This window comes from Pecten maximus, chromosome 3 (assembly GCF_902652985.1).
Source record: "Pecten maximus chromosome 3, xPecMax1.1, whole genome shotgun sequence".
NCBI classification, from domain to species: Eukaryota; Metazoa; Mollusca; class Bivalvia; order Pectinida; family Pectinidae; genus Pecten; species Pecten maximus.
This window is the reverse complement of record NC_047017.1, coordinates 49,859,276-49,922,996: the sequence shown is the minus strand read 5'-3', so window position 1 is coordinate 49,922,996 and position 63,721 is coordinate 49,859,276. Positions and strand designations below refer to the sequence as shown.

At 37.5% G+C, this 63,721-nt stretch overlaps 1 protein-coding gene across 2 annotated transcripts; it reads left to right on the top strand.

Moving 5' to 3' along the window:
- The first annotated feature begins 4,241 nt into the window (after window positions 1-4,241).
- Window positions 4,242-35,324, top strand: LOC117324453 (netrin receptor UNC5B-like). Of its 2 annotated transcripts, XM_033880308.1 has the most exons (6): window positions 4,242-4,389; window positions 22,266-22,317; window positions 29,035-30,189; window positions 30,787-30,930; window positions 31,729-31,893; window positions 32,308-35,324. In XM_033880308.1, the coding sequence occupies exons 2-6, from the start codon at window positions 22,300-22,302 to the stop codon at window positions 32,611-32,613; spliced, it is 1,788 nt and encodes a 595-aa protein (XP_033736199.1). In that variant the 5' UTR covers window positions 4,242-4,389; window positions 22,266-22,299; the 3' UTR covers window positions 32,614-35,324. The 2 variants fall into 2 exon arrangements, with proteins under 2 accessions (XP_033736199.1, XP_033736200.1); XM_033880309.1 differs by lacking the exon at window positions 4,242-4,389 and having other exon boundaries at window positions 22,059-22,317.
- Window positions 35,325-63,721: the final 28,397 nt, after the last annotated feature.

Genomic DNA, 63,721 nt, shown 5'->3' with positions numbered 1-63,721 from the left:
TTCATTTTAAATACAGATATCTCTAATTCAAATACAGATATCTCTAATTCAATTAAAGATATTTCTATTTTAAATAGAGATATCTTTAATTTAATTAGAGATATCTGCAATTACTTTGCAATACAGATATCTCTATTTCAAATACAGATATCTCTATTTGAATTAAAGATATCTGTATAATTTACACGTGTTTGCTCAGTGCGAAGATTAATATTGAAACACAAAGAAAATAATGATTACTCCCTAATCCCGATCAGTGTTAACGAAACTCTTGTAATTAAATTGGATTATCCGGATCCCATATGCATGCATGAGAGATGTAGGTCTAAACCGATAAACTTGCTACTTGGAGGGTATTTGTAAAGAACAGAACATGGCAACTGTTCTACGGGAAATGGAGCGAACTGTTGCGGCTATACGCAGTACCATTGAAAGCAGCACACGGTCTGCATTTCCCGCCATTTTGCGTCACTACTGCTTAACTTCCGTCATGCGCAAAAGGGAGAATCAAGGGAGCAGTCGTTTTTCCTATTTGATGGTTAAATACAGATATCTCTATTTCATGTCAAATAAAGATATCTTTAATTCAAATAGAGATATCTGTATTTAAAATAAAGATATCTGTATTTCTACAACAATTAGAGATATCTGTATTTGAAATAGATATATATTTAATTGAATTAGAGATATCTGTATTTGAATTAGAGATATCTGTATTTGAATTAAAGATATCTTTAATTTTTATATTAATAATGATATCTTTATTTTGAATACAGATATCTGTATTTAATAGGTAAAAACCCAAACGGCTTGCCATAGACATGCATAATGTGCATTAAGGGTTTCGGCACATTGACTCAGGGTTGAAGTAGGGCGGCACACAAAGCCCTTTTTGGAAAGATCAAAGCAAATATGTCAACTATGCTGTACAAACTCAGTTGAAGTTGAACACTTCCTAACAAGCTTAATGTGATTAAAATGCATCTCTTCAACACCCATACGCTATTTCAGATGTATTTTAATCAGGTTCCTAGCAAGCTGTATTTAAAACGAACTTAAAAAATACCTTATTCAGCTATTGTTCAAAAGACATTCAAATTTAGCTGCTTTACCGAATGATTCTAAATTTATCTGGCTGGTGATAAATGACGATGAAACTACTGCTAACAGATAAAGTATTGTCAAGTAAATCATGCCTTTGAGAAAAGAAGTACAAATAAAAGAAAAACAAACAACAGTCAGTGACTGTTTCCAACCGATGTAACGTACACAGTGTCATATTGACAGTGTTGAATTAAATTATGTTATTCAATTCAAAGTTTGTATATGCAAATTTAAAGAGTGAACTTTTAGCCAGTTCATTAGGTATACATTTATACTAGAGTTTATAACTAAACTATTTTAATTTCCTTATAACTATATACACTCAGTTTTGACCCTGGTAAGGCAGTACTATAGGACGATTTCTATATATTCCATAGGTGATGTAATATGAACATTAGCCTTGGAGCGGCCATCTCAAAATGGCGAATGCATAATATTTAAGTTGTCGGTTTCATATTATTTACATTACATATTTGATATGTATGTGTGTTTTGTACAATCCTTTGTATACTTGCCCCTTTGTAGGGCCACTTTCTGGTTAAATAAATATTTGAATTTGAATTTCGTAATTCATCGTCATACGAATACTCGATTACATCAAAGACACTCAACACCTATTTGTAATACAGCTGTGTATCATAACTTTTGTAAACATTTCGAAAGTCAGTTGTTAACTTCACTTTTTTCTTCTGAATGTAAATGAGGTATGGTTATATTAGTGTTGGCTAAATCTTTTGAATTCAGCTGTAATTATGGAAGAATAAAAAGAAACATCTGACCACGTCCCTACTCTGACCACGTCCCTACTCTGACCACGTCCCTACTCTGACCACGTCCCTACTCTGACCACAAGAACTCTGTAAGGATTCTCAGCCCATTAACCGTAATAGACATCGTGTACATGCTTGTATATGTTTTAAAGTACTATACATATGTAGAGGAACTGGACTCCACTAAACGCCGGTGGCGGGGAAGCTCAAATGGTTAGTACGTTCGTCGAGAGTTCGGAGGTTCTGGGTTCGAGTCCCGGTCTGGTCGTTGCATATGCTCAGTGGGTTGGTTATTCGTGCCAAGTCCCTGTGACAACACAGAATCTCCAGTCTTCCAGTGCAAGGCATATATATGTGTGATTTGTGAAACACATTACATGGATCATGGGTTGTGTACTTGTATTTGTGCCAGGTCCCTGTGACTGCCAACACAGAATCTTCAATCTTACATGGATCGTGGGTTGGGTACATGTATTTGTGCCAGGTGCCTGTGCTCTTAAGGATGCGTTCGTGATCATCTGTTATAATCAAAGGCATGAAGGGCCTAAGGGTCCACTCTTTCAGATTGGGAAATATTATGTTCCATACATCATCGAAATATACATAATACATAAGATCTATGTGTGTCCAATTAGGTATCGAAAGTTGTAATAGTTTGTGTTTTTTTTTAATTTCCACTCTCAAAATCCAAGATGGCTACCTGGCGGCCATGTCTTTTTTCAGATCAGTCTCGAATGTAATATGCATAACTATGCATGTTATAGACAAAGGGGAACCTGCAATGAAATTTGAGAAAGATCCCTCCAGTCATTTCCAAGAAACAGCGATAACAAGAATTGTTTAACGACGGACGGCAGGTGATTTGAATAGCACCCCATCTATCAGATGGTTGGCTTATTATAAAAAGAATGAAATAATTGCAGCAGGTTGGACAAATGACGGTTGCTGCACCAGAGCAACAGATGCTCACTCGATCTTCAAGTAGGAAAATAGTTCGCGATCTTGTTAAATATTATGTCGAGCAAAATAATGTGTTTAGTTCCAGTAACATTTCCACTGACAAGATTTAACACCGTCAAACCATAATTGCTAAAAAACGATCTAAACATTTGAGAAAAACCCACCTGAAGTTTGGACAGATCGATCGTCACAATCTTGTGATTCATGATTATTAGTCAAGGCTACTCGTGCGTTTGAATGTATAACATAATTTATATCGATGGTGAATGGCAATATGTATGGTGCTATTCCGCTTGATTATTTTACTAGAGTGTAGAAATAGAAACACTCTTAAATTCTATATGACATAACATTTAATAAGTTTAACGTTACGCACAGAAAGACATCGCGTGTTTGTGTGAGGTGGAGCGGGGAAATGGGAAGAGCCGGCCGCATATTGCACAAGCCTAGGCCTACCACTTACTCGCATTTAAAAATAAATATCACTTGCCATTTGAAAAAAAACACATCATCATTGTTTGCGTATGATGTGCTATTCTCGTTATCAGTGAAATACGACCCAGGACCTCGCCCAAATGACGCGGTTACAATTTTCACACCGCCATGCTCTACTGTATAGGACCATGTGCTTTCAGCTCAAAACAACCTGATCGAGTAGCATCCACACACAGCCACTGCATGCAGTCGATACTACCGTCTTGAACATATTCATTCGCGTACCTCAGGTGAAAATGTCCGGAGTGATTAATTATTATTTTATTTAGCGTTTCGGGCCTGTCACAATACATAAACTTAAAAAATGTCATTGATTTAAAACATTATCACATTCTTCATTAAAAAAGATGTGAAAAAATACCTGTACGTGATAAACAAATGTGATAGTAAACGGATTATATCTATATATAGTAGGCCGAAGGAATCTGGAGCAGCTGTGAGAGGTCTCGAGTGCGATGTAAACATTCGTGTGATCACAATGGGTACGACTCCCTAGGGAGTCGGTCCAAAAATAAGCGTCTTATCTCATTTCAATTGTAATGACACCCTTAGTCCTCTAGCTGGGTATAAAGTGCTCCGTCTCACTGTCTAAACAATTAGGTCACCCCCGCCCAGGGCCAGCCAGTCACGTGGTCGGTAATATCACAAAGCCTTGTTAGATTCATACAGCTTTTATTAAGGACAATTCTTTACATCATATGGTAGAAATCTGTACCAAGTTTACTGAGAATGCTTGCTAGAGAGTTTTACATTCAAAATGAAAGGAAGTGTATGTCTGTTTATCAATACAGCTAAATGAATATATAAAATATCTCACATATAAATACATGTATACTCTACATACCTGTGAAGGTATGTTCACTTCCTCGTTTACGCGCCATTGCCCCCAGGTCTGTGGCCTCACTATGAAGTTTAGATGTGACGTACGTATACACACACTATGTTGTTTAATTCAAAACACTTACCCGTCACAGAAACAGTATGTGATTGTCATGATGTGAGAACTTCTTTGGACTAGCTGAGGCCACAAAGAGACTACAGTATACATGCATAAACAAAGGTATGTATACATACATGTACTAATTCGGTAGGACAAGTTCCCTAAGTTCGTACGACACGTTCCTATATATATGTCTCTGGTTCCTCAACTCGTTGTCCATATGCATAGTTGATACAATATAAAACTCTACTCGTATATGCCATTAGGGGTGCTTCACCATATTTTCGGGGATTTCGAATTTAATTATCTGAGTCTGGACCACGTGCCATTCGAGGTGCACGTACTGTACATGTACATTGTATAGTCAGCCTCCTCCTTCCAAAGACCGATATTGTTTGTACATTTTGTATATATTTTCATAATTACAGATGTACGCGCTTTGGTGATGTATATAATACGATATGTGCATTATAACCATTGTTATGATGTTTATACTACGATATATACATTATAACCATTGTTATGATGTTTATACTACGATATGTACATTATAATCATCGTTATGATGTACATAATACGATATGTGTATTATAACCATTGTAATGATGTATATAATACGATATGTACATTATAATCATCGTTATGATGTTTATACTACGATATATACATTATAACCATTGTTATGATGTTTATACTACGATATGTACATTATAATCATCGTTATGATGTATATAATACGATATGTGTATTATAACCATTGTAATGATGTATATAATACGATATGTACATTATAATCATCGTTATGATGTTTATACTACGATATATACATTATAACCATAGTAATGATGTTTATACTACGATATGTACATTATAACCATTGTTATGATGTTTATACTACGATATATACATTATAACCATTGTAATGATGTATATACTACGATATGTACATTATAACCATTGTAACGATGTAAATAATACGATATGTACATTACATAATGTATAACCATTGTAATGATGTTTATACTACGATATGTGTATTTTAACCATTGTTATGATGTATATGACCATTGTCATGAGCTCGAGTATAACACTGCTATGTGTTATCTAATTGTCTGTGTGTTAATCGTGTATATTGATACCTTTATAATCACTCAAACGGACTTCTGTGCACACACAAAGCTACAGCCGACTTCACACCTTTACATGTACATGTAGTATACGTACTACCATCACCATATACGTACCCATATATACAAATATACACATGTACATACTCATATATGCGGGGAACATCATAACCATAAAACATGCACATACCGATACTCTCAGTCGATACCGTAACCACCTTATCATATATAGAAACCCTCGTCATATCGATAGCCTCGTAACCTAAATATGTATTATGTATTTGTATATCGATACCCTCGTTACCATATATAGATACCCTCATATCATATATGTAGATACTCTCATAGATCGATATCCTCATCACCCTAACTATATGTATATATCGATATCCTCATCACCCTAACTATATAGATCGATATCCTCATCACCCTAACTATATGTATAGATCGATACCCCCCATCACCCTAACTATATGTATAGATCGATACCCTCATCACCCTAACTATATGTATAGATCGATATCCTCATCACCCTAACTATATGTACAGATCGATATCCTCATCACCCTAACTATATGTATAGATCGATATCCTCATCACCCTAACTATATGTATAGATCGATACCCTCATCACCCTAACTATATGTATAGATCGATACCCTCATCACCCTAACTATATAGATCGATACCCTCATCACCCTAACTATATGTATAGATCGATATCCTCATCACCCTAACTATATGTATAGATCGATATCCTCATCACCCTAACTATATGTATAGATCGATATCCTCATCACCCTTACATGTATAGATCGATACCCTCATCACCCTAACTATATGTATAGATCGATACCCTCATCACCCTAACTATATGTATAGATCGATACCCTAATCACCCTAACTATATGTACAGATCGATACCCCCCATCACCCTAACTATATGTATAGATCGATATCCTCATCACCCTAACTATATATATAGATCGATATCCTCATCACCCTAACTATATGTACAGATCGATATCCTCATCACCCTAACTATATGTATAGATCGATACCCTCATCACCCTAACTATATAGATCGATATCCTCATCACCCTAACTATATGTATAGATCGATATCGTCATCACCCTAACTATATTTATAGATCGATATCCTCATCACCCTAACTATATGTATAGATCGATATCCCCATCACCCTAACTATATGTATAGATCGATACCCTCATCACCCTAACTATATGTATAGATCGATATCCTCATCACCCTTACATGTATAGATCGATACCCCCATCACCCTAACTATATGTATAGATCGATACCCTCATCACCCTAACTATATGTATAGATCGATACCCTCATCACCCTAACTATATGTACAGATCGATACCCTCATCACCCTAACTATATGTATAGATCGATATCCTCATCACCCTAACTATATGTATAGATCGATATCCTCATCACTCTTAACTATATGTATAGATCGATATCCTCATCACCCTAACTATATGTATAGATCGATATCCTCATCACCCTAACTATATAGATCGATATCCTCATCACCCTAACTATATAGATCGATATCCCCATCACCCTAACTATATGCAGGGATCACCACAATTTCAAAATGATGGGTGGAGGAAAATTTTTTGACAATTTTTTCTGAACATGTACTTTTGTGGATGTCATGCAGCCTCGCGGTGCGACGTTTCGAGAAACATCATCAATTATGACATTAAGAATAGAGATTTAATTATGTTGTTTGATTTAGTTCTAAATAGATATGCATTTTAATCATTTGCTCACTCTATGCCATATATATGTAAATTAAAACAAAATAACAGCTTATACCATTACTTTAAAAAACTACAAACATACATTCCTCATTTAAACAATCATCAATTTATTTTCACAAACCATTTCAATCTCAATTCCAACTCGCTGTTCTTTAATATAACATTGAATAAAACAAACTCAAATAGCATCTTTTACTGTAAATATGATAAACATTCACATCAAGATCATATTGCATTGTCAAGTATTATAAGTTAAAACATTTCAATTATTAATTTCATAAATTGCACTATAATATTATCAGTGAACATATTAATAGCAACTATTATATCTATGATACAGCATCTACAAATCAAACTAAATAGCAACTTTTACTGGACATAATATAAGAATATATAAAGTATTTAAAGCAATGCACAAGCCACAATATAATTTCAATTAAGATATCAATTCAACACAGTCACTATAATTTTCTCCTGAAAAAGTCTTCACTATGAACAATTGAAGCCAAACACAATTTGTCTCTCCAAATGACCTGAACATTCTGCTGTTGCACAGTCCCTTCTAGAGATAAGCAGCTTTCTTGTAGGGAACTCCCTGGGTAAACACCATCATCAGAGAGTTCAAGATCCTCTGAGAGAGCCTGTTCCTGCTGGTGGTAATAAATAAATAAATAGATAAATAAATAGATAAATAAATATTTTTGAAAAGCTTAATGAATCTTATTGTGGTCATTACCATATTATAATTATGAACTTCTTATTCCTACAAATTTGTAATAAGCAAAACAATTAAAACCATCAATAAATCTTTGGAAAAAAAACAAAAACAAAAAAACAATTTAATTATATTTTAACAAATATAATCAAATTAGTACATATTCATTACAAATGTACATGTTACATTGTATATACTTGAGGTGCTAATTAACTTATCTTTATTTAATAATAATTAAAGAAAATCAAATACCTAGATAACACTTATGAAATAATAAATACAGAGATTTAGGAATGATTCTGAGATTATTTATATTATTGGACGTTTTGAGATCGTTTTTGGAAGGGAGATCACTCTAATAGTACTTTCTTAAAATAGCACGTGACAAGAAAACCAATGCACGAAATATTCATTAGAATACTATCATTATCTAGCAAATCAAATATAGGTTAATTGTAGGCTTACCTTGGTCATCTTCATACACCCTGCGCATTTCTGTAGCCGTGCACGTGGCTTGCGCGATGTATCAGATTTCAGTCTGTTGGCTGCAGGTTTTCTATTGGTTGTCGCGATCGCATGTCGTTCACATGGTGTTCCAAAAAAGGAGCTGATACTCCTCTCTTCATGGTGACATTGCCATAAAGTTTTCAAAAATGTATCTATGCTTCTCAAACATCGGCTTAGGTATTGATATTATTAGTTTGATTATCCCAGCTGAATATTAATTCTTGTGAAAAAAAAGGAATCTTATCGGACCGTCGGTTTTTCCGATGTAGACGATGGTAACATTTTCTCTGATGTCCCGATCGACTGAAACCATACAATCACATCTGTTCCCATGGTCAGAACAGTACACCTACTATTAATTAATTATCACTTAGATGGCTACCTGGCGGTGTTCACACCTACAGTAGGAGCTCCAGGTATATTCCTGTTATACAGAAGGAAGGATGGCCATGTATCTCATGGAAACTTGCACAATGGTCGGTAAAGGTTGTTTGCATTTAGTCGCATGCTCATTTTCCCGATTTATGTACGAATTCCTGCATTTTCAAAGATTTTGTAAAAACAATTGACGAGATATGTTGAACTCTTATCGGGCTATAAATAGCCACATACCTGTATGTTACCTGACTTACCTGTACGCGTATTCATTGGAGGTGTGCCCCGGGCAATTATACGTTCATATGTTGGAACTATATAGGACAAACAATGCATGTAAACAGCGACTCGATTTAAATGTGTGTGTTTTGTATCATCGCCTGTAAAAAGACAATAAAGTTGATACATTTTAACTATCGTGTACATGTATCGTCCCTACCATAATGTCTCAACCATACACCCCTACTTCCGAATACACAGAACTACTACCTGTCAGATTGGACAGTATGGATATGGACATTTCGTGGCAAAACGGACAATTACCCGTTAACACACCCCAATGCCACATCGGAAATGATACAGCTGACGATAACATCGATGTATCTCAGGTATCAATTTGTGAACCCCTATCCCAGACATCCGATGTATCGGCTTACATTCAGGAATTACACAATTGCTGCGATCGACCAAAAAGTCTTCTAATTGACCATATCTTGTACGTGACAAATCGTAGCACACCGGATCTTGAACAGCTGCGTCACGAACTGTTCAATATCGCCAAGCAGCGCGACGATTTCCCCCTCAAAGAGGGTTACCTGCGTAAACGCCTCGAACCTCGTACATCGACAGCGAAATCCGCGCAATTGAAGCTAGCCAGGGACGTTTTCGTTCTATTCAGGGCTACGTTTGGAGAATACACGGAAGACCTGAATGACGTCATTCCGTCAAGGAAACGTCCAGAAAACACCCAGAGCAAAAGTAACACTCCGGCGAACGATCCCGATGGTTTTAAAAGTCTTAAAGAAGTGCTTGTAAAAGTTTAAGTTGACATAAACGACATGAAATGTGAAAACAGGCATGCAATAAACTCTATGAACTCAATGAAACATACAATTACAGAAAATGAAAATGAAATAAAATTTCTAAAAACATCGTTACAGAAACTTGGAAAAGAAAAAGAAAAGGCGAAAACGCGCGCAACAAAATCTCAAGAAGAACTCGCCTCGTGCACAAACTGCGTATCGAAATTAGAGAAAGAACTCAGTGAATTGCGTGAACAAAACAAACACCAGCATGAAGCATGGATGAAAGACAAAAAGAACTTTGATATCCATATGAAAACGGCAAATGAAGAAATCGCCAAAAATACAACCTTCAAGACGAACATTGAAAATAAGATCTTCAATCTTAAAAAGGAAGTTAAAACTGTGGTGGGAAACATGTCCGAGTTCCTCACGATTGCCAACAGAGTTGACAACAGTCAACTGAATGGTGTGTCGAGTTGTAAAAATTCTGTAAAACTAGTAACGCAAAAAATGAAAACGTTAGAGGACGAAATACAGAGGTTAGACGACATGATACACGAAACAAACAATCGCTCACAGAATATACAACAACAAATTACTAAACTGGCAAAAGGTCAAGAGGGTAAACATAAAGGTAAACCTTCTAGCAATACCGAGGGAAAAGCTAATGATAATAACAGATCTTCCACTAATGGAGCTTGTAATACGATTTCAATAGGGACGTCTAACTACTTTTCTATGTTGAGCTGTGACGATCAAGAGTCCCCAATTGAGTCGGTTAGCAACGTTGACGCTCCGACGACACGACATGAAACAATTCAACAACCTGTGTCACGAGTTACCGAATCGAGGAAACTGAGTAATTTCGCTCATCCCGCGCGCGACTCGCTTACCAACTCTGGCTCAGTCTGTTCATCAACCCTCGCTCAGCCCGCTCGGCAACCCCGACAGAACTCAACCTCAGTACCAACTGATGCGTCGCACAAACCCGGAAGCGGAAACCCAAACGCCAATCTTCGCCAGATCAAGGTTCACTGTCCTTCATCAGTGTGTCACCCTACTCCGATATCGACACAAAAACTGAGCGACAGATTTGTTGGTTTTACGCCTGTAAAACAAAAACGTATTAAAAGATACTATATACATGGAATAAATAAGTATACCGCCTCGGAAAGTGCGATGAGAGACTTTTTAGGAGACAATGGTGTTAAAATCACGTTCCTTCGTTACTTTGAAAAGGGATACAAAAAGACGGCATCCGCACAGTTAAATGTCCTTGATTCAGACTCGGCTATTCTGGAAAATCCCGACTTTTGGCCACCGGGTATATATGCAAGGCCATGGATGCCAAGACAGGTTTTCTGGAACGAGCATAATGACAGACAGTAACAAAGTCAATGCCATGTGTTGGAACTGTGAAGGGATAATGGCCGGTATGCCTTATCTCCTTAAATGTCTTGACACATATGATATAGATATTTGCGGATTATCAGAACACTGGGTAAGGGAATACCAGTTGTCATTTTTTAATAGTTTTAACCATTCTGGTTATAAATGTTTTGTGAAACCAGTTTATGAAGTAGATCCTTTCCGCTACAAATGTAGTATTAGAGGTGGCGTATGTTTGTTATACAAATCGCTCCTTAATGTACAGGAAATTATTATAGACAGTCCTAGAATTGTAGGCCTGGAATTACAGTCAGCTAGTGGAGAATACTCATATTGGTTCTCAGTTTATATGCCTGCTTCTTCGAGGCCTTTTGAAATTTTTCAAGAACATGTTGATATTTTAGAATCTTTATATGATGTATACTCAGACAAGGGTAAAGTGTTTATTATTGGTGACTTTAATGTTAAAGTAAGAGGTGACCGCTATCAGTTTACTGATAACAATCGATCTCGGTTATTCCAGCAATTTTTAGATAAAACTAACATGATCTCGTTAAATGTTCAATCTGAATGCACGGGTCCCATTTGTACATTTTACCCTGAAACAGATAACTCTACTGCAATTGATCATGTACTCATTGAGTCAAATTCTATAGATCTTACCATGTACTGTAAAGTTTTAGACGACGATGGAAACGTTTCAGAACATTGTCCTATTGTCTGCTCAGTAGGTGTACCCAAATCCTTTACGGGCAATACATCAAGGTGTAACAAATATAAGTGGAAAAAAGCGTTAAGCGATGGTTCAATTTGCAATTACCAATGCTATGTAAAACGTTTACTGGATTGTATCAGAGTACCTACTGGAAATCCATCTGGCCATGATATAGATTGTTATTATAACAATATATGTTCTGCCTTGCTTGAAGCAGCTGATAAGTGTATACCAAAAACTATGTATAAAAAAAATCAAAAACCTTATTGGGACGAAAGTCTTACGGTATTACATAATGAAATGTTGCACAAAAGACACTTGTGGATACAATCCGGAAAGCGTAGACAAGATTGTCGAACATTCTCGGAATATAAAAAATATAAAACTAAATTTAGACGTCAACTCAGGAAATCATTTGAATCCTACATGAAGAATCAATTCGCTGAAATTGATAGATCGGGTGATCTTGATCAGAACCTTTTTTGGCAACTTTTTAAAAGCAAAAAGTCAGCCTCAAGGGCTAAACAAACTGAGCTGAAATATGAAGGTAAAGTTTTCAGAGATCCTCATGATATTATTAATGGGTGGCGTCTACATTTTCAACATATATTTAAAAACCATGACGATAAGGAATTTGATTGTCATTTTCGAGATGAGATGGAAAAAAGAATCAAAATGTTAAAATCTAGTATACATTCTGATGAAAATTTGTTTTTACGTGATAATCTTACTTTTAGTGAAATAAATTTAATTTGTAAGAACCTTAAATCAGGTAAAGCAGGTGGTCACGAAGGTCTTGTCTACGAACATATTAAATATGCAGGTCATTCTGTAATTAACCATATACAAAACTTATTTAATCTTGTTGTAAAACATGAATATATCCCGAAAAGTTGGAAACATGGTATTATAGTAACGATGTATAAAGGCCATAGGAAGCCAAAAGATGACCCTAATAGTTATAGGGGAATAACCCTTTTGCCAGTATTTTTTAAAATGTTTGAAGTGGCTATTGCGAAAAGAATTAGCTATGTAATAGAATCTGATGTGTTCCCAAATAAACAGCAGTCGGCATACCAGAAGAATTTATGTAGCCTTTGTACAGCTTTTAATTTACAGGAATGTATTTATTATAATATGGAAAATGGTTCAGATGTATATGTATCGTTTTTAGACAGCTCAAAGGCGTTTGATACCGTTTGGCACGACGGTCTACTTGCAAAATTATATGACATTGGCCTTACCGGTAAAGTGTGGAATATTTTAAAGTTTATGTACACGGATATAAACAGTTCCGTATTTTTTAATGGTTTAATCTCCGCTCCAGTAAAGATGGAGCGCGGGATCTTACAAGGAGGGGCTCTCTCAGCCAAAATGTACTTAATTTTTATTAATGACCTATTAGATGAAGTAGAAAGATGTGGTAGGGGCGCTATGATTATCGATAAAACTGTAAATATTCCAACCCAAGCAGACGATATATGTTTAGTAAGCACAAATATTACAAGTTTAAATAAAATGTTAACTATTTGTGAATCATACAGTCGCAAATGGCGATTTTTGTATTCAGCCTCAAAAAGTAAAGTTGTTGTATTTTCAAATAAAAGAACCATAACCATTAACTGTACTTTACGCCTCTATGATAACATATTGCCAGTTGTTTCGGAGATTACTCATGTAGGCATCTTATTAAATGATAAACACAATTCCATTGAAAGAACAAAACAAGCATGCACTAAATTAAAAAGTGGCACTATGGCCCTTTTACGTTCTGGGGTACATCAATGCGCATTAAACCCTTTAACTATTGCTAAAATTTTAAAAATTAAAGTATACCCATCTGCACTCTACGGATGTGAACTGTGGGTACTTTCAAATACTGAATTATTGATGCTAGAAAGAGCTCAACACTTTATTGTAAAGTCAATTCAAGGTTTTGGGAAAAGAACAAGAACTGATATGTGTACTTCCTTGATTGGATGGCTCTCTATAGAAGCGTACATTGATATTAAAAAACTTTTGTATTTAGGTAGGATCTGCAGAATGAATAGAAATAACTTAATCTGCAGAGTATTCATTTCGAGATTTTTTATGTACATAGTGAGCAACTGTAGTCAAAAAGGTTTTATACCCGATATCGTTAGAATACTTAAGAAGTATAACTTATATGAATATATTGTACTTTTTCTAGACGATGGTAGCTTTCCAAACAAAATACACTGGAAGTCATTGATTTATAAATCTGTATCTAATTATGAAACTAATGCTTGGTTGCATAGAATGTCTAATGACGCAGACTTCACACGATTTTTATTGCTGCATGACGATCTTAAACCTCATTATTTATGGCAATTAGCTTTGCGTCATCCAAATTTTCTTTATAATATTGGATACATAATGAAATTGATTGTAACTGTTCGGGTAAGTAATGTTCAGCTTTTATGTCACCACTGTGGCCTTTTCTACACAGATTTTGTAACTCATGTTATTTTGCAGTGTTCTGTAACGGATAATATCCGTGATAATCTATGGTGTATTATAGCATCCATTTCAAGTATAGAACTAAGTACATATCTGCATTCACTACCTGATTATTCATTAATACATATTTTACTAGGTGGTCCAATGAACCATCAGGTGAATGAATCTGATCATGAAGAATTTAGATTAGAGTCCATATATGCCATAAAACGAATGTTTGATTTGTACACATAATTAATACATATAGTATCATATATATATATATATATATATATATATATATATTTATGTACATGGAATATAAGACATATATATTACTCAACTTATATCTACGATAATTAACTACATGTATGTGTATATAACATTATATTGTGAACTCGCATGCACTTTTTTGCTTGATATCACTATGTAAATAGTCACGTATTATCTACGTTACATTGATTGTACTTGTATTATCATGCTCTTCTTTGTGGAGGAAATAAAGATGATAATAATAATAATAATAGTAAAAACAGGGGCCATAGGTTATGAGTATCGGACGCTATAGAAACGCTTGAAATCGATACAAAATAGGGGTGTTAGGTAACAATTACATGCGTGGCGGATCGAGTGAATTTGGTTGTGTAAGCGTGGCGGTACCCAGCTAAGGGTGGCGGGCCGCCACGTTAAAACAGGCAATGGTGATCACTGATATGTATAGATCGATACCCTCATCACCCTAACTATATGTATAGATCGATACCCTCATCACCCTAACTATATGTATGTTCTAATTCTTTATTTGTTTAATGAGGATCACAAACAGCCCTAGGGCTACGAGATGCTCTCCTCAACACATAAAACAATACAGTATGTACAAGACGTAATCATAACACACGCTCTCTCACTCACACATACATTCCATAACATAAAGAAGATGAGGTGGAGAGGAAGGATGAGGATAGAGGGAAAGTGGTAAAGCAAAGAGAGTGAAGGTGTGGGAGGGTGGTGGGGGGGGGGGGTTATAAGATGAAATTAGAACCTTTTTGAATCAACAATATAATCAAATACAAAGTCAAAAATGTTTTTGTTTGAGGAATCGGTATTGTTGTCGGAGCCATGCAATATAATGTTTAAAAGGAGATCAGGCATAAGATTTACAATGAGATCTGGATTTACATTTGGAGCCAATTCGTTGCAAGTTTTTCTTAACAATTTCATACGCAAGTTGTTATATTTTGGAGAGGTCAAAAAGAAATGTTTTTTGTCTTCGGGGGAATCTGTACAGTCGTCACAATATTTATTGGGTGTTAATCGGTATAAGAATCTTTGTTTTTCAGGGCGCTAAGACCCATTCTTAGTCTACAATCATTGATTTTTCCTTTCCCATGGCCATAAATATATAAATCATTTGAAACTGGAGTAGAGAGTTGTGATAGGGCTTGTGAAAAAAGATTCAAGCGTTGGTTTGTTCCGAATATGTTCAGGTAACTATATGTATAGATCGATACCCTAATCACCCTAACTATATGTATAGATCGATACCCTCATCACCCTAACTATATGTATAGATCGATACCCTCATCACCCTAACTATATAGATCGATACCCTCATCACCCTAACTATATGTATAGATCGATATCCTCATCACCCTAACTATATGTATAGATCGATACCCTCATCACCCTAACTATATGTACAGATCGATATCCTCATCACCCTAACTATATGTACAGATCGATATCCTCATCACCCTTACATGTATAGATCGATACCCTCATCACCGTGTGTATACACACGAAAACCTCCTCGCCAAAATCATGTAAATATGTGTACCTCAATCATCATCTGTATGTTTGCCGTGACTTGTACGTACTTTTAGACGACTCCATACATACAGGTTACTATGGGGTCACATACTTCTATACACACGTGTCGTCCCGAAATATCAATCATTATGAGGTGAATGTTTTGACAGATAACCTCACTTACGTTCACCGTCCACCCCTGTTCAGAATTGTTTGTTTATTAATTAACACATCATTACATTATTAAGAACTGTTAACATATATAGATTAAATACATCTACTTTAATAGTACGGTACAGTTAGAGAGTCATAATGGTACCCGTTGAGCCAATTACATGATCTGGTAATTAGTATAAACGGCGACCGAAGAGGTATAGCTCACAAGAACCTGATTCGCCCAATATCAGAAGACATATTTTGATATTTTCTATTTTAACAAATGTGGCTACCTGACTTGGATTACACGTACATAAATCTCTGGTAAAAAGGATGTGTCGTACATGGATGTTTATAGACGTAAAGATTGGTACCTTGAACAATATTACACAATATATATGTGTGGATTTGTTGGACTTCAAATGCTATTTCGACATACATCGCATAGACGTTCCAAACTTTGACTCTAATCCTATAGCTGACAGTTGTCATTATCGTGGACAGTTTAGGTAAGATACCCAGGGGTCTTTGTGTACCTGTTGTCATTATCGTGGACAGTTTAGGTAAGATACTCAGGGGTCTTTGTGTACCTGTTGTCATTATCGTGGAAAGTTTAGGTAAGATACTCAGGGGTCTTTGTGTACCTGTTGTCATTATCGTGGACAGTTTAGGTAAGGTAACCAGGCATCTTTGTGTACCTGTTGTCATTATCGTGGACAGTTTAGGTAAGATACCCAGGGATCTTTGTGTACCTGTTGTCATTATCGTGGACAGTTTAGGTAAGATACCCAGGGATCTTTGTGTACCTGTTGTCATTATCGTGGACAGTTTAGGTAAGATACCCAGGGGTCTTTGTGTACCTGTTGTCATTATCGTGGAAAGTTTAGGTAAGATACCCAGGAGTCTTTGTGTACCTGTTGTCATTATCGTGGGCAGTTTAGGTAAGATACCCAGGGGTCTTTGTGTACCTGTTGTCATTATCGTGGAAAGTTTAGGTAAGATACCCAGGAGTCTTTGTGTACCTGTTGTCATTATCGTGGGCAGTTTAGGTAAGATACCCAGGGGTCTTTGTGTACCTGTTGTCATTATCGTGGAAAGTTTAGGTAAGATACCCAGGAGTCTTTGTGTACCTGTTGTCATTATCGTGGGCAGTTTAGGTAAGATACCCAGGGGTCTTTGTGTACCTGTTGTCATTATCGTGGAAAGTTTAGGTAAGATACCCAGGAGTCTTTGTGTACCTGTTGTCATTATCGTGGGCAGTTTAGGTAAGATACCCAGGGGTCTTTGTGTACCTGTTGTCATTATCGTGGAAAGTTTAGGTAAGATACCCAGGAGTCTTTGTGTACCTGTTGTCATTATCGTGGGCAGTTTAGGTAAGATACCCAGGGGTCTTTGTGTACCTGTTGTCATTATCGTGGAAAGTTTAGGTAAGATACCCAGGAGTCTTTGTGTACCTGTTGTCATTATCGTGGGCAGTTTAGGTAAGATACCCAGGGGTCTTTGTGTACCTGTTGTCATTATCGTGGGCAGTTTAGGTAAGATACCCAGGAGTCTTTGTGTACCTGTTGTCATTATCGTGGGCAGTTTAGGTAAGGTAACCAGGCATCTTTGTGTACCTGTTGTCATTATCGTGGACAGTTTAGGTAAGATACCCAGGGGTCTTTGTGTACCTGTTGTCATTATCGTGGGCAGTTTAGGTAAGATACCCAGGGGTCTTTGTGTACCTGTTGTCATTATCGTGGGCAGTTTAGGTAAGATACCCAGGGGTCTTTGTGTACCTGTTGTCATTATCGTGGGCAGTTTAGGTAAGGTAACCAGGCATCTTTGTGTACCTGTTGTCATTATCGTGGACAGTTTAGGTAAGATACCCAGGGGTCTTTGTGTACTTGTTGTCATTATCGTGGACAGTTTAGGTAAGATACCCAGGGGTCTTTGTGTACCTGTTGTCATTATCGTGGGCAGTTTAGGTAAGATACCCAGGGGTCTTTGTGTACCTGTTGTCATTATCGTGGAAAGTTTAGGTAAGGTAACCAGGCATCTTTGTGTACCTGTTGTCATTATCGTGGACAGTTTAGGTAAGATACCCAGGGGTCTTTGTGTACTTGTTGTCATTATCGCGGACAGTTTAGGTAAGATACCCAGGGGTCTTTGTGTACCTGTTGTCATTATCGTGGAAAGTTTAGGTAAGGTAACCAGGCATCTTTGTGTACCTGTTGTCATTATCGTGGACAGTTTAGGTAAGGTAACCAGGCATCTTTGTGTACCTGTTGTCATTATCGTGGACAGTTTAGGTAAGATACCCAGGGGTCTTTGTGTACCTGTTGTCATTATCGTGGGCAGTTTAGGTAAGATACCCAGGGGTCTTTGTGTACCTGTTGTCATTATCGTGGAAAGTTTAGGTAAGGTAACCAGGCATCTTTGTGTACCTGTTGTCATTATCGTGGACAGTTTAGGTAAGATACCCAGGGGTCTTTGTGTACTTGTTGTCATTATCGTGGAAAGTTTAGGTAAGATACCCAGGGGTCTTTGTGTACCTGTTGTTATTATCGTGGACAGTTTAGGTAAGATACCCAGGGGTCTTTGTGTACCTGTTGTCATTATCGTGGACAGTTTAGGTAAGATACCCAGGGGTCTTTGTGTACTTGTTGTCATTATCGTGGAAAGTTTAGGTAAGATACCCAGGGGTCTTTGTGTACCTGTTGTTATTATCGTGGACAGTTTAGGTAAGATACCCAGGGGTCTTTGTGTACCTGTTGTCATTATCGTGGACAGTTTAGGTAAGATACACAGGAGTCTTTGTGTACCTGTTGTCATTATCGTGGACAGTTTAGGTAAGATACCCAGGAATCTTTGTGTACCTGTTGTCATTATCGTGGAAAGTTTAGGTAAGATACCCAGGGGTCTTTGTGTACCTGTTGTCATTATCGTGGAAAGTTCAGGTAAGGTACCCAGGGGTCTTTGTGTACCTGTTGTCATTATCGTGGACAGTTCAGGTAAGGTACCCTTAAATCTTTGTGTAATTGTTCATGCAGCACTTAATATGTTACAAAAGGAAACCTTACCACTTATTGATACCACCTCCCTTTTTTTAGCCTTAGCCTGCGATATGATCTTTATTTAGGGGTCAAACATCAAAATTGACCTTTTATAGATGTTGTAATAAAAATTACAACGATACTTACGGCTATATATAATATATGTGTGTACCCAAATTACCACACACATTTCCCCTGTCCGTACGTTACCAGGTGAGAGAATACCGAGAACTAAGAAAATGACCGCATATCAGGTAGTTGGTGTTTTGACGTGGCACCGATGCAGATTACTGAGGTTTCGATAACGTGGTAAACCTGAAAGTCACAGACTATTGTGTTTATTTGTGTCAATGACCTTACTTATGATGGTTATGTAAAGCTATTTTAGTATATAAATAAGGGTGGACATTTGTCTTTCTGTATAAGTCGGCGGAGTATTTAAAACAATGTACGCGTTCGTATCGCTTATCAGCATTATTCCTGTTTACTTCGTGTGTTACTATCGAGGAAATTGCTCTTTAAATGACCTCTTCCTCTCAATAAATTCCGTATTGAAGGGAAACGTGGACAATACCCTCTCATCGACAGTCGAATGGCAATCCTTGTCTTGTTCCATAATCCGATGTGGAATCTATGGTGCAAATGTTTTATCTTCTTAGGATACTATTGATTTTGATGATGAGTTTGTTTCACTTCCGTCTACGAAGAACAAGATAAGAATGAATTGAGCTTCTTACAACAGTTTACAAGGTTACATACAAAGTTTAACATCCTCGCAACAGCCAGGGTCGTATGAGGAGGGAAGTCATGGAGACACCAATAACCAGGGTCGTATGATTGCACTCTTAAACCTGTTTGCACTTTTTAACCTAATTACACTCTTAAACATGATTACACATTTACATCAGATTACACTCCTTGACCTGATTGCTCTCTTTAACCTGATTACACTTTTTAACCTAGTTACATTCCTAAACATGATTACACTATTAAACCTGGTTACACTCCTAAACATGATTACACTATTAAACCAAAACTACATTGCCTGATTATTTATATTAAGTGTTCAAAAATTAATACGCATAATTTCATAGTGTATGTCTGAGGTATTTTCACGAATTAACAGAAATGCTCCATATATAACAATAATACTTCGCCATTAAGGAAACATTTTAGATGTGAAACCAAGTCAGCAAAGCTAACCATTAAGATATCATGTGTATAAGGTTGAGAATCGCTAAGAGTAGGTAATATGCGCTGTGTATCGATGTGAGCCTGTACACTTTGTTTTAATAATAAAATGAGAGTTTTAAATATCCATTTATATAAACCAAAAGGTCGTCATAAAATGTGTACCCATAAGATATACCATATAATTATTATCATTATCATATAAATATCCATTTATATAAACCAAAAGAACGCCATATAAATGTCTACCCATATAATTAATATCATATATATACATGTATACATCATTTTGATAGTATACATGTACATTTTACTATATTTCATATTATCCTCATCATCTGCAACAACGATGACGTAATGTTGATTCGTTGATGAATTTATCAAAACTTTTGTTCACCAACCGGTGTCACCGGTCATTCAAACAGAATAGCAATGCTTTTACACTTTGATAAGTGGCCCAAATTTTAATACATTGTATCCTCGTTATGTATCATGACAAATCATTTTAATGTTGTTTTTTTAATAATACCATTCCTGTATAATTATCAGTCATAAAAATGTTTAGCTTTCATTTTATTATCAACTTGATAATATCAACCTCGGGTCACAAGTGATTTCTCTTCTAACAGCGGCATATGGGTGGTAAATCGGTGCGCCGGTATCATGTAGACACACATAGATGTACAAAAATATGTTCCATATCACAAATGAGTCAGCAGATTATCTTTGCTTTAACGTCATCTTATTGACTTTAACGTCATCTTATTGACTTTAACGTCATCTTATTGACTTTTGGAAGCCAGAATCGCAGCCTCAAGTAATATTACAAAAATTGAAATGAAACCGGAAGGATACTTTACTCTTGACCACTATATACTTTACTCTTGACCACTATACACTTTACTCTTGACCGCTATATACTTTTCTCTTGACCACTATATACTTTTCTCCTGACCGCTATATACTTTTCTCTTGACCACTATATACTTTTCTCTTGACCACTATATACTTTACTCTTGACCACTATATACTTTTCTCTTGACCGCTATATACTTTACTCGACGGCTTTCAATGTGAATTTTTGTTTATTTTATCAGATTGCATTTTTATGATATTTGTTCACTAGTAATATATGTTTCTGTGTACACATCAAACTCTGCTCATTTTACTTTTAATGATGTGAAATTCGCCGAAGTAGTGCTCAACTCTGGTAACAAAGAGAGGAAGTTTTCTATTACAACAATATGTCTACACGTACGTAGATTATATATTACTCAATCGCACATATGTATAATTACAAACAAAATTGTACCACCCGTATGTACAACGTGACATGTATTTCTCATTGGCCTACGTCGACACCTAAGTATCATGTTTGAATGCAATGCACTACAGGTTCTGACTTCCGGGTTGTACATGTATATTGAGATATGTGTGTATATAAAGTATTATACACCTGTGAGGGTGTTCAGGTTGGTGGGATACACTCGCATCCGGGATAAGACTTTGTGTAGGAGGCGATTCGACAGGGAAAAGTTTATTTTGAAATATAAAGAGTAATCGTTTCTGTTGGCCTATCTCTCAAAAAAGGCAGAACATTCGAGATGTGACATTTTTAGCATACGAACGATAGAAGAAAAATGTGTAGGAAGAAGTTGAACGGATATTAAATTGACTGCCTTTTTTCAGTGTGGACGTATACAGAGCTGAATAGTAGAGGACAATGACGGATCCTAGTGCGGTAAGTTAATATTGCTATATCATATTTAGATCCTCGTTGAACGATATATTGTTTTCTATTTTAAAGTTGCCATATGACGTGAGGTATGCACGGTATGGTGATCTCATGTACTTGACGAAGAGCGACGATTGTATGATATAGAGCTGGATATGCCATACACATATGTACAGAACCAGCATCATTTAAACATTCCATAGTGATTACTATATATACTGTGAGTTATAAGGTTAGAGGCCACTCAGGCCAGTTATTATACACAATGAATCATTCGCTATGTGTATTCGATACAAGCTGATGTTGTCACCCAGGCGTCGGCGTCGCGGCGTTGGTTTTCTGACTGAAGTTGTTGGTGCAGGTGTTGAAAGACATTGATAAATCACTTTATAATTGTACTAGGGTACTGGTATTGAAGTTTAGGCTCGAGTCCCTGTGGGATTATACTATCCTCTCCCGGAGTCAACCTAAAGGTGTGTTGTTTTTTTTTTTAGAAAACCTGCTTTTTGACAAATATTTGTTTTTTGGACTAAGACAAATACTTTAAGTTTTTGGTGCAAGTGCTAAAAGGCATTAACATATAACTTTAACTGTACTAGTGTACTGTTGTTTGACATTAGGGTCCCTGTGGGGTTAGACTAACATTAGTGTCCCTGTGGGGTTAGACTAACATTAGTGTCCCTGTGGGGTTAGACTAACATTAGTGTCCCTGTGGGGTTAGACTAACATTAGTGTCCCTGTGGGGTTAGACTAACATAAGGGTCCCTGTGGGGTTAGACTAACATTATTGTCCCTGTGGGGTTAGACTAACATTAGTGTCCCTGTGGGGTTAGACTAACATTATTGTCCCTGTGGGGTTAGACTAACATTAGTGTCCCTGTGGGGTTAGACTAACATTAGTGTCCCTGTGGGGTTAGACTAACATTAGTGTCCCTGTGGGGTTAGACTAACATTAGTGTCCCTGTGGGGTTAGACTAACATAATTGTCCCTGTGGGGTTAGACTAACATAAGGGTCCCTGTGGGGTTAGACTAACATTATTGTCCCTGTGGGGTTAGACTAACATTAGTGTCCCTGTGGGGTTAGACTAACATTATTGTCCCTGTGGGGTTAGACTAACATTAGGGTCCCTGTGGGGTTAGACTAACATTAGGGTCCCTGTGGGGTTAGACTAACATTATTGTCCCTGTGGGGTTAGACTAACATTAGTGTCCCTGTGGGGTTAGACTAACATAAGTGTCCCTGTGGGGTTAGACTAACATTAGTGTCCCTGTGGGGTTAGACTAACATTAGTGTCCCTGTGGGGTTAGACTAACATTAGGGTCCCTGTGGGGTTAGACTAACATTAGTGTCCCTGTGGGGTTAGACTAACATTAGTGTCCCTGTGGGGTTAGACTAACATTAGTGTCCCTGTGGGGTTAGACTAACATTAGTGTCCCGGTGGGGTTAGACTAACATTAGGGTCCCTGTGGGGTTAAACTAACATTAGTGTCCCTGTGGGGTTAGACTAACATTAGTGTCCCTGTGGGGTTAGACTAACATTAGTGTCCCTGTGGGGTTAGACTAACATTAGTGTCCCTGTGGGTAGACTAACATTAGGGTCCCTGTGGGGTTAGACTAACATTAGTGTCCCTGTGGGGTTAGACTAACATTAGTTTCCCTGTGGGGTTAGACTCACATTATTGTCCCTGTGGGGTTAGACTCACATTATTGTCCCTGTGGGGTTAGACTAACATTAGTGTCCCTGTGGGGTTAGACTAACATTAGGGTCCCTGTGGGGTTAGACTAACATTGGTGTCCCTGTGGAGTTAGACTAACAGTCGTGTCCCTGTGGGGTTAGACTAACATTATTGTCCCTGTGGGGTTAGACTAACATTAGGGTCCCTGTGGGGTTAGACTAACATTATTGTCCCTGTGGGGTTAGACTAACATTAGTGTCCCTGTGGGGTTAGACTAACATTAGTGTCCCTGTGGGGTTAGACTAACATTAGGGTCCCTGTGGGGTTAGACTAACATTAGGGTCCCTGTGGGGTTAGACTAACATTAGGGTCCCTGTGGGGTTAGACTAACATTAGGGTCCCTGTGGGTTAGACTAACATTATTGTCCCTGTGGGGTTAGACTAACATTAGAGTCCCTGTGGGGTTAGACTAACATTATTGTCCCTGTGGGGTTAGACTAACATTATTGTCCCTGTGGGGTTAGACTAACATTAGTGTCCCTGTGGGGTTAGACTAACATTATTGTCCCGGTGGGGTTAGACTAGCATTAGGGTCCCTGTGGGGTTAGACTAACATTAGTGTCCCTGTGGGGTTAGACTAACATTAGTGTCCCTGTGGGGTTAGACTAACATTATTGTCCCTGTGGGGTTAGACTAACATTATTGTCCCTGTGGGGTTAGACTAACATTAGGGTCCCTGTGGGTTAGACTAACATTATTGTCCCTGTGGGGTTAGACTAACATTAGGGTCCCTGTGGGGTTAGACTAACATTAGTGTCCCTGTGGGGTTAGACTAACATTAGTGTCCCTGTGGGGTTAGACTAACATTAGTGTCCCTGTGGGGTTAGACTAACATTAGTGTCCCTGTGGGGTTAGACTAACATTAGTGTCCCTGTGGGGTTAGACTAACATTAATGTCCCTGTGGGGTAAGACTAACATTATTGTCCCTGTGGGGTTAGACTAACATTAGTGTCCCTGTGGGGTTAGACTAACATTAGTGTCCCTGTGGGGTTAGACTAACATTAGGGTCCCTGTGGGGTTAGACTAACATTATTGTTCCTGTGGGGTTAGACTAACATTATTGTCCCTGTGGGGTTAGACTAACATTAGGGTCCCTGTGGGGTTAGACTAACATTATTGTCCCTGTGGGGTTAGACTAACATTAGGGTCCCTGTGGGGTTAGACTAACATTATTGTCCCTGTGGGGTTAGACTAACATTAGTGTCCCTGTGGGGTTAGACTAACATTAGGGTCCCTGTGGGGTTAGTTGTCCCTGTGGGGTTAGACTAACATTAGGGTCTCTGTGGGGTTAGACTAACATTATTGTCCCTGTGGGGTTAGACTAACATTATTGTCCCTGTGGGGTTAGACTAACATTAGGGTCCCTGTGGGGTTAGACTAACATTAGTGTCCCTGTGGGGTTAGACTAACATTATTGTCCCTGTGGGGTTAGACTAACATTAGGGTCTCTGTGGGGTTAGACTAACATTATTGTCCCTGTGGGGTTAGACTAACATTATTGTCCCTGTGGGGTTAGACTAACATTAGGGTCCCTGTGGGTTAGACTAACATTATTGTCCCTGTGGGGTTAGACTAACATTAGGGTCCCTGTGGGGTTAGACTAACATTAGGGTCCCTGTGGGGTTAGACTAACATTATTGTCCCTGTGGGGTTAGACTAACATTAGTGTCCCTGTGGGGTTAGACTAACATTAGTGTCCCTGTGGGGTTAGACTAACATTAGGGTCCCTGTGGGGTTAGACTAACATTATTGTTCCTGTGGGGTTAGACTAACATTATTGTCCCTGTGGGGTTAGACTAACATTAGGGTCCCTGTGGGTTAGACTAACATTATTGTCCCTGTGGGGTTAGACTAACATTAGGGTCCCTGTGGGGTTAGACTAACATTATTGTCCCTGTGGGGTTAGACTAACATTAGTGTCCCTGTGGGGTTAGACTAACATTAGGGTCCCTGTGGGGTTAGACTAACATTATTGTCCCTGTGGGGTTAGACTAACATTAGTGTCCCTGTGGGGTTAGACTAACATTAGGGTCCCTGTGGGTTAGACTAACATTAGGGTCCCTGTGGGGTTAGACTAACATTAGGGTCCCTGTGGGGTTAGACTAACATTAGGGTCCCTGTGGGGTTAGACTAACATTAGGGTCCCTGTGGGGTTAGACTAACATTATTGTCCCTGTGGGGTTAGACTAACATTAGTGTCCCTGTGGGGTTAGACTAACATTAGGGTCCCTGTGGGGTTAGACTAACATTAGTGTCCCTGTGGGGTTAGACTAACATTAGTGTCCCTGTGGGGTTAGACTAACATTAGTGTCCCTGTGGGGTTAGACTAACATTAGTGTACCTGTGGGGTTAGACTAACATTAGTGTCCCTGTGGGGTTAGACTAACATTAGGGTCCCTGTGGGTTAGACTAACATTAGGGTCCCTGTGGGGTTAGACTAACATTAGTTTCCCTGTGGGGTAAGACTAACATTAGTGTCCATGTGGTGTTAGACTAACATTAGGGTCCCTGTGGGGTTAGACTAACATTAGTGTCCCTGTGGGGTTAGACTAATATCATTGTCCCTGTGGGGTTAGACTAACATTAGTGTCCCTGTGGGGTTAGACTAACATTAGTGTCCCTGTGGGGTTAGACTAACATTAGTGTCCCTGTGGGGTTAGACTAACATTAGTGTCCCTGTGGGGTTAGACTAACATTAGGGTCCCTGTGGGTTAGACTAACATTAGGGTCCCTGTGGGGTTAGACTAACATTAGGGTCCCTGTGGGGTTAGACTAACATTAGGGTCCCTGTGGGGTTAGACTAACATTAGGGTCCCTGTGGGGTTAGACAAACATTATTGTCCCTGTGGGGTTAGACTAACATTAGTGTCCCTGTGGGGTTAGACTAACATTAGGGTCCCTGTGGGTTAGACTAACATTATTGTCCCTGTGGGGTTAGACTAACAGTCGTGTCCCTGTGGGGTTAGACTAACATCATTGTCCCTGTGGGGTTAGACTAACATTAGTGTCCCTGTGGGGTTAGACTAACATTATTGTCCCTGTGGGGTTAGACTAACGTTAGTGTCCCTATGTGGTTAGACTAACATTAGTGTCCCTGTGGGGTTAGACTAACATTAGGGTCCCTGTGGGGTTAGACTAACATTATTGTCCCTGTGGGGTTAGACTAACATTAGTGTCCCTGTGGTGTTAGACTAACATTAGTGTCCCTGTGGGGTTAGACTAACATTAGTGTCCCTGTGGGGTTAGACTAACATTAGTGTCCCTGTGGTGTTAGACTAACATTAGGGTCCCTGTGGGGTTAGACTAACATAATTGTCCCTGTGGGGTTAGACTAACATTAGTGTCCCTGTGGGTTAGACTAACATTATTGTCCCTGTGGGGTTAGACTAACATTAGGGTCCCTGTGGGGTTAGACTAACATTAGTGTCCCTGTGGGGTTAGACTAACATTATTGTCCCTGTGGGGTTAGACTAACATTATTGTCCCTGTGGGGTTAGACTAACATTATTGTCCCTGTGGGGTTAGACTAACATTATTGTCCCTGTGGGGTTAGACTAACATTAGGGTCCCTGTGGGGTTAGACTAGCATTAGTGTCCCTGTGGGGTTAGACTAACATCATTGTCCCTGTGGGGTTAGACTAACATTAGTGTCCCTGTGGGGTTAGACTAACATAATTGTCCCTGTGGGGTTAGACTAACATTAGTGTCCCTGTGGGGTTAGACTAACATTAGTGTCCCTGTGGGGTTAGACTAACATTAGTGTCCCTGTGGGGTTAGACTAACATCATTGTCCCTGTGGGGTTAGACTAACATTATTGTCCCTGTGGGGTTAGACTAACATTAGTGTCCCTGTGGGGTTAGACTAACATTATTGTCCCTGTGGGGTTAGACTAACATTAGGGTCCCTGTGGGGTTAGACTAACATTAGTGTCCCTGTGGGGTTAGACTAACATTAGTGTCCCTGTGGGGTTAGACTAACATAAGTGTCCCTGTGGGGTTAGACTAACATTAGTGTCCCTGTGGGGTTAGACTAACATTAGTGTCCCTGTGGGGTTAGACTAACATTAGTGTCCCTGTGGGGTTAGACTAACATTAGGGTCCCTGTGGGGTTAGACTAACATTAGGGTCCCTGTGGGGTTAGACTAACATTAGTGTCCCTGTGGGGTTAGACTAACATTAGTGTCCCTGTGGGGTTAGACTAACATTAGTGTCCCTGTGGGGTTAGACTAACATTAATGTCCCTGTGGGGTAAGACTAACATTAGGGTCCCTGTGGGGTTAGACTAAAATTTGTGTACCTGTGGGATTAGACTTTCACATCCCGGAGTTGAACTGAAAAGTTTTTGGAAAAAAGACCGCTTTTTGACACGTTTTTGACTTAGAATTTTTATGTGAACAAAAACTTTTAGTTTCTGGTGCGAGTGTTGAAAGCCATTAACACGTCACTTTATAATTGTACTAGGATACTGCTAATTGACATTAGGGTCCCTGTGAGGTTTAACTCTTCACTTCCCCAGTAAAACCTGCTCACTTCTCTAGTCAAACTAAGATAGTTTTGGAGAGAAAAACTGCTTGATGACATGTTTGGACTTCGCCTTTTTTTAATTTTCGCAGATATCAGATATTTTTCAGCTATTTATGAATAATGTCAATTAGGGTTGAGTATCACAAATCAATTCGGTCAAGTACATAATATAGCTCTTATTTATCCAATATGCAAAACTATACAAATTTGTATTTTTGATTATTTATTGACAGACATTTGCGAGACGAGCTATGCTGTTCTTCAACAGTTCTTGTTTTAGTCAGTGAAAACCTACTGTGCAAGACACTGTCCGAAATGGCATATTTGTATCTAAGATAAATGGATTTATTTTTCTAGTCTTAAGATTTGATACTATTTTCTAAAATGCAGGTCATTAAGAGAATATGTTATTTGTAGTTGAATATGTACGGATTATAAATGAACCATTTGTGGTTTTCAGACTGCGGGTTTGGTGGTGCTGGGCGTGTTCCTTTTGTTGGTCATCATAGCTTTTGTCGTCGTGGTATTCTTCGTCATAAAGAAACTCAAATTCCAACATAAAGAAATTTTAGAGCTGAATGAACGGATTGACAGTCTAAAGTCAGCAGAACAGGGTGATGTTACCGTGGAAACGGACCGTGATGTTGTGGTGTCCAGGACAAAACCAAAGGGAGAAATGAGAGCGGACAGTGCAGTGGACATGTGTGACACCTACAGCTTAAGTACACATGGTAACAGTGTACACGGCAATGACATCACACAGGACCACTGTCCTGTATCAATCAAACCACAATACACCATCAAAATTAAGAATCGACACACCCTTATGTTTGGTCCCCGAACTGCCATGCCGCAAATGGTGGCTTTGACGCAAGACTTTTCTCGCGGCGACGAAGATATCGATGCTGTTACCTCTGTAGACGACATCGACATAGAAAGTGTCGACGAAAGCGACACGGTCGGTACGCTCACACCACTCTCTCGACAATCTATATGGCAGGGTCGGCCGACTTCATTTCTCATGCAGACCCCATCTGCAACCCCCGACACAACAAGCAAAGCTCTGTCACATGATAAGGGTGTCTTCGTTCACAAAAGTATCGGTAAAGATGGCGACATTATTAAGATGTCTGGTGTAACGTTGGAAATTCCCCCTGGTGCATTGGATGAATCTAAATTGATAACATTAGGAGTCACATGGGATGAAGCCCTTCTTCCTGAATTAAAAAAGAAGCAAGCGCGTCTTAGTCCTGTGATAGTATGCCAACCTTGTATACAGTTCACAAAACCGGTGAAACTGACATTTCCCCACTGCGGTGTGAAGATAATAAGTGATTGGATACCACGGGTTATTAAACGCCAGGGTAGTGTGGACGACACGGGATCGGAGTGGACGAATTTGACCCTGGACGATTACGAGGAGAGAGATGTTACTGATTCTGAAGTAACTGTCAGTCTTAAACATTTTACTTTATACACACTGATAGGGGAATCAAAGCAAGGTAAAACGGCTGCTAAAAAAGTCAAGTTAATCGCTTTCACGCCAACGCTTCAATTAGGCGCTATGTTCAAAACAAGAATATACTGCATCAACGACTACGAAAAAGAAATCAAGGTAAGTTGAACTCCACGTCATATTGAACACTTGACATAGTTTAGGTAAGGATATGCTACGAGGCACGAGGGATATTAATGGAATAAGTTTTGAATATTCTCAATTATTTTTCGTAACGCACAAACTAATTCAATTTATATCGGAATCTTTTTCTATCTCATCAGACCTTCCAATGGAAAACTATATCTAGACTCGCTGAATGACTATATATGAAACGGAAACTAGAATTTGTTATACTTATATAACTTGGGGCGTTTCTTGAAAAAATAGGTTCATCTCTTATTATACTTCAATTCATATCGTTTTCTAACAATCACCACATCCAGAATCATGTAAACAGCTGATGCGACGTCTCGTCTCGTTGGTTAGTTTATTTTTGCGACATTGCTATATCGGCCTTGATCTTCGGTTATACTGATTTAACATGAGAGTTCGTACACGTACATTTGTACATATATTACTTTTAGCTTTTTATGTGTCCTGTGATGGCGGCGATATTTCCAGAATTAAGGAAACTCGATTGTCTACAAATATATAAACGAATTGCTTGTTGGTTTCTTGTGAGTAATATTTGGCGTTTTCTTGCTCATGACAAAGGAGGTAGATGAAGTTGAGAATAAGCTAGACGGAAGCATGTCAAACGCACCAGTGCCTCTCCTTTTCCACGACAATGGCGAGGACCTGACTGTAACCTTGAAGAAGGACACACGGGAATGGAACTTGTGTGGGGACAAATTACAGGTAAACATTTCATTTCAAGGTCTCTATTTTTAAACACAATGTGTTGTTGTATAACTGGGCCTTTCATTGACTTGATAAAGAGGTAACGTGGTTTTCCCTAATCCGGAAATATGAAAGTGTGGGTATTCCAAAATGTAATTAAGCGTTGATAAACTGACAAATATACACGATTGAATTACAATACATAGAGAATACATGGTCAGTGTCTTAAAATATAAGCTGTATTTTGGCGAGGGTAAAGAAAGACAAAAGTGGCGAGCCTTGGCGAGCCACTTTTGTCTTTCTGTCCCGAGCCAAAAATACAGCTTATATTTTAAGACACTGACCATGTATTCTATTTATCCTGCAACAGACATAAAAATAATCATCAGAAATAATCATTTTGAAGTGAAACGGTGTCAAAAATGACAGAAATATGTTCGCCTTTTAAACGTAGTTTCACTTTGAAGTAGGTCAGTCGAACTGAAGCACATGCTATGATTCCAAAATACAGCTGTTTTCCGTCACTGCCATATACAGCAAAATATATACGGTGGGTGTATTCCGACAATGCGGTGGCAGTTGCAGGATAAATAAATGTATCCGGTGTGCTAGTAATCCTTCAAAATATACCAAATATTAAATTGTTTTAGTGCAAAACAACATACCCTTCTCAGAACAATAAGGTCACAATACGTCATTTGTAAAGAAGACACACAAAGTTGCCCGGAGAATACGTTGGATCCTGCAAATGACAAACAACACTGTATATTAAATGATTTTAATTTATCGACTAATTACCTTACCACTTAACTACAGTATATGGACTTTGAGAGTGTTTGGCATGCAATGACTCCTTACTGCAACTTCGTATTCGAACCTTCCGCTCCGGCCAACAACAAGATCTACTGCGAATTTGAGTCCCTTCAGCAGACAGTAGGGCGGAAGGTCTCCCTCCAAATCTCGGCTGAACACGTGGCGCCAGTAAGTTATCGATATATACATGGACTCATTTTTTAATTTGTATTTTTACACTGAGAATATATTTATGTACTTATATCAATGTATATTAATCAAGGATGATAGCTAACATTCCGGTTTATTGTCTTATAGCTCCGTGACATGAAAAGTTAATCCTTATAATTTAATCAACAATACACTATCCCATGGAAACCCACTTTTACCCCTTTGTTAAAAATGTTATTGAATTATTCTTAATCATATACAAATTTTCACTGATGAATTGGAAACAGACATTTATACTTTGGAGCTGTGTTCAAAAATATCATTAGAGGAATGATAATGGTAGATATTTTCATAAGCTGTTATAACTTACGTGAATTTAACTATGCTCGGTTACTCGATTAAAGAAGACAAAATGTGATGTTTCGTTTTCAGGTCAATAAATTGTCCCCTTACATGGACCCGCGCCAAGAGTTAAACCGGAAGTTAATCATTCTATTGGACCCCAAGACAAGCTCTGACGCAGGTGATTTCCGGGATTTGGCTTCCAAAATGAACCTTGATGGCGCACACGTGACTTACCTAGAGAGTCAGACAAATCCAACAGAACAGTTATTAAAACAATGGCAGGATGACAAACGGAGTCTACACGAACTCAAAAAGGTTTTGTTAGAAATAAATCGATTAGACGCCGCCGAGGAAGTAGAACTCTATATGAGCAAATATTTGACCAGTGATTAGGTCGTGATGATAAATTACCAGTAATCATCTGAAAACCGCCATTAATAATATATATCTGTGATAAGAAGTTGATTATGAATGTCCCTTTACCTTCAAGTCCCTTACAAAGATTATCCATCCCGAAATCACACTACAAACACCTTGTCACTATCAATACTTCATTTTATGTAATGTTGTAAAGACTAATATTAATTGATATTTAGCGTCACAACAGTTTCAAATCATCCCATCAATCAACATTATCACAGATAATCATAATCCTCAATGACAACGCCTCCCATCTCTGACGTCACTTCAGACTATAGCTCCCATGTTTGACATCGCTATGAACTTCTTTAGCCAGCTCTGACGTCACCATATATTACAAATTCCCTTTTTGATGTTTACATATAATTAAACTCCTATCCTCGATGTCACTATGGCTACATATCCAAATATGAGGTTACTATAGATTACAAATCCCGTCTCTGACGGCACAACATGTATATACTACAAAACTTATGAATTTTAACAATGACTTAAACGGATGTTTACTCCTAGATATGCGTAGTGGATTTTCCAGTTTTATTCCTTATATGATATATAGAGGTTACACAACGAGTGGTGGTTGTTGTATATGGTATTTCTTTCGCTGGACATGGACCCGCGCCAAGAGTTAAACCGGAAGTTAATCATTCTATTGGACCCCAAGACAAGCTCTGACGCAGGTGATTTCCGGGATTTGGCTTCCAAAATGAACCTTGATGGTGCACACGTGACTTACCTAGAGAGTCAGACAAATCCAACAGAACAGTTATTAAAACAATGGCAGGATGACAAACGGAGTCTACACGAACTCAAAAAGGTTTTGTTAGATATAAATCGATTAGACGCCGCCGAGGAAGTAGAACTCTATATGAGCAAATATTTGACCAGTGATTAGGTCGTGATGATAAATTACCAGTAATCATCTGAAAACCGCCATTAATAATATATATCTGTGATAAGAAGTTGATTATGAATGTCCCTTTACCTTCAAGTCCCTTACAAAGATTATCCATCCCGAAATCACACTACAAACACCTTGTCACTATCAATACTTCATTTTATGTAATGTTGTAAAGACTAATATTAATTGATATTTAGCGTCACAACAGTTTCAAATCACCCCATCAATCAACATTATCACAGATAATCATAATCCTCAATGACAACGCCTCCCATCTCTGACTTCAGACTATAGCTCCCATGTCTGACATCGCTATAAACTTCTTTAGCCAGCTCTGACGTCACCATATATTACAAATTCCCTTTTTGATGTTTACATATAATTAAACTCCTATCCTCGATGTCACTATGGCTACATATCCAAATATGAGGTTACTATAGATTACAAATCCCGTCTCTGACGGCACAACATGTATATACTACAAAACTTATGAATTTTAACAATGACTTAAACGGATGTTTACTCCTAGATATGCGTAGTGGATTTTCCAGTTTTATTCCTTATATGATATACATTGTATAGAGGTTACACAACGAGTGGTGGTTGTTGTATATGGTATTTCTTTCACTGGAGTTAGTTGTTTTTCAAAAGTTACAAAAACACGAGCTTTCACGAGGGTTTTTTTGTAACTTTTGAAAATAACTAACGTGAGTGAAATAGATACCATATACAACAACCACGAGTTTGTATGACCTGTTTCTACCACAACAGAAAAGTTATTCTGAGGATGAATTGACCTGATTTGTGTCAACGCCTGTTCTTTTAACAATATCAGGTGTGGTGTAAGGATATGACCCAATTTAAGATACCGCTTATTAATATGCAATACTGGCAAATTCGGAAATGCATGGAAAGATTTTTGATTTGTAATGAAATGAATTCATTACAAATCATAACAAACTGATAAGTAGGTTTATTCTTTCAACGCAATAAATTGATAAAAATCCTTTATATATTTTCAAGAATATAACAAAACAATTGCGAACTTCTTATTGTGCGTTATCATTTCCAGGAAATCGTGAAGCGGCCTTCAAGTGTTAGCCAATCAAATTGCATTGAACCATGTGATTAAAAGATAGTGCCGGTCAAAGGTCACCGTGTCAACCAACCAAAACACATTTAGAGTTTATTCCACGTGTTGTATAAGCTGAATGTTGTTCATCAACTGTAATGATTATTCCATGCCTTGGTAATAACGCCCACCTAATGTGGTAGAAAACATATTTCCTCACTTTAATATTACTATTGTAACTTTTGCATGAGTGTGGTTCCGGTTCACTGTTTCCCTTTGCCAATGAAAATTGTTCAAAAATCAGCGATGCTTTTCCCGGACGCTTGGTATTCTGTTTTCTTCCGTTTCGCTCACGCGGGTTAAAGCAGGTACAAATGTTTCTACTTCCTAATAACATATGAAGAAAATATTTTCCCTGCGTGTTACATTATACAAACAAATCATAGTTTTGATAGCTCCTTCGAACTGTTGCATGTAAGATTATGGCTCCATTTCTCCAGCGCCTAATACCACCAATTTTAATCGTCCTCAAGCTTGGCTCAATCTCTGTTTGATATTACGTTGTAGTAGAGACTTTGTCTCTTCCTTAGTGTATAGGTACTTCGATAGACACAAAAATGCTGGTGATATTGGGGTCGTAGAAATGTTGATGATACAGGGAGGGAGGAAGACAGTTGTTTGCGGCAAAGGGATGGAGAAAGAGAGACGGAAGCAGACGGAATAGAAAGACAGGGATATGGAGGGAGGAAGGTAAAGAGATGGAGACAAAGAGAGGGAGACGGAGAGAGGGGGCGAAGAGAGGAAAGGAAACAGACGGAAGGAGAGAGACAAAGAAAGAAGGAGAAAAGATCGAGATGGAGATGGGGAGGGAAATAAAAAAGGGAAGGAGAGAGACAAAGAGGGAGGGCGACAAGGAGAGAGATAGAGAAGAGAGACAGAGAAAAGAAGTGGGAGAGATTTGTTATTAAAATATCTGTATAAACAAATATTTTACTATTTTGTGCGTTCCGAGCTTATTACCGTGCCGGAGTAGTACTATAAAGATATTTATGTGTACAATTTTAATGGCCGTTTTCTGTATATTGTTTTGAAATGCAAAATCAGACACATAATCCCGGGACACACGTACATTAATCTCTGCCACTCAAAATCAATTGTATTATATATTTATTTATGCCTCTTGTAAAACCGTTGTGGTTTATAATTTGTTTATACTCAATAAGTATGACTGTACTTGTTAATTAAACGAGAACAGCTGTTGGGGATATTTCATATATAACTTATTATATATGTATATGTTCATTAAGCAACAAGAGGACAATTATGAAGGAATATTATTAACATGTTTTATTTACTGCTAAATCAGTGACTTTGGAAAATAGTCTTGCCACTTCTTGTCTTGCATACGTAGTAGAGCGGTATCTCTAAGAGATGTTGTATAGTTGGTCTTTTGTTTGTATTAAACAACCCTTCACAGAGGTTTGTAATAAAAAGAAATAACAAAGTAAGCTAAAACCAAGTTAGAAACCCGATATAAAAGTAGCTCCATTCCTGGTGTTCTCATACTACTCCAAAAGACTACCTTCAATCCACGATCGTGGATGCAATAAAAAGATGAAGGTGTTTAATCTTACAAAAAATGTACATATTTCTCAATACGTGTCAGTTAATTGTGCAACCTCTGTCATCTCTCCTATCATCTCTTCATCCTCTGTCATCTCTCCAACTTCTGTCATCTCTCCAACCTCCGTCATCTGTCCATCCTCTGTCATCTTTCCTATCATCTCTTCATCCTCTGTCATCTGTCCAACCTCTGTCATCTCTCCAACCTCTGTCATCTCTCCAACTTCTGTCATCTCTCCAACCTCCGTCATCTGTCCATCCTCTGTCATCTCTCCTATCATCTCTCCAACCTCTGTCATCTCTCCAACTTCTGTCATCTCTCCAACCTCTGTCATCTCTCCAACCTCTGTCATCTCTACAACCTCTGTCATCTCTCCAACTTCTGTCATCTCTCCAGCCTCTGTCATCTCTCCAACCTCTGTCATCTCTACAACCTCTGTCATCTCTCCAACCTCTGTCATCTCTCCAACCTCTGTCATCTCTCCAACCCCTGTCATCTCTCCAACTTCTGTCATCTCTCCAACCTCTGTCATCTCTCCAACCTCTGTCATCTCTACAACCTCTGTCATCTGTCCATCCTCTATCATCTCTCCATCCTCTATCATCTCTCCATCCTCTGTCATCTCTACAACCTCTGTCATCTCTCCAACCTCTGTCATCTCTCCAACTTCTGTCATCTCTCCAACCCCTGTCATCTCTACAACCTCTGTCATCTCTACAACTTCTGTCATCTCTCCAACCTCTGTCATCTCTACAAACTCTGTCATCTCTCCAACCCCTGTCATCTCTCCAATCTCTGTCATCTCTACATCCTCTATCATCTCTCCAACCCCTGTCATCTCTTCAACCTCTGTCATCTCTCATATCATCTCTCCATCCTCTGTCATCTCTCCAACCTCTGTCATCTCTCCAACCCCTGTCATCTCTCCTATCAATTCTCCAACCCCTATCATCTCTCCATCCTCTATCATCTCTCCAACCTCTGTCATCTCTCCTATCATCTCTCCATCCTGTGTCATCTCTCCATCCTCTATCATCTCTCCATCCTGTGTCATCTCTCCATCCTCTGTCATCTCTCCATCCTCTGTCATCTCTCCAACCTCTGTCATCTCTCCAACCTCTGTGATATCTCTGCAACGTTTTTTTCCGAATTTTGGATACTTTTAGTAGTAGATGTACCAGCACACACTTTTGTTGATAAGATAACTTATGGTTATTACTCTAAGATAACTTATGGTTATTACTCAGAGGTTTTTAATATGTGATCAATACTATAAGTGAGTTAGTCCTTGCCTATACTAGTTCAATGTATACCGGATAACATTGTCAACATTACTCTAACATGACTCGGATATACACTCGAGATCTATTCTGATGACCAGGCTCATCAACGTTCCTTAATCTAAGGAAATACTTCACTTCAATATCTCAAAAAGAAATTCTGTGTATAACTTAAGGAAAGTTCTTTTACTAAGATAGTTTCCTCAAATCTAATGGGTTCTAGTAGTAAATGTTATTTTCAGGAACAAAAATACACAGAGGTTACACAACGAGCGGTGTATGGTATTTCTTTCACTCTCGTTAGATATATTTCAAAAGTTACAAAAACACCAGCTTTAGCGAATCTTTTTGAAACTTTTTTAAAATAACATATCAAAGAAACACCATACAAAATGTATACAACAACCACGAGTTTGTTTGACCTGTTTCTGCCTCAATAGAAAAGCAATTTTGAAGATAAATTGAAGATAAATTGACCCGTTTTGTGTCAACGTTTTTTTCTTTTGCCAGAACTTACATTTTTGTATTAGTTTGGGTGTAGGATGTGACCTAAAGTGTAATTCCTCAAACTGACAATATCGGAAATGTATGAAAATATAACATTTTTTTTCGAATCATAACAAATGATCAGCAAGTTGATTAATAGATAAATGGATAGAAATTATATATACATGTATATAAATATAAGAAATTATCATTACATATATAAGTTCGGAAATAAGTGTCAACGGCATCAAATCAACCTTTCAGGTTTTAGCAGTTGTAAGAGTATTGAAATGCAAACCACCAACTACTAACACATGATAACGATATAGTTCACGTCCTTATAAAGTACCTGGCTGCTTCCTATCGACTGAGTAGGGAGACATTCTATTTAGCTCAATTAATGAGTCAGACGTATAAACCAAGGGTATAGCCTCTAGCTGAGGCATCGCAGATATTGACATGTATACAGAACAATACTACATTGTGCTTTGTAACATTTAACAGAACGAGTAAACTTGTCTATGTTTTACCCTTTTATATGACTATGAATTGAATATAAATTAAACAATGGATTAATAAGTGTGTTACTTAATAACGTTTCAATGCAACACTTAAGTTTTGAATTCTACAAATATACTGAATAGTAAGTATTAACAATGTTAAATGGATATTGTTGTTATTACATTGTAATAAAATCAAAGAAAAGAATCGGATGTTTTATTTTCATTCCTTTACATTTCAATATAGCTTTTATCTAGACAGATACCTACACGATTTTAGATAAAATACGATATCACACAACTCCATTATTACATTATAACAAACATTCAATCATTAAAAACTTATTATACAATGTCATTATTGCATAACATTATCATACAAGTCAATCATTACATAACATCATTATTATACAGCCCATTGTAACATAACCCCATATCACACAACTCCATCATCACACAACTCCATATCACACAACTCCATATCACAACTCCATATCACACAACTCTAGCATCACACAACCCCATATCACAAAACTCCATCATCACACAACCCCATATCACAAAACTCCATCATCACACAACCCCATATCACAAAACTCCAGCATCACACAACTCAATCATCATACAACTCCATAATCACACAACCCCATATCACAAAACTCCAGCATCACACAACTCAATCATCACACAACTCAATCATCACACAACCCCATATTACAAAACTCTTCTTATTACTCGTATAACACAAGTCCATTATTATATAACTCCATAATCACAAAACTGTTTTCTTGATTCAAAATGATTCAGACGGAATTTGCTTCTTCCGAGAGAACAGAATCTAATATTCCAGTTTTACCCCTCGTTTCCCTTAATTGACCTTGCGCTTCAGACGAATAACAGAAAATAAACTTTAGACATGCAATTGTTTATTACGAAGATATGTTAACAAAGGACACATCTCCATGCTGCCATACAAGCACAAACTATTACGAACTTCAGAAATCGCGAGGCTACATATCAAAAAATGAAGACATTCGTTATAAGCACAACTTAACTAATGAAGAGAGTTCAATACGTTACTCCCCTTTTCTTTCTTTTTTCTTTTTTTTTTTTTGAAAGGATAGTATCGTATTGAAAACCATCGGCTAGCGAAGTTGTTATAAGCATAGAAAGGCACATTCCGTTTCATCTACGTTAAATGACATGCAATCTATCAAAAGCCTGTAAATCAGAAACATTGATTAGGCCATATATAATTTGTAACGAAATAATTTGATTTGCATCCAGGTATTGTTTTATCAAATTATTTTTCATCTTAAAATATTTCATCTGAGCTCTAGAAGAATGATGGAAATCCTCTACCTCATAGTAAATGTAAGCTGCGAATTAACTGAATCAACTTCCCGAAATTGCTTTAGTGTAACTGAATCGGGAGAAATGTCTCCGCCACCAATGAATTAGACAGTTATTTTAAACAACGACCAAAACATCAACTGAACTAGAGTCATCCAGGACCTATCTTCGAACTAAAATCAAACATAAATAATGACTGGACCACTTCACATTCAAGATAAAATACCCTTATTGGAGAAAAGCAAATATGGCGATGTCACTTACCTTCAAATGTAGGAAACATTGTAGATATAAATTACCCTCAGATGATATTTAAATCAATGAAGATTTAAGAGAGACTTGTCTCGATACGTGTTACTACAGTGATGTCATACATTTTACTTAATTCACATTTACAGATTAGGTCCACCAATACACAATCTACTCCAACAAAGCTGTGATGTACCCATACCTTATACGGGGTACACAATACACAATCTACTCCAACAAAGCTGTGATGTACCCATACCTTATACGGGGTACACAATCTACTCCAACAAAGCTGTGATGTACCCATACCTTATACGGGGTAAACAATACACAATCTACTCCAACAAATCTGTGATGTACCCATACCTTAAACGGGGTAAACAATACACAATCTACTCCAACAAATCTGTGATGTACCCATACCTTATACGGGGTACACAATCTGCTCCAACAAATCTGTGATGTACCCATACCTTATACAGGGTACACAATACACAATCTACTCCAACAAAGCTGTGATGTACCCATACCCTATACAGGGTACACAATACACAATCTACTCCAACAAAGCTGTGATGTACCCATACCTTATACGGGGTACACAATACACAATCTACTCCAACAAAGTTGTGATGTACCCATACCTTATACGGGGTACACAATACACAATCTACTCCAACAAAGCTGTGATGTACCCGTACCTTCTACAGGGTACACAATACACAATCTACTCCAACAAATCTGTGATGTACCCATACCTTATACGGGGTACACAATCTACTCCAACAAATCTGTGATGTACCCATACCTTATACGGGGTACACAATCTACTCCAAAAAATCTGTGATGTACCCATACCTTATACAGGGTACACAATACACAATCTACTCCAACAAAGTTGTGATGTACCCATACCTTATACGGGGTACACAATACACAATCTACTCTAACAAAGCTGTGATGTACCCATACCTTATACGGGGTACACAATACACAATCTACTCCAAAAAATCTGTGATGTACCCATACCTTATACGGGTACACAATACACAATATACTCTAACAAAGTTGTGATGTACCCATACCTTATACGGGGTACACAATCTACTCCAACAAAGCTGTGATGTACCCATACCTTATACGGGGTACACAATCTACTCCAACAAATCTGTGATGTACCCATACCTTATACGGGGTACACAATAATGGGCAACCCACATGAATACATGTTAATGTAAGGCATTACTGAAAATGTTTTGGGAAAGTCCTATTGAACACGAGTCACCAATATTGCAATAAACAGTTCTTACCTGACGCCATTTCACGTGTTTTACAAACTGTATACAAGTCCTGAAGCCCAGCACTTTGCCATTTATGATTAAATGAAAAAAAAAATTTATAATCTAATGTACAGGTGTATTTGACAATAGACTTGTTCAATGCAAACGATTATATAAATTGCAGAATATCTTAATTTTGTCCATCTACGTTGTATAACGCGTCTATGTGCCTAAATCCAGAAGGGAATTCGAAGTCAGGCTAAAACGGTCTGAAGACTTAAAAATAATTTGATTTATTTTAGTACATGTGTAACATAATTGAAAATATGAAATACGTGTGGGTATTCTGAACCGGTGCCACCATTCGAAGAATTAGAAACGTGGCATGCATAGTAGCTTTCAATACTTATCACTTAACAACAATTACACTACTCGCGATTCTTTGCGTAGATCAACTATTTGTTATGACAATAGAAGACCACTGATGGTTGTCATACATTACGTACCAGAGGCTCCAACTGATAGTAACATCTGCTTTATCCTCAACAGTTTTGGAGTCGAACGACTGGTTCGCCCGTAGTCAATATAATATGACCGGGTAAGGAGTGCTGCTGGGTGTCTTCAGCAGTATACTTCAGTGAGATAGCACTATCACAATGAGACAAACATATATACCGTAGGAATACTCACTCACCACACGCATGCGTCTTACCAAGGGGGGAAGGCGTCCTTAATGATCGTAACTGTAAGAGGACGCTAAACAATACAAAACCAATTCTACATTATACTATGGAAATACATATCAACACACATATCGTTCACGTAATGTTCAGGAGTGGTGAAGGGGTTTACAATTTAACTATATACGGGGTTCTAACCTATTTAAAGACAAAACAATATTTATCACTTTTTCATAATGAATTCGTTCTTTTTTTCTTTAACCTAAGGAAATTTCTTAATTTATGTTCGTCAGAAAATATCTTGAAAACACACTTAGGCAGAACATGTTTATTTTGTAATATCATGTGAACAATTGCTTACTAAGTTCATATTTAAAGGTGTCACAATCCTTCATCACTACCCGCATACTTCACCTACATGCTTTAAAAGTACAGCAAAATTGTCTCACAAACAATCACAGTTATTTAGAAATGCATTTTTATTACCAATTGGTTTTAATCTGTGAGTACTAAAATAGCGTCATTGTGACGGGTTTAAAATTAATTTTATCTATGTTTATTTTGGGAATATACGAGGAAGCTTGTTAAATGAATGAAACAGTTTGTGAAATATTGTAGCAATAAATCTTTAACAGCATTGGGAAATTTAGTTTGTTACGTTAAAAATGGAATACCAAATAAAGATCTCAAAAAACACGATACCATTCAATCTTGGATGATCCATAAAGTCAAAAATTATTTCTAACGGAGTTTTTATACTTGTACCGTAGATGTACATGTATTTCATATAGATTTTAATGTTATCATCGCCAATAGTGGTATATACACCGGTTATTACATACAGGTATAATCTAACACTAAAACATTTCTGCATTCAAAATTGCATCAATGCACGCATATAAAGTATTACTGCAGTAGTCATAAACTAATGGTTTTGTTGGCCAAGTAAAAGTTTGATCGGATTTCAATTAGCATGAGCTTTTGTTCAGGTCTCCCGCTCAATTGATAGACTTCTAACATTAGCGTCATTGCACCTGTCGTATTCAAACTTGACACGTAAGACATAATTGTGTTTGACATGAGATTATTTACAAATTTTAATATTATGAAAACTTCCTGGTAAGATTATCAATCATCCACAAAATGGAAACGAAGTGACATTGAAGTTAATCCCTCTCAGTGAGGTTTCGCACCAAATGTTTAGAAAGTTTCCCTAAAAATAGATATTAGTCATTTTTGATGAAAGACTTTGACAAATTTTTTTTCATATGTTAAGAAATTTTCACACGTATTTCCTCCAACAAAATGAACTTGTCTCTGGTCTGTTTACATCACTTAACATAATGAGTAGGCTACAGGCCAGGTAATGAAAGAACCAACACATACGGGGAAAACCGTCGGAAGGAAAGAGGAATGCGGAACCAGAGCCATTCTGGTTACCTAACTCTTTAGAAACAAGAAACACTATTTTTTTAAAACAGTCAAAAATATCGCCTCTTTGTGACGTTACCGGAACGTCAACTAGACGGCGCCATTTTGAAAGGACTGATCAACGCAATTTTAGCGTTTTCTCCTGGTACTCAATGATCTCTGCACAAAAAACTAACGTCAAGTAGGTATTTTGTAAAACATTAAACGGAATATTGCGGAAATGGGTGTATATTTAACTTTTCCACGATATAAGCTAACAACAAATGGCTGAAGCGTATAATTCCTAGAAAACATTTGACCACGTCACTACTAACTCTTTGTCATTACACGCTGTGCTTGACAACCAAAGATAATCTGAGACGGAAATTGTGGATTGTGAATATATCAATTAATTAAAAACGTAAACGGTATTAAACACAAAAGTTGAGTTTTTTCTTTTAATTTTGTTAACAATACTGGTGTCTTTACATAGATTCACTGGAACTGTATTATCTTAGCAACCATGACTGCCGTACTTACCAACGTCACAACACACCCTGAATTTTATTTTCTTCGTACTGTATTCAAACGATTTGTTTGACGTAAATATAAGGATTGTATCCCATTTTGACTGCGTATACGGTAGTATGCCCGCAATTGGCAACGAACATATCCTAGTTAGCACTAACGCGCTAACCATTGGAAATGTTCGCTGCCAACTGCGGGCATACTACCGTATACGCAGTCAAAATGGGGTACAATCCTTAAGTAAACTCCCTTAAACCGATGACCTCTTGATACCGAACGAAATGGCGATGTACATGTATGGAATCGATCCTTCTTTATTATAGTAATACTAAGCTTCCCAAAACCGACCCCTCTGCGTTCCGAATACCGAACCTATTTTGTGTCCAGAATGATTGAAATATACCTAAGATTACCGGCCTTACCTTAAATACTAGACTAACCTTAACACTGGCCTTACCTACCTAAATACTGGTCTTACCTACCTTAACACTGGCCTTACCTACCTAAATACTGGCCTTACCTACCTAAATACTGGCCATACCTACCTATATACTGGCCTTACCTACCTAAATACTGGCCTTACCTACCTTAACACTGGCCTTACCTACCTAAATACTGGCCTTACCTACCTAAATACTGGCCTTAGCAACCTAAATACTGGCCTTACCTACCTAAATACTGGCCTTACCTATCTTAACACTGGCCTTACCTACCTAAATACTGGCCTAACCTAAATACTGGCCTTACCTATCTTAACACTGGCCTTACCTACCTAAATACTGGCCTTACCTACCTAAATACCGGCCTTACCTAAATACTGGCCTTACCTACCTAAATACTGGCCATACCTACCTATATACTGGCCTTACCTACCTAAATACTGGCCTTACCTACCTAAATACTGGCCTTACCTACCTAAATACTGGCATTACCTACCTAAATACTGGCCTTACCTACCTAAATACTGGCATAACCTACCTAAATACTGGCCTTACCTACCTAAATACTGGCATTACCTACCTAAATACTGGCATTACCTACCTAAATACTGGCCTTACCTACCTAAATACTGGCATTACCTACCTAAATACTGGCCTTACCTACCAAAATACTGGCCTTACCTACCTAAATACTGGCCATACCTACCTATATACTGGCCTTACCTACCTAAATACTGGCCTTACCTACCTAAATACTGGCCTTTCCTACCTAAATACTGGCCTTACCTACCTACATACTGTCCTTACCTTCTTAACTACTGGCCTTACCAACCTAAATACTCGCCTTACCTACTTAAATACTGGCCTTACCTACCTAAATACTGGCCATACCTACCTATATACTGGCCTTACCTACCTAAATACTGGCCTTACCTACCTAAATACTGGCCTTACCTAAATACTGGCCTTACCTAAATACTGGCCTTACCTACCTAAATACTGGCCTTACCTACCTATATACTGGCCTTACCTACCTAAATACTGGCCTTACCTACCTAAATACTGGCCTTACCTAAATACTGGCCTTACCTACCTAAATACTGGCCTTACCTACCTATATACTGGCCTTACCTACCTAAATACTGGCCTTACCTACCTAAATACTGGCCTTACCTAAATACTGGCCTTACCTACTTAAATACTGGCCTTACCTACCTAAATACTGGCCTTACCTACCTATATACTGTCCTTACCTTCTTAAATACTGGCCTTACCAACCTAAATACTGGCCTTACCTACCTAAATACTGGCCTTACCTACCTAAATACTGGCCTTACCTACCTAAATACTGGCCTTACCTACCTAAATACTGGCCTTACCTACATAAATACTGGCCTTACCTACTTAAATACTAACCTTACCTACCTAAATACTGGCCTTACCTACCTAAATACTGGCCTTACCTACCTAAATACTGGCCTTACCTAAATACTGGCCTTACCTACCTTAATACTGGCCTTACCTACCTAAATACTGGCCTTACCTACCTATATACTGGCCTTACCAACCTAAATACTGGCCTTACCTACCTAAATACTGGCCTTACCTACTTAAATACTGGCATTACCTACCTAAATACTGGCCTTACCTAAATACTGGCCTTACCTACCTAAATACTGGCCTTACCTACTTAAATACTGGCCTTACCTACCTAAATACTGGCCTTACCTACCTAAATACTGGCCTTACCTACCTAAATACTGGCCTTACCTAAACACTGGCCTTACCAACCTAAATACTGGCCTTACCTAAATACTGGCCTTACCTATCTTAACACTGGCCTTACCTACCTAAATACTGGCCTTACCTACCTAAATACTGGCCTTACCTAAATACTGGCCTTACCTACCTAAATACTGGCCATACCTACCTATATACTTGCCTTACCTACCTAAATACTGGCATTACCTACCTAAATACTGGCCTTACCTACCAAAATACTGGCCTTACCTACCTAAATACTGGCCATACCTACCTATATACTGGCCTTACCTACCTAAATACTGGCCTTACCTACCTAAATACTGGCCTTACCTAAATACTGGCCTTACCTACCTATATACTGTCCTTACCTTCTTAACTACTGGCCTTACCAACCTAAATACTCGCCTTAACTACTTAAATACTGGCCTTACCTACCTAAATACTGGCCTTACCTACCTAAATACTGGCCTTACCTACCTATATACTGGCCTTACCAACCTAAATACTGGCCTTACCTACCTAAATACTGGCCTTACCTACTTAAATACTGGCCTTACCTACCTAGATACTGGCCTTACCTAAATACTGGCCTTACCTACCTAAATACTGGCCTTACCTACTTAAATACTGGCCTTACCTACCTAAATACTGGCCTTACCTACCTAAATACTGGCCTTACCTACCTAAATACTGGCCTTACCTACCTAAATACTGGCCTTACCTAAACACTGGCCTTACCAACCTAAATACTGGCCTTACCTACCTAAATTCTGGCCTTACCTACCTAAATACTGGCCTTACCTACCTAAATACTGGCCTTACCTTCCTAAATACTGGCCTTACCTAAATACTGGCCTTACCTACCTAAATACTGGCCTTACCTAAATACTGGCCTTGCCTACCAAAATGCTGGCCTTACCAACCTATATACTGGCCTTACCTACCTAAATACTGGCCTTACCAACCTATATACTGGCCTTACCTACCAAAATGCTGGCCTTACCAACCTATATACTGGCCTTACCTACCTTAATACTGGCCTTACCAACCTAAATACTGGCCTTATCAACCTAAATACTGGCCTTATCAACCTAAATACTGGCCTTGCATAGAATTACTGACCTTAAGTAACTATTTCGGTGGAGAAAAACGTATAGTCTTTTCAATAAATTCAGATTAGTTGTACAAAATAATTCAGAGCATTTCATGATAAATGTATTTAGAAACTGAATATAGTATTAAGGAATACACTTATATCTTCCAATATGAAAAACAAATCACATCCAAAAGCATAGTGTATTAAACAGTACATAACCCATCTTCCGGAAGTCAGTGATTTCCTGTAAGATACTTCACGAAGGTGTCTTTCTAGACCTTCAGGTAAAATTAAAAGCTTATACTATTTTTAATCATGCTAAAGCATACACGACAAAAAGATAGCATGCGTTGATATTCTAGTATTCTTAACTAACCAAGGTACGCTACGAAAGTATGCGTGCATTAAAAGGTACATAGTGTATATATCAAAAGTTATTTCTTAAATATAATTTGATTTATCATATGAAGACCGGCGTATTAATTTTGGTGCTAGTTTGATACCCATTTATAAAATTTCCTTTTCTAGTATGCACAGGAAGTATACGACTACATGCAGTATTTCTCTATTCATTGCTTTGTACAGTGTGTCACAGTATATCCGGTAGACATATTTGGAAAAGCTACTGAGAAAGGCAAATCCTATCATTTAAATCGGACTGCATCCAAAGCGTTAGAGCCGCCATATACCATCATTGTACTGCGGGTTGATTTATAGTGACTTGCTTGTTGTTGTTGTTGTATATGTTCAATCATGAGAGGAAGAGGGGTGAGGCAGTTCAAGAGGGCTTCCTCCTGTCCATATATGCCGTACCTGAAGCTCACCATGCACATCGTAATTGCGTTGGGGATCAAGTATAAGTAAATCTTCTCCAACCATGATTTATCCCTCACAGTTGGTTGGGTCTGATCAGAATGACACCAGACAGTTTCAGGTTACAAGTGTTACTTCAGATTTAAGCTGCAACATCTCTCAACAATTCAAACAAAAAATAGCCTGTAACGAGTTTGTTGATTTAAGTCAAATTTTATCTAAGCCATCTCAGGTAAAAGATGAAAAGCATTTTTCATTGATCAGTGGTGACCTGGTTGTGAAAAACAAAAACAATTTCCCCAAAACAGTCGACATAGACATGTGGACTGATGCATTCATAGTATATAGTTCTATATACACCTCTGTCCATTCAGGAGAGATATCTGGCTTACATGCATACATGCATGCCGTACGTCTAGGTGCCAGATGTGTTGGTGGTCTTGGGTGGAAAAGCTATGATGAGCAGTTCAGGCCAAAAACCATTCTATACCTTGGAATGTAGTGGACCAAGAACTGTGGCTCATTTATATGTATTATGGGGGTTCCAATTCTGTGAGTTCAGCAAAAACATCTAAAACAGACCATAATGTCAAAAAAAGTTTTGATTACAATAATGAGAAGTGCAATAGATCTCTGTGTTTTTATAGACATGTTTGCCTTCTTATTCAGGTAACTGTTAGTCATCAAAAGTTAAACTGCCCCAATCAAACCTCACATTCAGATAATTCAACAGCAAATTATTCTTTAAGGCCAAGCAATTCCTCGAGCAGCAACAGGACCCTCACCAAGCCAAATTTAGGGCAAACAGCTTTAATGGACCTCGGGCACACCCCAATATTAATCCTGTTGTACTGGACAGATTGCTGCAGTCACATCCAGATACATATAGCTTACTAGTTGAGGAGTTAGTTTCTGCTTTTAAAACAGGTTTTTCATTGCTCCATCAAGGCCCAAGGCGCCATACTAATGGTAGGAACTTGCTTTCTATCAAAGGGCTGAAAAATGAGGCTTTCTTTAAAATACAGAAAGAAATAGATGCAGGTAGGGACCCTTTGATTATCTCCCTTTGCCATGTCTAAAACTGTCGAATTGGATTGGTTCCCAAGGAAGATGGATCTTTCAGACTCATTCATCATCTTTCTTCCCCTAAGAATAACAGTGTCAACACCTTTATAGATGAAAAGCTATGCAGGGTATTGTACACAAATTTTGACCACATTATTGATAAAGTTAAATGCTTAGAACCTAATACTTTGATGGGTAAAATTGACATTAAGTCGGCTTTCCGCTTACTACCCATATGTCCAAAAGATTCTGAATTGTTGGGGGAACATATATTTGTTGACAAATGCTTCCCCATGGGTTGCGCCATCTCTTGTTCCCTTTTTGAAAAATTGTCTTCTTCGCTTGAATGGATTGTTCGAGACTTTGAAAAGCTAGGTGTCGAGGATAAAACATCTGATTTGGATCACTACTTGGAGTATTTTCTCTTCACGGGAACCGAAGGCACATCAGATTGTCTTAATCTTATGCAAGTCTTTACAAAGGTCTTGCAAATTTAGGAGTACCGATAGCTGATGGAAAGACTGTTCTACCAACCCACATATTAGTATTCTTGGGTTTAGAAATTGACGCTGTTCATATGCAAATAAAAATCCCCTGAGACAAACTTGAATTGCTGCTAGGTTTCTTAATGAGGTAGGAAAGAAAAAGAAGGTATTTTTGAAACAGTAACAACCTCTCACTGGGTCTCTAAATTTCTGTGTTAGGGCCATTCTAGCTGCACGCGCATTTATTCGTCGTTTTTACAATGCTATGTCTGGTTTATAGAAGCCACACAACTTTGTTCGAGTCAATCAAGGTATGAGGGAAGATGTTCATACCTGGCTTGAGTTCCTACAGCTCTTTAATGGCAATTGTAGTTTTCCTGAGATACATTGGGTAGACAGTGCTGATCTTCAACTCATCACAGATAGTGCTAGGGGGGTGGCTTAAAAGGTGGAGGTGCTTTCCTTCACGTTATCTGGGTATACTTCCCTTGGAGAGTGTTATGATTAGAGACATAACATTCCTCGAACTGTTTCCTATTGCCATGGCATCTTTTATCTAGGGTTCTTCCAGGATTTCAGAATCATTCCAGGAGTTAATCTGCAACATGAAACTAGCAGCTCATGACTGCATCAATTTCAGCTAATTCAAGATAAGTTTATGATACTGGCATTGTTCGTTTTGAGCAATTTTGTTTAGCTTATAAGTCGCATTTGGTTAGGCCTCCTATTCAACACCAGGTCATATAATTTATAGCTTATCTGTGTTCTCAGGGTGTTGCGCCAGCAACTATTAAGAGATATATTTTAGGCATTAGCTTTAAATGCAAAATGTTGGGATATTTGGATGTAACACAGTTTTTTTATTAATAAAAAATGTATTGGGGATGACCAGGTTAGATACAAGGTCAGACACGCGTCTTCCCATTTCCCCTGAGCTTCTTACCAAAATAATTAGGGTTTTACCAATGGTGTGCAGCTCATCCTATGAAGCACATCTTTTTGCTGCTCTTTTTTCAACAGCATTTTTTGCTTTTTTACGTGTCGGGGAGTTAGTGGCTACCAAGCGGTGCGAGCTGGGTCATACTCTTTTGTTTTACAATGTTTCAGTCTGTGCCAAGTCTGGCTTAGTTTGGTTAAGACTATGACATTCTAAAACTGATCGAGGCTCTGGTGTCGTTATAGCATTAGAAGGAAATGGATCGGTAGCTTGTCCTCTTAAACTCATTAACCAATTTTTATCCTTGCGCAGTAAGGCCCCTGTTTTTGTTTTTTGTTTTTGTCATGCCAACATTGCCCCAGTCACACGTTACCAATTTTCAGCAATTCTGAAAAAGTCTCTTGCTGCCTTAGGCGTGCCTTTAGGTGGTTACAAGTCTCGTTCCTTCAGAGTGGGGGCAGCTACATTTGCTTCAATAAAGGGGTTTTCAGAAGACAAAATAAAGGAAATGGGGCGTTGAAAATTTAGGACTTTCAAGACAGTATACGCATTCAAACAGTTAAATTGCTGTAGGTTTTGTTACAATGCCTTAGAAAAACTAGGCTTCTTTAATTTAAAGGGAATGGGCTTTTTGAAATTTTACATGGTCTCTTTAAATTGATACATTTACTAGCACATCAAGCTTAAAAAAAGTTTTCAGAATACAGTACACATATGTGTATTGTTGGATCTTGGTCGTTTCGGCGCTTCTAATTTATGGCATCATAAGGGTGGACTACGCTAGAAAAATTTGATTAGGCATGTAAAGATTGTGATCCCTATTGAAAATCCGCCTGTTTTTCTTGTAATACATTGTGGGGGCAATGTCGGACGCTTGCTTCCCTTACAACATTATCTGTTCTGCTCCCCAACACAAGATTAGTTTGGTCAGCTAGTTTTGCCTTGTTTAAAGTTGAGAGGTTGTGTATCCAACAGGGCTATACGTAAAATCCATGTTAGAATCAACAGTCATATCAGTGCTTAAATTTTGAAACAGGGGGCGGGTACATAAAATTTCCATAAATTGCTGACTGTAATCCAGAACGTTTTTTAGATGACGTTCATGGAGTAGCTTAGGACCTTTTCCTGTGTATGTTGTAACAGAGTCTTCAGACATTATCGTCGTCATCAGCTGCTTCTATGTCGCCCACACAGGGTGAACGAGGGTCCTTGGTTATGGCTTTTGCTTGCATGCAGGGGAGAATGTTTGGTTAATTGTGCCTTGACTTTTAATTTATAGCCATGTGGATTGGTTTTCTAAACATTTGCTTTTGTGTTTTTGTGCTAAGTATGCTGTTTTGATTTTGGTGTGATGTATTTGCTGAATTTTGAGGGACGCCAAATCGCTTATATTTTTGTCTCGGTCGGCTCCCTATTTCATTTGCTACAATTTGTAGATTTTTGTAGGATTTGGCCTACATTTTACAGCCGGGTCTTTGGTGCCCCCCACCAGAAGCATTTTGATTTGTAATCTGGCATTTTATTTGTAGTCGGTTTAAATTTGTGGTATGGCTACCTAAACTGTGACATAATTTTTCCCCGGGTGAGGGGTATTTTTATATGCTGTTATCATTGCCCAGACATTCTTCTCACATTCTGTTGTGGCGGTGGCAACTCTTTATTTGTGCATTGTTGCCATTTGGCGGTATTTTTCTGGTAGACAACAGATTGCTCTGCGTTTTTTGGAAAGTCTATATGATTTTACATCACATTATAGTATCATCTTTTGAGTCTGGAGGAATATCCTGTTCCTAGTTTCTTCCAACTCTTCAGCTGTCACGTGGTTGAAGTTTTTGGCCATCATTCGCCATTTACGTGTAACCAATTAAAAGACATTAGTAGTGACGAAATATTATCTTTGTTCTTTGTTCAGTGTCTTCTATCAGATAAACGTATTTATGGGGCATTTTAAATTATATTATCACCCCATTTTTTCACGCTGTTTCTATTCTCACGTATACTCAATAGCAATGTATTACCATGTGTATATATGTTACATTTTTGTTTTTGTTTTTTCTGTTATCCATGTCCCATCAGTCTCAGGTTCAGCTGCTCCTATTCTGAAATCTTACGTCAGTTTATTCTCCATAGAATCCCTAGTTCTTAGCCCATTGTATATGTTTCTCCTTTCACTTGAATCTATAACATGACTGGTGTTAATATCACTTTATACCGGGCAAGAATAGGGAATTTCTGTGGTACGGCGCACAGATTACAAATTAAATTTAATCTACATACAGTATTGCTTGTCAATTTGCTTATCATCTTTAAGGAAAAGGCATTATTATTGTATTTCTCCATTAACATTTGGTATTCTTCTTCTAGCTATCAGAATGAAAAAACACACAGTCCTCCCGAACACTACAGTTATAAATATACACTGGCCATTTTGATCTTAATCATTCACTGCTCTCTATTATTAAGCTACATGTCCATCCTTATGCTGATCCGCGCAGGTGATATACACCCAAATCCGGGTCTTTCTTCCACATCTAGTGTTTCGTCTGCATCAAATTCTACCAATCCATTTCCTATTTTACAAGAAGATCGGGTCTCGGGATCCTTACTATCAATTGCATGTTTAAACGTCCAAAGTATTAGAAATAAAATTGATATCCTTGAGGCAGAGTTCACTAATTTAGATATATTGGCTCAAACAGAAACTTGGTTAAACTCGGACATACCAAATGATGAAGTAATGATACATTCCTTTAAAGAACCCTATCGAAATGATAGACAATTACGACAGGGGGGTGGTGTAGCAGTATATGTCAAACCGGAATTAGCTTCTAAACATAGATCCGACCTTGGTGTTCCGGAAATTGAGTGTATCTGGATTGAAGTTAACTTTACCAATACTAACTTCCTCATAGGTACTTTTTATAGACCTCCGAACTCTCCTTCATCAACATGGGAAAAAATTATGTATTCAATTGACTTAGCAATGAATTGCAACACTAGTGCTGTCTTTATAACTGGAGATTTCAATGACAACGTTTTACCTAAGCCTAGTAGATATATAAATTTACTGACAACCAATTTTAATTTTAAACAATTAGTAAATGACCCAACCTATTTTACTGAAACTACATCGTCGGCTCTTGATCTATTTCTAACAAATAACCCAAATGTTATCAAATCAGTAGTTGTGGGGGACCATTGCTTCGGTAATGATGTTAGATATCATTGTCCTATCTTCATTACAGTTAACACTCCTTCCCGACAAAAACGTACTATCAGACGGAAAATTTGGTTATACGACAGAGGCGACTATAATTTACTTAGGCAGACGCTTAACGAGACGAACTGGGGCGTTTTACTACACGATGACGACCTCGACCTGTCCGTAGAAAATTTTTCCAAAGTAATCCTAGATGCTACTTCTAATTGTGTACCCAATAAAACTGTATTTATTCGCAAGTCTGACGCTCCTTGGATGCACAATGAAATCAGAAAACGTATTCGGAAGCGCAAACGTGCCCATAGAAATGCTAAACGAAGAAATACGCCTGAATCATGGCAACAGTTTAAAAATTTACGAAATCGCTGTGTATCATTAGTTCGTGTGGCTAAGGATAATTTTCGTGATTAAATGCTTCAATCATTGCACAACGAATCGAATCTAAATTCAAAATCTTGTTGGAAAAATCTTAAAACTCTATGTGGGTTTAACAAATCCACTGACATACCTATACTCAAAACTAATGACACTTACATCGACAACGACATGGACAAAAGCGAGGCACTGAATGACTTTTTTTGCTAGACAATGTTTTCTTGACGACAACAACACACCGTTACAGACCCTGAAACATTTAACATTCCCTCAAACGCGTTCGTGGTGCGTTTGCGTTCCTTTCGTTTGATTTCGTTTGCGCTTCGTTGAGCGTTTTTCGTTTGCGTTTGCGTTTTCCGTTCGTTTGCGTTTGCGTTTGCGTTCGTTTGCGTTTGCGTTTGCGTTTAGCGCTTTCATTCGTTTGCGTTTGTCTGCCGGATGTGATCGTCTGTCAGAATTGAGCATCCCTGAGTACGCATGCGCTTGAAAAACTAAAAATGGAGCCAACTGCTGGTGTGACACGACGATTATCCGTTTTCGTGAAAAACTTGATCCTACATTATCATTATGCATATGGACTTTCATCCGTGAGAATTCAGCGTATTTTGGTGACTAACCATCACCGTAAAACTACCAGACAAAGCATTCGTATTTTTCTGAAGCACCACAAAGAAACTGGCAGCATTCACAGGTATGAACTGTTCATCTCTCCTTAGATCAATTTTTGTAACGAACTTGATGGAAATGTTAAAAATTTAAAGCTTATCTAGTGAGTTTCAATAATCATACTTTCAAGGTGATGTTACGTTAGGCTCAAAATATAATGCGTGAAATAAATGAATTTTCTTTTCTGTCCGACTATCGTTTCGTATTTAAAATATAATTTGACCCTTATTTGACCCTTGACGTCATGCTTTCAAACGCGAGGTCAACAAAGCGATGGGAACCCTTTCAGTGCTTTCTCGGAAATATGATTTATATGTTATCGGCAGAGACCTATATTAAAGTATATAGGTCTCTTTTACGGGTAGAAAATCATGAGAGGTGAGTAGGAAAGTATCAAACTTTAAAATTATGTAGGCTGAGGCAGAGCTTGGGGAAATTTAATCGTCATGGCGAGGGTAGATCTATTTTGTTGCACTCCGGTCGATTGATATTTAATTCTTAGTTCGTCACACGAGACAGGTAAAAGTAGAATAATATATCTAGATAACAGACAATTTTGGTTTAATTTTCAATAATGCATGAAAAAACCTGAGGAATCTTATTATTGCGTAGACACACGTGTATTCTGCATCCGCGTCATATTTACATCAACATCTCTTGAAATTGGATACGTAAAATTATAAAAAAAAAAAAAAAAAAAAAAATACTGTGAAATTACAATACGATCTGTTGAAAAAAGCAACTAAATTTTATTGACAGACTGGTCAAAAGAAAATGCATGAAATATATTGTTAGGTGTACTGCAGTACATGTTGTAGCAACAATATCGACCGAGTCTAGATGTTTCTCCAACCTGTTTTTCCAGTGTCTTACTCGATTTTTATAATCATATTTAGACTGGGTCCATTGTAAATGCTATTTAATGTGGTGTAGATATGAATTTCGTTATCATCAGCACCATTTTCTAAACATGAACAGAAAAAAGGGAAATTAATATCTATAAAAAACATGAACATGAATAGAAGATGTGAATGTTTGCAAGACATCTATCAAAGTTTTAAGGTGTTGTTCAGTGCATATTTGTTTCAATTTACCAGAAATATTGGTCATTTATTGATCTCCTTTAAATGACTGCTCATCAATTTTTATAATCGATTGATGGAACAAAACCATTCCATATACCATATTCATGTCCCATTTGTCAAAAGTTTTACTGATGCATGAATGAAGACAATTTTGAGATTTTTTAAGGTATTAGAATATATACTATAATGTCATAATCAATAATTAAATATAAATTGTATTAATTTCACAGGAAGAAGAGACAAAAGTGCCACCCAAGAAAAATCCAAACTATTCATAAGGATTTCATAAATATGTGGATTTCAAAGAACAATGAGATCAGCGCCGATGAGATCAGATTAAAACTTCAGACAACATTTGGTATTCAGATTTCCAAGGAATATGTTTGTACGATCAGAAGAAGTCTTGGGTGGACTGTGAGGCGTGTTAAGTATTGCCAGCTGATTACTCACAAGAACAAACTGATTAGAATGGAATGGGCTTTGGGTGCATTTGCAGCAAAAGAGGCGTTTTTAAATGTTATCTTTGTCGACGAGTCAACAGTAGAAATGTCAAGCAATGGCAGGCTCTTTTTTTTTACAATCCTGGTTCGGGTCTGGACCGTCTACCAGCAAAAACAGCAAAGCCAAAACACTCGTACAAGGTGAGTTTTAACTATTTCACTCCCAGAAGTCATAATTATTTAGCTAAGACAATAAAAATTATGTGTTTAGGGTTTCTGACTGACCCTAATTTTGACTGCCCACTCTAAGCATTTTTTTTCTACAAATTTTTTCCTTGATTTTTCCTTATTTTCTGGAGTTGGATCAAATTTTAGAGACACTGAAATGCGTTATTCCAGATCTAGAGGAAGCTTGTGTTTTTTTGTTTTTTGTTGTTTTCCTTCCGCAAAGACGCGAGATCAATTTTGACCCATCTGTACTGTCTGTCACACTTCGATTCTGTGCAATTATACAACAGATGTAGACACATTTCTTAGTTACACTATTACATGCCTTGATGTCAATTTTAGTTTGGCTTCGTCTTGCTCTGTAATGGACTGTTGATATAATACCAGTTAAACATTATGTCAAAATTTATTTTGTAATCTTGTGATTAACCAAAGACATGGTTTTTAGTTTTCGTTATATGTCTCCCAAAAATATTATGATTTCATGATACATAATTACATAAGCTCAAAAACCTTAAAAGCATATACTTCAACTTATTGCTTACTTTGTTTAGTTTGTTTTCAACCTAAAGTAAGAGTTTAGAATATAATTAGACTTCAATAAAAAGAATGCTTTAACAGTAAAAAAAAAACGCACTTTGTTTGATAATGACTTAAATTAGAATCATAATTATCTTTTCAGGTACACATCTGGGGAGGAATCTCTTATCGTGGGAGAACACCTTGTTGTATTTTCACAGGGATCATGGATTCAAAAATTTATCAGGGAATCCTCGAAGACAACTTTTTGCCATTTGTTTCCAGAAAATTTCCAGACGGATATCGTTTGTATCAGGTGATTTGAAATTATGAATTTGGAGGTGATTAAATGAAAATATGTTTGAAATTTTACTTTCCTTTGGAATAGTTGAAAGTATCAATTCACTGTAAATCACTTTGAAACATGAGTATGTGTACTTGTTGTGAGCTTATGTACAGTAGCGTGGTTGTGATGGATTTGAAGTATAATGAAGAGTGTAATTATGGTGTTGCTACCTGTATTTACTTTATAAGAAAATTTGATTGTAACATGCTGGGATACATGGCTACAAATTTTGTTTAATTTAACTTTGAGCTACCTCCAAGGTCAAAGGGATCAAATTGACTAAAATACTAATCAACATCTTTGCAATAATCAAGAATCTGGTCTTTGATATTGCAATAATCAAGAATCTGTTCTTTGATAGGTTTTTTGCAAACTATGTTAAATGATATAGATCTGGATAATGTAACTGATTCAGGCCTATTGGGCTCTTTTTTATGTTTCAGGACAATGACAGCAAACACAAATCAAAATCAACCCAAAAATGGATGGAGGAGCATGACATGCTTGATAAAGTTATGACCACACCAGCTTCCTCACCAGACTTGAATCCAATAGAAAACGTTTGGTCAGCACTAAAGGATTACCTCCAGAGAGAGATTAAGCCAAAGAAGAAAGATGAACTGGTGTCAGGAATATGTAAATTCTGGGAATCCCTTAGTGTGCAGAAATGTGGAAGGTATATAGACCATATTCACAGAGTTATTCCCCATGTGATTCTAAATAAAGGAGGTCCAACCATTTTTTAAAAGTACTGATATTGGAAGACATTATGTGACTCGTCTTCATATTCTTTCTGCCATGTTCTTGCCTGGAGCTTATCTCTGTTACTACTGAACATAGCAATATTAGCATGCATGATCAATACTATGTGTTGTTGTGCAATGTGTACTTTTTTCTATGCCTATATATATCTACCATCCAAAATGGGTGCTGTGGCTTGTGTTTGGCCAAAATCATATCCATTTATGATTCTTGTTTCATTTGAAGGATTGGTCAAAATTAACAAATTGTCTGATTTGTTGAAATTTGTTATAAAGGTACACATAGGACACTTGTCACTTTCGTAACCTTATTTTCTTAATTTAAAAGAAATGGCAGCCATCTTCTAGCCTTTGATTTGCTTGATCGAAATTTTGATATTGTTCTATTTCAGTGAAAATTGGTATTAAAAGTGGTATTAGGGGACTGCAAATTCTGTGAATTGATTTCGTTGCCATAGCATACACATAATCTTCTGATTCGTCAAATTTAAAATAATACATTATGTATATGATTTTGATGAAATTTTATATGTAGGGACATTCCACTGTGATGTATTAGCTTTGCGGGACGTCTGTTATTGCTTTCAATAACAATTCTAGATATCTCGTCTTGTTTTATTACCGTTGCTGGAATCATGTTGTAATATCATGAGTAATTGCAGTTGCCATGAAATTAGATTTTTTCTGTGTCCGATTGTTATGTTTTTGTTGTATAGAATTATGTTAAGCATTTAACATTGTTATGTGCACACAAATTGTGTTGAGAATTATGTTGTGATGAAAATAATTTTGATTATTTTTAGGTTCTTTACTTGAATAATTATGTTGTAATACAAATGCTGTTTCGGATAGTGTATTCATACAAATATTTCAGATAACTTAGTCAATAATTATGTTGGTTTTTTCATCAAAGCTGTACAGAATTATGTTGTGTAAATGATGCTTAGCTTTAAGGTGCAAAACAAATGTATGTGATTTTGTTGGGTGGATCATTATCATAATGTAAGACACTGTTAAGGATTATATACATGCGGTATAGCAAATGATTTTGAAGATTTTGCGCTGAAAAATTATGTAATACAATTGGATTGTGATCATTTGAGCGTTAGTTATTATTGTAAAGAAAAATAAGTATTGATAAATAAAAAATAACTTTTGCAGTAAAATTGTTCTTTGTTATGTATGGTTTTGATTTTGAAAAAAAGTTAAGAGAAAAACATATAAAATCCAGGAGGAAGTGGGAAAATATCTACCCTTGTATTTAATAATCACAAATGTATGGATGTAACTAAAATATCACAAGTTTGTTTCCTTCTAAACATGCTTCTAAAATCGGATTAAGATAAGGCATACAGCTGAGATTGAATGTGTGAGAGGGGACCCTCATAAACCATGTAATATATAGAGAATGCCCGCAAAGTTCTAGAAAAGATATGGATTCTCTGACAACCTATCAAATTTAAATACACGTGCCTCCAAAAGAAGTTAAACAAATCATCAGTTTTCAGTTTAGCATTTTCAGCTCAAACATCTATCATACCTCCAGTGTTTGTTTCGGAATACATTCCATAGAATGTATCCAATATTTTAACTAGGAACAGAAATGAACTGATTTTGGAATTCATGTGTCAGGGAGACATTTCAATGGAATAACCCTAAGCTTACTGTAAGCAGCAAAGATCAACAGATTCTTTACAGGCTTCCAATTTTTTTTATTGGAACTTCATTGTCATCATTAATCACTGTATTTGACATGGTTATAATAAACATTTTATAACAGTTCTCACTACCATCAAGCAGTTTATAACAGTTCTCACTACCATCAAGCAGTTTATAACAAGTTCTCACTATCATCAAGCAGTTTATAACAGTTCTCACTACCATCAAGCAGTTTATAACAGTTCTCACTACCATCAAGCAGCTTAAAACAGTTCTCACTACCATCAAGCAGCTTATAACAGTTCTCACTATCATCAAGCAGTTTATAACAAGTTCTCACTGATCATCAAGCAGTTTATAACAGTTCTCACTACCATCAAGCAGCTTATAACAGTTCTCACTATCATCAAGCAGTTTATAACAGTTTTCACTACCATCAAGCAGTTTATAACAAGTTCTCACTATCATCAAGCAGTTTATAACAGTTCTCACTATCATCAAGCTGTTTATAACAAGTTCTCACTACCATCAAGCAGTTTATAACAGTTCTCACTACCATCAACAGTTTATAACAGTTCTCACTACCATCAAGCAGTTTATAAGTTCTCACTACCATCAAGCAGTTTATAACAGTTCTCACTATCATCAAGCAGTTTATAACAGTTCTCACTACCATCAAGCAGTTTATAACTAGTTCTCACTATCATCAAGCAGTTTATAACAGTTCTCACTACCATCAAGCAGTTTATAACAGTTCTCACTATCATCAAGCAGTTTATAACAAGTTCTCACTACCATCAAGCAGTTTATAACAGTTCTCACTACCATCAAGCAGTTTATAACAGTTCTCACTGCCATCAAGCAGTTTATAACAGTTCTCACTGCCATCAAGCAGTTTATAACAAGTTATCACTATCATCAAGCAGTTTATAACAGTTCTCACTACCATCAATCAGTTTATAACAGTTCTCACTACCATCAATCAGTTTATAACAGTTCTCACTACCATCAAGCAGTTTATAACAGTTCTCACTGCCATCAAGCAGTTTATAACAGTTCTCACTATCATCAAGCAGTTTATAACAAGTTCTCACTATCATCAAGCAGTTTATAACAGTTCTCACTACCATCAAGCAGTTTATAACAGTTCTCACTGCCATCAAGCAGTTTATAACAGTTCTCACTATCATCAAGCAGTTTATAACAAGTTCTCACTATCATCAAGCAGTTTATAACAGTTCTCACCACCATCAATCAGTTTATAACAGTTCTCACTACCATCAATCAGTTTATAACAGTTCTCACTACCATCAAGCAGTTTATAACAGTTCTCACTACCATCGAGCAGTTTATAACAAGTTCTCACTATCATCAAGCAGTTTATAACAGTTCTCACTATCATCAAGCAGTTTATAACAAGTTCTCACTACCATCAAGCAGTTTATAACAGTTCTCACTACCATCAAGCAGTTTATAAGTTCTCACTACCATCAAGCAGTTTATAACAGTTCACACTGCCATCAAGCAGTTTATAACAGTTCTCACTATCATCAAGCAGTTTATAACAAGTTCTCACTATCATCAAGCAGTTTATAACAGTTCTCACTACCATCAAGCAGTTTATAAGTTCTCACTACCATCAAGCAGTTTATAACAGTTCTCACTATCATCATGATGTCAACATCATGGTCACTAATAGCTTTGACAAGTCTCTAATTATTCACTTGAATCAATAAAGGTTTTTTTTTGCATCTGGATTTGTAGGTAAGGTTTCGAATGCCAGTGTTAATTGCCCGACGGGTCTCAGTTAGGTTATCATAAGACTGTCCATAGCAAGCCACAACGCAATGTTCAATGGCGTGTGTTCGTCTTGGGGACAAGGCCACCTTTCCTCTCTTCCCTCGGTAGTTTCGCCCGACGAGCTCTTCTTCATGGAACAATTTTTGCGCCAGGGTCCATGCAAAGTTTCCTGTGGAACATGCCCTGCCCATTGTGCTGTTAATAATTGGCTGTCGTACCCTCACCTCGGAATCTCCTGGCACGTAGGTCATATCGTTGAATGAACCTATCTCCACCAGCCTACCATCCGAACAACAGCTTGAAAAATGTTGGGTTGGTGAAGGGACTGTCGTCATCACAGTAACGGTAGGTGTTGCATTTGATGGTGGTGTTGTGAAAGTTGGCCAGTGTGTTGTTACTGGTGGTGAAGGAACTGTCGTCATCAGAGCGATGGGCGGTGTAGCATTTGCTGTGTTGAAAGTTGGCCTGTGCGTTGTTACTGGTGGTGAAGGAACTGTCGTCATCAGAGCGATGGGCGGACGAAACAACATCGTACATAAACTCGACATAATCTCTATTACAACTGAAGACGTAAAAGACGCTATTTCACAATTAAATGTTAATAAAGCTGTCGGTCCTGATCTTATCCACCCGCGTATTCTTAAAGAAGCTACCAATCAGTTATCCCAACCGTTATCAAAATTATTCAATATACCATTAAGACTAGGCCTGTTCCCTTCAAAATGGAAAGTTGCAAATGTTATACCAGTTTTCAAAAAGGGTGACTCTTCTTCTGTAAATAAGTATAGACCAATATCCCTATTGAGCATTTTAAGTAAAGTCATGGAAAGATGTATTTTCAAGTATCTCTATAATCACTTACACACTAACAGTATATTAACTAAACATCAGTCAGGATTTAGGCACGGCGATTCCACTATAAACCAGTTGGTAGACATAACTAATAGATTTTATTCGGCAATTGATGATGGCAAAGAAATTCGGGTTCTCTTTTTTGACATTAGCAAAGCATTTGATAAGGTATGGCACAGAGGTCTTCTTCATAAATTAGAATCTATAGGTATCACTTACAAAGCCCTACAATTTTTCACAAATTATTTACATGGACGTCAACAATGTGTTGTTATAAATGGTGCTTCTTCATCTCTTAAAACTTTGTATGCTGGAGTTCCCCAGGGGTCTATTCTGGGACCAATTTTATTCTTAATTCTCATTAATGATATTGTTAATGAAATTACTTGCGATATTCGTCTTTTTGCAGATGACACAACACTTTCCATTGTAGTAGATAATCCCATCGCCGACTCTGAACTTCTCTCTTCTGACATAACAAAAATTTCTAACTGGGCTAGTTCTTGGCTTGTTACATTTAATCCTAACAAAACTGAATCACTGATTATTTCCAAAAAACTTAACAAACCTTTTCATCCAACTCTATATATGCTTAATACCCCCATCTCTGAAGTTGAACACCACAAGCACCTAGGTTTAAATTTTAGTAATGATGGAAGATGGGATGAACACGTTGATACAATAATTAATAAATCACAGTCAAAACTTGGAATTATGAGAAAACTAAAAAAAATTATTAGATAGATCTTCTCTAGAAAAAATATTTATATCCTTTATAAGACCCTCAATTGAATACGGGGACGTGGTTTGGTCTAACATCCCACAAAACCTTTCAAATTTATTAGATAAATATCAATATTGAAGCCGCAAGAATCGTCACTGGCTCGACACGTCTAGTTAACACTGACAAACTTTTACGAGACGTAGGTTGGGATACACTTGAGACAAGACGTAGCCTTTCTTATTTGTCGAACCTTATTCCTCGTCTTACTGACCATCGCTATCAGACAAGACAGGCTAAAAATATACCTACAATCCTCTGTAGAACTGCAACATATTTCAACTCATTTCTTCCTTGCGTCATTCGCGAATGCAATGCATTGTCTGAACATGTACAAAACCTAACGGTCCCACAGTTTAAATCATATCTGTCTAGAAATAAGGTAA

What these genes read in the sequence shown, in the direction of transcription:
- LOC117324453 (XM_033880308.1), top strand. An exon ending in ACTACGAAAAAGAAATCAAG is followed by an intron (nt 30,190 to 30,786) that starts GTAAGTTGAACT and finishes CTCATGACAAAG; the next exon opens with GAGGTAGATGAAGTTGAGAA. An exon ending in TGTGTGGGGACAAATTACAG is followed by an intron (nt 30,931 to 31,728) that starts GTAAACATTTCA and finishes ACTTAACTACAG; the next exon opens with TATATGGACTTTGAGAGTGT.